The 61,961-nt window shown below is 44.7% G+C and overlaps 2 protein-coding genes and 1 long non-coding RNA gene across 11 annotated transcripts; 1 reads left to right on the forward strand and 2 right to left on the reverse strand.

The window, feature by feature from the left end:
- Positions 1–2,415: 2,415 nt before the first annotated feature.
- LOC136793266 (uncharacterized) lies at positions 2,416–7,543 on the reverse strand. Its single transcript, XR_010838315.1, has 3 exons — positions 7,507–7,543; positions 4,547–4,581; positions 2,416–2,462 (listed from the first exon to the last, which is right to left on the reverse strand). It is a non-coding gene; the product is annotated as an uncharacterized lncRNA (long non-coding RNA).
- On the forward strand, positions 7,202–24,733 carry ZFP3 (ZFP3 zinc finger protein). Of its 4 annotated transcripts, XM_067021986.1 has the most exons (3): positions 7,207–7,336; positions 8,444–8,498; positions 16,658–22,865. In XM_067021986.1, the coding sequence occupies exon 3, from the start codon at positions 16,666–16,668 to the stop codon at positions 18,175–18,177; it is 1,512 nt and encodes a 503-aa protein (XP_066878087.1). In that variant the 5' UTR covers positions 7,207–7,336; positions 8,444–8,498; positions 16,658–16,665; the 3' UTR covers positions 18,178–22,865. The 4 variants fall into 4 exon arrangements, 3 of the variants coding, with proteins under 3 accessions (XP_066878087.1, XP_066878086.1, XP_058902729.1); XR_009332489.2 differs by lacking the exons at positions 8,444–8,498; positions 16,658–22,865 and adding an exon at positions 22,875–24,733 and having other exon boundaries at positions 7,202–7,336; XM_067021985.1 differs by lacking the exon at positions 8,444–8,498 and having other exon boundaries at positions 16,525–22,865.
- Positions 24,734–31,365: 6,632 nt separating this feature from the next.
- On the reverse strand, positions 31,366–50,712 carry ZNF232 (zinc finger protein 232). Of its 6 annotated transcripts, none has more exons than XM_067021987.1 (7): positions 50,221–50,712; positions 45,028–46,793; positions 38,294–38,619; positions 37,583–37,660; positions 36,744–37,221; positions 36,344–36,470; positions 31,366–34,424 (listed from the first exon to the last, which is right to left on the reverse strand). In XM_067021987.1, exons 5-7 carry the CDS (start codon positions 37,161–37,163, stop codon positions 33,664–33,666), a joined length of 1,308 nt encoding a protein of 435 aa, XP_066878088.1. In that variant the 5' UTR covers positions 37,164–37,221; positions 37,583–37,660; positions 38,294–38,619; positions 45,028–46,793; positions 50,221–50,712; the 3' UTR covers positions 31,366–33,663. The 6 variants fall into 6 exon arrangements, with proteins under 6 accessions (XP_066878088.1, XP_066878090.1, XP_066878089.1 ...); XM_067021989.1 differs by having other exon boundaries at positions 36,744–37,121; positions 45,226–46,793; positions 50,221–50,664; XM_067021988.1 differs by having other exon boundaries at positions 45,226–46,793; positions 50,221–50,664.
- Positions 50,713–61,961: the final 11,249 nt, after the last annotated feature.

Here is a 61,961-nt window from a genome sequence, read left to right on the forward strand (position 1 = left end):
ATCCTGTGCCCCAAATTCCTGCCATTACTCTTTTGGGTTAAGGTACTGCTCCTTGAGGCCATTGTTAAAATTCAGTTTAATCACAGAAGACTTTTCCAGGTAAACATGTCTCAGTTAACATGTACAGACTGACTCTGGTCAGCGCTGTGCTCTGGGCAAAATCCCAGAGGGCAGGTTGGGTTTTTATCACTAGGTGGGGAGATGACAGTCTTACAAGATACAAAAGGTCAAATTAGCTCAAATGCCAGGGGTCAGGAGGACAGTGGAGGAGCGACTGAAATGAGAAGAGAGGAATCAGGGAAGTCTTTGTGGATGTGATTTTTTGGAACCGGGTCTTGAAGTAGGGAAGCCAGATAAGTAACCCAAACACCCTCATCATTCAGGATTTTATTCCAGCAGATGGGAGATACTTTATGTACATGTAAGGCAGATGTGGATTTTTCTGGATGTCACATTTGAAATTTCCTCTCTGCAGCTGACTCTTGGTCAAAATAGTGGCAAAACAGGGCTGGACAAAACAGAGCCCCATTAAGAGATGGAGGTAGATGTGTATTCAGTGGGACTTTAGGAAGGCAGCCAGATTGGAGTGAGGAGAGCCTGAAGATGTGGGTGCTAATCTAGTCTCCCCTCGTCTTTTTTTAAAAATTAATTTATTTTATTTTTGGCTGCGTTGGGTCTTTGTTGCTGTGTGTGTGTGGGCTTTCTCTAGTTGCGCGGCCAGCAGGGGCTACTCTTCGTTGCGGTGCGTGGGCTTCTCATTGCGGTGGCTGCTCTTTGTGGAGTAGGGGCTCTAGGCACGCGGGCTCAGTAGTTGTGGCTCACGGGCTGTAGAGCACAGGCTCAGTAGTTGTGGAGCACGGGCTTAGTTGCTCCACAGCATGTGGGATCTTCCTGGACCAGGGCTCAAACCCGTGTCCCCTGCATTGGCAGGCAGATTCTTAACCACTGTGCCACCAGGGAAGCCCCCTCCCCTCTTCTGACCTGAGTAAACCTGGACAAGTCGCTGAATCCTTTGGGTCACCATCACCTGTGAAAGACTTTTCTACAGTTGCCATAGATAGCCTAAGCTTCCAGAGACCCTAATCATGGCTAGTTTATATGAGAGGGCTTTGTAAACAATGTTAGGTATTTGTAAGGTTTGGATTTATTGGTTTGTTTTTTTTTTTTTTTTTTTTTGCGGTACGCGGGCCTCTCACTGCTGTGGTCTCTCCCGTTGCGGAGCACAGGCTCCGGACGCGCAGGTTCAGCGGCCACGGCTCACGGGCCCAGCCGCTCTGCGGCGTGTGGGATCTTCCCCGACCGGGGCACGAACCCGTGTCCCCTGCATCGGCAGGCGGACTCTCAACCACTGTGCCTCCAGGGAAGCCCTATTGTTCTTTTAAACCATGCCTCAAAACTTGTATTTTGCCCACTTGAATAAGATGTGTACATCAGGATATCATATATGGATGGCATTAATGTGGTGAGGTTAAGGATCATTTGAATGACTCACTACTGCAGAGAGAGTTTGACCGAGGGAGGAAGGCAACAAGCCCAAGATAAATCTCGAGAGAAGATGTGTGGGTGTTGGCAGCAGAATTAAGCCTCAGAGACAAAGGGATCCTTTTGCTTGAGAAGGACCCTGAGGTGTCATCACAGCTATGGATTTCAGTGGCAGTGGATCCAAGCACAGCATTGTGGGCAGGCATGTGGTGTAAGAGAAAATACACTATGAAGAGCAAATAAACAGAGCGTGGGAGATGGCAAATGGATCGCACTAGCCTGAGAGAAAGCTTGCATCATAGAGAAGGGATCTTGCTGAAGGACTGAATAGTTCATCCAAGATTTTGTTAAAATTGAAGTATAGTTGGCTTACAGTGCTGTGTTAGTTTCCAGTGTACAGCAAAGTGAATGAGATATGTATATATATATATATTCTTTTTCAAATTCTTTTCCATTATAGGTTATGACAAGATATTAAATATAGTTCCCTGTGCTATACAGTAGGTCCTTTTTGTTTATTGTATATATAGCAGTGTGTATCTGTGAATCCTAAGCTCCTCATTTATCCCTCCCCCCGACCTTCCCCCTTTGCTAACCATAAGTTGTTTTCTGTGTCTGTGAGTCTTTCTGTTTTGTAAATAAGTTCATTTATATCATTTTTTAGGTTCCACATATAAGTGATATCATATGATATTTGTCTTTCTCTGTCTGACTTCACTTAGAATGATAATCTCCAGGTCCATCCATGTTGCTGCAAATGGCATTATTTCATTCTTTTTAATGACTGATTAGTATTCCATTATCTGTTATACACCACATCTTCTTTATCCATTCATCTGTTGATGGACATTTAGGTTGCTTCCATGTCTTGGCTATTGCAAATAATGTTGCTATGAACGTTGGGGTGCATGTATCTTTTCGAGTTAGAGTTTGCATCTTTTCCGAATATCACCCATGATTTTTAGGGGTTGTATCTTGAGCTGGAAAACAGTACCATGAAGACAGAGTGAGGAGTCATTCTGGCCTCCTTCAGGTTCACTAGTCACATTGGAAACTTATATGTGCCTGTGATGGTGGGAGACACTTGGACTTGATTTTCCTCCCATGTTGTTTCTCAAAATAGAGCCTCAGAAATATTCATGTAGGACTGCCTTGGCCTGGATGGCAAATAATTTCTATTCATATGGGAATTCAGACTACTTAGTAGCAGTTTCCTGAAGTATTGTGATGAGCAGGCTCTAAGGCAGATTCTGGGCTCGGTGGGCAGGGGAACTGTCAGGGCTCAGTGATGTCTGAGCCCTGGTGGCAGGTGGGCTCATTATTTTGCTGACCTTGTGAAGACTCCAGAGCCCTGGGGAGGAGCCTTGTACCCTGGGGCTCCTGGTTTGTCCTCTGATCACCTGCTCCCTTGTACATTCTGCTGTTGTCTATTTCCAGTGCATCCCCTCCCACCACCTCCGGCTTGCCTTCCTCAAAGCCCAGCACTGACCCCTCTGCCAGGGCAGTCTTCTCTTCTCTGCCTCTCCACCTGGCACTGAACCATGGAGCAGTTACTGGGAGAGTAAGGTTTTCAGGTGTTGCTGCATTTTATCCCATGTGAAAGGGGCCATGGTTTCACTTGAGAGAGAGACATGTACCTTACAAGGACCCTGGAGGCACCTCTTAGGTTTAGAACTTGCTCAAGAAGGATCTGCTATCTTGACTCAGTGATAACATGACCTTGCTGGATCAGGCTCAGAATTGGTTGCCCTGAGCTCCTTGGGGTAATTGATAACTCTAGAAAAGGAAGTTGACTTTTTGTTTTACTTCCTTGAATCTTCATAGCTGGAGGTGCAAGGGGAACACTGAAGACTTTTTTTTTTTTTTGTCTCTCCGCAAAGCTTGCAGGATCTTAGTTCCCCCACCAGGGATCTAACCTGTGCCTCCTGCAGTGGAAGTGTGGAGTCCGAACCGCTGGACTGCCAGGGAATTCCCTGAAGACTTAATTGAGGCTTGACTCAGCTTCAGCCAGTTGCTTTAGTTTGTGGAGCTGAGATATGAATATTTCAGGTCAGCCTGTTTCTACTAAACATGGGCCCAGGACAGCCAGCACCTCTCTGGGACATGTAACACAGTGCTGGCTCTCAAGGAACGCTCTGTCTATATACGGGGAAAGGTATGTGTGTAGGAAATGGTTAAGTCACATAAGGCAAGATGCATTTGTGTCATGCTGAGTGAGACTTTGGTCTGTAGGATGTACTATGAGGTTGGTGCAGTTGAAAGGAAAGGAAGGCAGGATCAAGGAGAGAGGTGATAGTGATAAAAGAAGTGGATGTGGGGAGTTGGGAGGAGGAGAGAAGTTTACAGGAAGAGAAAGCTATCCAAGCCAGTGTCCTTGTGTCCTGGCCCAGGGTTATTCACCTGAGAGAGAAGGGGGTTTTTTTGTTTTTTGGTTTTTTTGCGGTATGTGGGCCTGTCACTGTTGTGGCCTCTCCCGTTGCGGAGCACAGGCTCCAGACGTGCAGGCTCAGTGGCCATGGCTCACGGGCCCAGCCGCTCCGCGGCATGTGGGATCTTCCCGGATCAGGGCACAAACCCGTGTCCCCTGCATCGGCAGGCGGACTCTCAACCACTGCGCCACCAGGGAAGCCCGAGAGAAGGGTTTTGAAAGACCTGAAGGTTTGCAGGGTTGGTGCTTTTGGTCATTTCTTCCAGAATCCTAACAATGACTTACATTCACAATGTTATTTAAATCTCAGGGGACACTGAGTGCTGTTACTAATAGTTTGGTAGTAGCTTGGAATATGGTCCATAGACAATAGAAAATATAATTATGATCAGCACTAGATCCAAATCAGAGTTGTAAATGAATCTGAGAAATGACACAGTTTTGAAGTATAAGATAGGAGAGTAGCCAGTACAGGTAGCCCTCCTCCCCACATCTTCCACAGATAGAAGGGACAAGGTCGAGCGAGAGCATTCTGGCTCTTACTTTCCATGTACCTGTCTCTGTGTGAATTCAAGAGGGTGGCCAACGTTCCTACCTGCCATTTTTTTCAAAAGGAGCAAAACTTCTCATACTTACCTGTAATAAGACTCAATTCGATGGAAGTCCTGAACCTGTTAGGAGACAGTGAAACATCAGCCCCTACCTAGTCATACACATCCTCATACACACTGGGCATGAGAGTGGTATTTGTGGACCATATGCCTTGGCCTCCTTCCCTTGGTAGGTCCCCATTATTCCAGATGGCGCCTAAATTGCCTAGTGTAATGAAGCAGATGGTGGGCAGGGGAGTATCCAGGAGGATACAGCCTATCTTTTTCCTGTTTAACCCACGTACAGGGCTGATCAAATGAAACACTGTTAATGTCTGGACCAGTGATACCCAAACTTTAGAGTGCATTAGAACTCCTGAAATGCTTGTTAAAACAGATTGTTCAGCTCTAATTCCAGAGTTTCTCATTCAGGAGATCTGTGGGTGGGGCCTGAGAATTTGCATTTCTAACCATAATTCCAGATGCTGCTGATTCAGACACCACACTTTTTGAATCACTGACCTAGCTGTTGGTTTTCAACCTTACTGGCTGCATATTGGAATTGCTTGGAAAATAAACAAAACAGTAAAGCCCAGACTATATCTCAGATCATTTTCAACAGAATCTATGTGGGTGGCACCAGACATCAATATTTTTAAAGATCCCCAGGTGAATTAGTCAGTAAGGAAACACAAAGCAAAACCACTATAAGAGGCCACTAGATCTCTATTGTACTGCTCAATTTAAAAAGAAAAAGAACAAAAGAACTGATCAGATCAAGTGTTGGCGAGGATGTGGAGGAAAAAGACTCATACACTGCTGGTGAAAATGTAAAATGTCCATCCACTTTAGAAAATGGTTTGCTGGATTCTTCAAGAGTTAAATATATGCTTACCATATGATGCAGCCATTCCACTCCTAGGCAGCTATCCAAGAGAAATAAAAGCTTATGCATCTGTGCATATAAAGAAGTGTACACAGATGTTCTTAGCAACTTTGTAATAGCCATAAACAAGAAACCACCTGACTATTAATAAGTGAATAGATAAAAAATGTGGTGTATTCAAATAATTGAATACTGCTAATAAAAACATATACTTAAAAAAAAAGCTCCCCAGGTGATTCCAATGTGCAGCCAAGATTGAGAATTACTGATCTAGGTTCTTGAGACAGAAGATTGTTAATGTAGGTGTACTAGATAAAGACAGTAGAACCAAATGTTTCCCATTCTTGTTCTGTGGCAGGATACTCTTGTAGTATGGACATCTTTCCTTGGGATGAATGCAGGTGGCAGTGATTGTGATGGTGGGTTATGGCTTGGACAGAGGTTCAAGCAGAATGAAGAAGGTTGAAATAGCAATCATGAAAATGGTAGACAAGCTGACTAGGGAAACAGAAAATGATTTCTAGGCAGAAGTGAAAGACCTCTGGGAAGTGGAGACCATAAATTTATTTGGGTTTTTTTCTCCAAAATGTATGATTTTCCCCAACAGTTGTCAGCAGCCTGGGTAAGGAAAATGGACATTTCAACTGATCCAGGGTTAACAAACTTCCAAGGCAGTTGCAGACAGTAGGGCAAAGGAGTTAAGGATATTGGTGTGAGAATGGCTAAAGTGATGGACCCTATAGTCTAGGGCCTAATCCCATGAACTCAAGCAAAAGCTTTTTTTTCCCTTTTCTTTTTTTTTTTTTTCTGATAGGTTGTGTACTAGATATATACATGATATCACTTTCTGTGAATAGTCACTCCCTTCCCTATTCCATAGGATTAAGGTGAGGCAAACACAGAAGCCTGCCCCCACAATTGGGGCAGACAGGTGACCCAGATTTGGCTAAACCTACTATCCCTTTCCCCTGAATACAATGGTTAGTCCAGGGGTGAGCACCAGACCTAAACAAGGCCAATCATAGTCCTTCCCTGTAACTGATATTTGGGAGGGGTATCATAGTTTGAGGCAACATTAGATAGGATGGAAGCCTTCTCCTATGCAGTTACCTTTGAAGTGAGACCTGAATAACAAGAAGCAGAAGAAGTAACGAGCACAAAGGTGCTGAGTTGAGAAGGGTCAAGCTGTTCAAGAAATAAGGAGGCTAGGGGAGAATGCCGTTCCCATTGCCGGAACCGCTGTCCCCTTCACTCTTGACTCGGGTAATTCCCGCTCAACCTTCAGATTTCAGCCCAAACATCACTCCCTCCAGTAAGCCCTCCTTGATTTCAAGAGCGGGTCTCCCTTCGCCCCCAGAGATGACTGGCCTGTTCCTAGGATGTAGGGGTCTGTGTTTACTTGAGTCGTGTAGTTCAAGGGAGGGAGTGACGGGATAAGGGATGCAGGTGGGGGTGTTAAGGGGGTCGCGTGATCTCTTCCCGGTGAGAAAGCGAAGCCAACTTCCAATTTCTCAAGTCCAGATCAATGCTTGGGGAGCGACAGCAGCGCGCAGAGTGGCCGATCCCAGGGCGGAAGTGCATCCCTGGAGCCTTTCTAGGAAACTCGGAGGACCTAGCTCGTCAGTGATCCTGGGGCTGAAGTGGGCATCACCAGGCGCACAGGGCCACTTCAGAGAGCTGGTGTGGCAGGCAGCGGCGAGATGGGGCTCGGGTGAGCGCGAGAACCGGCGCAAAGCAAGCCTGGAAAGGGTGAGGAGACCCCGGCCTGCTGACCACCTGTTCCTCCTGGGAGTGCAGCGCGCGTTGATTGGCTGGAGTGCCGCCCGGGTACCGGAAGTGGCCGATGCCTATAGCCAGTGAAACCCAGACAACAGCTGCGGGTTCTGAGGCAGCGGGCGGAGCAGCGCGGGCAGCCCGAGAGGAGCGCGTGTGGGGCGGTAGCTGCCTGAGGTGAGACCTCATTCTGTCCCGGCGTGGGGTGGAGGGTGCTGTGCTCCCGAACCCCTGGCCCACGAGCCCCGCGGAAACCCGACGTTTAGGCCCGTGCCTGACCCGGGTTCGCTCTGTGACCTTGGACTTTAGGGTCTCCCCACCCCCACCGGGTCCCCACCGGCACATACCCTGGACGCGGCCAGGGCCCGTCTCCGTCCTGGTTCCCTGCCTGTCAGCCGCGAGCACGGGAGCAGCAGGGACACCCCCTTCCGCGGTCCTTACGTGGGGGATGATGGGAGCTGTGGTTTCCTCTGACATTCCATCCCCAAGTAAACTGCGGGGACGAAATGGCGGGCCGTGTCATAAACTTCAGGCCTCCTGGCAGACTGTGCCCTGGCCGGATATTGGTTTAAGAGGGTTAGTTACGGAAAGGAGAGGTTTCAGTGCCGAGTTAATAGAGCCTTCTTGATTGTGGGAACCAGGAGGACAGAGGAAAAGAGGATAACAGTGCTTTAAATGAAATGTCATCCAGATTGGGAGAAGGAACTTATTTTTACAAGTAGTTATTGACGTCAGCTATGTGTCAGACACCGATCTAGGCTCTTTAGATACAAAATGAATGAAATATCCAGTTAGTCCTCAAGGGCGTCACGGATCAGTTATGTAAATAAGATATTTACACAAATTCATTTAACAGATATTTAGCAGGCACCCGAAATGTGCTTGGCGTTGGGAATATCAAGATGAATAGAACATCATCCTTGTTCATGGTCTGAAGAAAGAAGCAGAGATGAAAATAGAGTAACAGTATAATGAGGTAGCTGCAACAAGGTGAAGGAGTCTTAGGGACAGAGAAGAAGACAGAGGGGACTCTCTGTGTCTGATCTGAGTCTTGTAGATGACTGTTAAGTGTAAAAGATGGGCAGTAGTATTCCAGGAAGTGGGAATAACCTGTTCTCAAAGGCAGAGAAGCTTTAAAGAATAAGAAGTGTTTGAACTGCAACACCCTGAGCATGACTGCAGCTCCCACCTGTCATTGGAGAGCATGGGACAGGAGATGGGAAGGGAGACAGGGGCCTGACCAGGAAGGCATGATGAGCCATGTTAAGAAGTTTTATTTTGTAGCCATTGGAGAGCAGTGAACAGGAAGCGACATGATAACTATAGTACAAAGAAAGAGGTGAGTGAAATGCTGATTCAGAGGACCAAGAGAGAACCTCTTTCCTGCAGCTGAAAGTGAAGGCTTTGGGGAGGAGGTGATCCTTGTACTGGATACTGAGCATTTAGTAGGATCTGACCTTTCAGAAGTTAAGGGAAGTTAAGGGAAAGTATTTTTATGAATTAAGATGCTTTTGTCTTTTAGTCACAGGATACAATTCAAGCTGGCCTAAAAAATACAAGTGTATAAGCTCTCGTAATTGGAAGTCAAGAGGTAATGACTGAATCTAGTGGCCCTGCTGGCTCCATTTCCCCTCGATTTTCTCGCTCATCCTGCCTTCATCCACAGCTGGTAGTGAAATGGCAGCAGCGGTTCCAGGCAACAATATGTAGAAGTCTCTTCTGTGGTTCTCTCAGGACAGCAGGAAACTATTCCCAGAAGTTCCCAGCAAACTTCCTCAGTATCATTGACCCAGATGAAGGCATTTATCCATTCCTGAATCAATCCTTACTGTTCTGAACAGTCACTGGCAAGGGGAATGGTATTAACTGGGTTAACTCACTTGGAGCTCACTCCTGGAGCTCTTGGGTGAGGTCAGATCTCCTGCAGAGTGTGAGGCCACTGCAAACTTTTTTGCTCAAATATCCCATAAAATAATTTGAAAAGCTTTCTGTATCCACTTATATGTTTGTAAGTTGACATCCAAAATGTTTCATCATTTTTTCATCATGAATTTGAATAGTTGCAAAGGATATTACTTTTGGTATGTTATAAATTTTGACATTTAAAAATTAAACCTCAGGTCCATTTGCAGGATTCCTGCCCTTGGATCCGTGTGCTCACCACATCCTTCACCCTGTCTGTAACCTCCACTCTTCCCTCCTTCCCCTACTTCATTTGTCTCCCTGTCTCACTTGGTCATCTCAGCTGTGTCCTGGCTAACATCCTCAAGTCCCTCACTCTCTCATTCCTCCACCACACGTGTCCCCAGATTCCCAGTCTGCTCTGGGGCTGTCAGAAGTGTTGCTGGAGGAAGTCAGAAAAGCACGCCGATTGGCTGATTTCGCTCCTCTCTACTCTGATGCCTCCAGCATACTTGTCTCAGCAAGAGGTTGTAAGGGTATAACAAGAGAATGTGTGTAAGTTGCTTGGCACGTAGTAAGAGCTTTCATTACTCCCTAGAAGGTTAGTGCATCCTCACTTACCTTCTCTCTTTCCTTACCCCAACTCTGCACATGCTACATTGAGGTCAGAATGTTCTCTCTGTTCCTTTTCTTATTCCTCCTGTACTTCCTAGTCTCTGAGGCTTTGCTCACCCTATGCTCTCTGCCCAGAATGCTGTTAAGTGCAGTAGTCTTCAAATGACATATATGGAGGGAGTCCACAAACATTTTCTACAACATCTGTTAAGTGCATGGATTGTTGAATGGAAATCAGTCTCTAGATCCTTGACTTCAGTTTGTACCGTTGCCTACCACCAGTGTGCTTGAGAGCGGACCTGTGGCCTATAGATTTCTCTTTTCCACCTCCTTTATCACAATTGCTCTTTTCCTCCTTTACAAAAGAAAGACATACCTCTCACCCATGCCCTCCTTAATTTTACTATGGCATATCACTCTGGGGTGGAAAAACCTCTGGAGTGCCACACAGGGGGACAATTTACTGAGGAAGTAAATGATTCTTGGACCTTTTTTTTTTTTTTTTTTTTTTTTAGTTTATTTATTTATGGCTGTGTTGGGTCTTTGTTGCTGCGCGCAGGCTTTCTCTAGTTGCAGGGAGCAGGCGCTACTCTTTGTTGTGGTGTGTGGGCTTCTCACTGAGGTGGCTTGTCTTTGTTGCGGAGCACGGGCTCTGGGTGTGTGGGCTTCAGTAGTTGTGGCACGCGGGCTTTAGAGCACAGGCTCAGTAGTTGTGGTGCACGGGCTTAGTTGTTCCGCGGTATGTGGGGTCTTCCTGGACCAGGGCTCAAACCCGTGTCGCCTGCATTGGCAGGCGGATTCTTAAGCACTGTGCCATCAGGGAAGCCCGATTCTTGGACCTTTTATAACTCAAGTCCCAATCTTTGCTTTTAACAACATTTTAAAAAGACCTAATCAGGCTGTCAGCTGATAGATTATTTAATGATTTTTTTTTTACTAAAAATCACAATTTTTTTTTTTTTTTTTTTTGGTACGCGGACCTCTCACTGTTGTGGCCTCTCCCCGGACGCGCAGGCTCAGCGGCCATGGCTCACGGGCCTAGCCGCTCCGCGGCACGTGGGATCTTCCCGGACCAGGGCACGAACCCGTGTCCCCTGCATCGGCAGGCGGACTCTGAACCACTGCACCACCAGGGAAGCCCCTGGAAGTTAGTATTTTTAGAGATTTTCCCGTTGACTTTTCTGCATCTAACCTAGTTCTAGGCCAAGAATCATTATTTAAGGATCGTTCATTAAAAAAAAAAAAAAAATCTTCCTGCTATGATTGTAAGCCAACTAAACAATTTTTAGGGTTTTATGTGGCTTCTCATGTAGACAGTTTGGTCCTTTTGAAGTTGTATTTCTCATGGTTAATTAATAGGTGTATATTTGGTTTATGAATCAGTATTTTGTGAATGAGGATGTCTGTGTGCATTGAAAAAAAAAAATTCCCGATCTGCAGAGTTGAAGACCCTATTCTGAACTATGGAGACCCAGTAGATGCTTGTCATCCCCAGACTGAGGACCAAGAGTGGTCATCCTGCTCCTAAGATGGCACATCCATCTTATCTCTCTCCAGAAACAACTAATTTCAAATTTAGAAAAGTAAAGAAGTGACAAACATAGGAAATTATGTTTGGACATTTAAATTTATGCTATGAGTAATAGAGTGTTTCCGTATGCGGCTGAGGTCTAATGCGTATCTGTGCCTCTGGAAAATCAACCAAAGGGAGAATGGCTTTGGGACTTCCCTCGCGGTCCAGTGGTTAGAACTCTGTGCTTCCACTGCAGGGGGCATAGGTTTGATCTCTGGTCAGGGAACTAAGATCCTGCAGGCCACACAGTGCATCCAAAGGAAAAAAAAAGGAGGATGGCATTGATTTGTATATGAGAAGGTGTCTATTAAACAAAACAATATTTAACAAATGGCATTAATGTCGTGTCACTGGTAGAATGCAAAGTAAAAGAATAGTCAGAGGGGGCAAATCTTAGTTGGGGAAGACTTTCTGGACTAGAATTTTGAACCAGGTGTTGAAGTTGGGGATAGATACACATACCTAACTTATATGTCTTGCATCTTGTTTTACTGTGGACATGTGATTTTCCATATGGTGTGGGACAGATGTGGGTTTTATGAATGCTGACTTTGTATGGAGCTTGATGCTGGAAAAGAAGTAACTATAGGAGAGATGCTGGTGAAAAGGAAAGGCCAGTGAGGGGGTCAGAAGTAGACAGGGACTGAAATACCAGCTTGTGGAACTTGTTCTTGGCTGAGCATTAGAGAGAAATTTATTTAAGACAGTGCTTTCTAACTCAAATAGTACCATGGATGAAGATAGCTAAATTCTCTACAATGGGTTCTTACAGGTACATAGGTACACATTATCTATAATTTTCAAAAATTTCAGTGAAAAGGTTTTTGGGTGCCTGCCCTTATTCCAGGGGAAAATTAGAGAAGGCGCTGAGTGGGGGAAAGTTGAAGAAGATTCCAGGTCATTTTTAGGGGTAGCACAAAGAGCTTCCAACACTTCAGGATTTCAGTAGGGGATCAGGTTCCTTCCAGGTGTCAGGAAAGAGGGCTTACCAGGGCTGCACCCCTGAGTGACTAGGGAGGCCCCAGGGTATGATCCTGTGGATGACTGGAGGCTGGGCAGAGAAAAAGGGCAGTACAAGGGGCACCCCAAGATCACCCCTTTCCCCTTCCCTCACCACTTGACCCCAGTCTCTCCTGCCTCTCAGGATCTTCATTTCTTCCGTAATCTCATCTTTTCTTCCCTCTTAACCTTTCTCTCTACTGGTACCATCCTTTCTAATATAAGCCTGTTCAAATCTCTACTGTCAGAGAAAATCCTTCTTTGACTTTCTTTGACCTTTTACACTACTGCCCATCTCGGTCTTCTCCTTTTACCCCCATTTTTTTTTTTTTTTTTTTTTTTTTTTTGCGGTATGCGGGCCTCTCCCTGTTGTGGCCTCTCCCGTTGCGGAGCACAGGCTCCGGACGCGCAGGCTCAGCGGCCATGGCTCATGGGCCCAGCCACTCCGCGGCAAGTGGGATCTTCCCGGACCAGGGCACGAACCCGTGTCCCCTGCATCGGCAGGCGGACTCTCAACCACTCCGCCACCAGGGAAGCCCCACCCAAATTTTTTGAAATCAGCAAATTAATTAATCAGTCCACTGCCACCTGACTTCTGCTTCTGTCTGTCATTCCATTGACTGTTTTCACATGTCATCTGTGACCACCTAATTGTCCCAGCAGACGTTTTCAAGTTCTTATCCTACTGGATCTATCAACTGTGTGTGACGCTTTGTAATTCCCTCTGCTATTGCCTTGGTGACTTATATGACACTTTTTCTGGATCTTCTCCTACTTCACCAACCATTCTTTCTCTTCTTGGCAGGCTTCTCTTCCTCTACCTACCCCTTTATCATTAGGGTCTTCCTGTTAGGAAACAGGTACTTTGCTCAAATTAGGATAATTTGAGTAGGATTTATTTGCAAAGAAGTTAATATAAAAGATGTAGGTGTAGGCAGGGTACTGAGGAAGCTGGGATTGGCAATAGCAGAGTAGTCACCAGCCCTAGGCCAGAAGAGGCAAGAGGTAGGGAGGGCCTGGAACCCACAGAGACAACTGGGTAGGATGATTCCTTGAGAGGAGTCATGAACTTCAATTGAGGGACACCATGAACCCAAGGTGATCTCATAGGAAGGAACCCGGAGGATAAATACTCTGATCTCACTCTCCTCCCTCCTTCCAGCCTCCTGCTAGGTCTCCCCATTGGTGGAACACAACTGGAAGCCAGAGGGCCTCTTGATGAGGGCTATGTAGGTTACCTTCTGGGGCAGAGAGCTGGGTGAAGAAAAGGTGAAAGATCTGGAGGGGAACATGGAAGTTAACTGGAGTACTCTTCAATGTTGGCCTTGGCTTTCTAGGTTTCTGTCTTCAGTATCTGACAGTTGTCACAACTATACTCATTATTGTCTATGCTGAGTACTCTCAAGTCTGTATTTCTAGTCCTGACTGCTCTAAGCTTTAGACCAATATATTTTGACTGATTCCTTGGTATGTCTGTATGGATGTGTTGAAACTCATCTTGTCCAAAACACAGCTCATTTATCATCTTCCCCCCTAAACTAGCTGCTCCTCAATATTCCCAACCTTGGTGGTATCACTATCCATCTAATTACACCTTCCTTACACCTATATCCATTCATACCCCAAGTCTTAGAGAATTTGTCCTCTCAAGCACTTCTGTAGTCTGTTTCCTCTTCATTCACACTACCACTATTACCCTAGTTAGATCTCATCACCCTTTGCCTTGATGACTGTATCAGACTTCTAACTGATCTCCTTTATGTCCTGGTCTGCTGCTTTCTGGTTCAGCCACTAAATGGCCACTTGTGTGCATCTACCTGAAATGCTAATCTGACCATGAACTGTGTCATTCCTTGGCGTAAAAACGATTCCATGGCTCTGCAATATAAGGATGAAGTCCCATAGCTGCCCCATTCCCCCTTGAGAATCACCTTCTGCAATTAACACTTTTACTGATGGGAGGATTGTGTTGCTCAGATTTGCTGTGGTGCACAGATGCACTGCTCTAGGCAAAGGGCCTCTCCTCTTCAGTATTAGCTCCCGGTTGCTTAATACCTGAACAGAAGCTGGGCTCATTTCCCCAGCATTTGGACCTTACTTCTGTGAGGGGACAGCTAAATCCCTGGGGCCATTGTACCAATTAGGAGCAAGTTTGGCTTCATAAATTAAAAAACCATGATAGTTTAAGCAAGGAAAAAGCTTGCTTCTCTGTTAGATAAAAGAAGTCCAGAGGCAGGCATTCCAGGGCAAGTATGGCAGCTCCACAGGGTCATCAGGGACCCAGGTTCCTTCCTGTTCTTGTCCCACTGTAGGGTATGCTGGTGAACTCATGGTCCAAGATGGCACTTCACCTATCACTTGATGCCCCAGGCACAGCATAGAAGAAGAGGGTGAAGAAATGTATCCCCTTACTTTTAAGGAGATATCCCAGAAGTCCCTCATGCTGTCATTTGCATTTTACTGTCTCATTGGCCAGAAACTGGTTACATAGCCAAATCTAGCTACAAAGAAGGCTGAGAATATATTTCTTTAGGCAGCCTCATTGCTACAAAAATAAATTCATTATTCTGTTGCTGATGAGGTGGGGAAGAGTGGAGATTGGGATAGACAACTAAAAATCCTTGCCACAGCCTTTTAGAAGTTTTACAAATAGGCTTTAAGATTTATAAAAGTGCTAAGAGGGGCATCCTTGGTGGCGCAGTGGTTAAGAATCTGCCTGCCAATGCAGGGGACACGGGTTCGAGCCGTGGTCTGGGAAGATCCCACATGCTGCGGAGCAGCTAAGCCTGTGCGCCACAACTACTGAACCTGCGCTCTAGAGCCTGTGAGCCACAACTACTGAGCCCACATGCCACAACTACTGAAGCCCGCACACCTAGAGTCTGTGCTCCACAACAAGAGAAGCCACTGCAATGAGAAGCCCGGACACCGCAGCGAAGAGTAGTCCCCGCTCATCGCAACTAGAGGAAGCCCGCGTGCAGCAACGAAGTCCCAGTGCAGCCAAAAATAAATAAAATAAATTTTTAAAAAACTAAAAAAAAAAAAAAAAATGCTAAGAAAATTACATAAAGGGACTAATTATAATATTAGTAAGTAAAAATCAACAGCATTGCTATATGTATGTATGTATATATGTGTATACACACACACACACACATACATACATACATACATACATACATACATACATACATATAATAACAACCAGTTAGAAAATATAAGAAAAAACTCACTGGGCTTCCCTGGTGGCGCAGTGATTGAGAATCCGCCTGCCGATGCAGGGGACACGGGTTTGTGTCCCGGTCCGTGAAGATCCCACATGCCGCGGAGCGGCTGGGCCCGTGAGCCATGGCCGCTGAGCCTGCGCATCCGGAGCCTGTGCTCCACAACGGGAGAGGCCACAACAGTGAGAGGCCCGCATACCACACACACACAAAAAAACTCACTAAAAGAGAAGACATACAGAAACGTGATGGGTATAAAAACATCAGGGTAAGTTTGGAAATTTTACAAAATTATGCTAAAATTTATTTGGAAAAATAGAATAGACAGGAATATTTGAAAAAGAAGACTAATGAGAGAGCACTTTCTCTAACATATTAAAAATTTTAAAGCTACAGTAGGTTGAACAATTTGGTGTTAGAGAGGGAATAGATCAATAGAAGTGAATGGAGCCTGGAAATTGACCCAGATATATATGGAATTTCAGACTGTGGTATGGGAGGCATTTCAAATTAATAGGGAAAATTAGGTATTGATACAGTTCAGTAACCAGCTGGAGAAAATTAAGCTAGAACCATACTTCATCCAAATATATGGGAGCCAAGGGTGGTTCTTTCTGTCCCTGTTATAGCTAAGTCACATTAACCTTTTGAATAGGTAACCCCTACAACATATACAATCCCCTATTCTCTAGAGCTGGTGAGCGCCACAGAACTGGGCTAAAGATAGTTCTTCTTGCTACTCATTTCTGGTTTCTTCCTCTATAAACCCAAAGGTTATATTAGTCATTTTTATCCCTTTCCCAACCTTTTCCATATACCATCTATTAATATGGCCACAATTTTCCTTAAATGTTTTTATTACCAACCTCAGGTTCTGCCTCAATTCACTGTTAATATTATGGAACTTTAATCAGCATCTTCTTACCATCCATTTCCTATTTCTCTCCTTAAATCTCTTCCCTCTGATAATTTCCCTCACTCTTTTCAGTCAGCGTCTGCTCTTTGTGTAGCATGTCCACCATAATCCTAAATCTTTCTCTTCTCTTCAACAGCATCCTGTAATCTCACCAGATACAGAGAGTGCTTTTGGGTGCCGTCAGAACCATGTCAAGCTCCATACTCCCTAGTATTGGCTTCATTTAGCTGTGATACAGCCACTTCACAGACTTACCTCTCTCATTTCAGATTGTGAGATGGGGACTGAGAACAAGGAGGTAATTCCCAAGGAAGAAATTTCTGAAGAATCTGAACCACATGGGGCAATACTAGAAAAACTTCCAAAGGTGGTTTATCAGGGTCACGAGTTTGGAGCAGCATGTGAAGAAGACATATTGGAAGAGCATTCCAGAGAGTCCACAGAAGAGATTCTGGAGCAGGTGTCCCATGAGGAGAGAGACTTTGCATCAGGGTTGATTATCTTTAAGAAATCACCCTCAAGTGAGAAAGACCATGAGAATAATGAAAGTGAGCAAGTCTACAGTCCTAGCTCAAACCTGATCACATATCAGGGAGATACTATGGCAGAAGCAGTTAGCACCTTTGCTGCTTCTGGCCAAAACTTCATAGAGAATTTAGGACCTAATAAAGCACATAGAAATTGTCTGGGAGAAAAGCCTCATACATGTAAAGAATGTGGGAAAGCCTTTAATCAGAACTCACATCTTATTCAGCATATGAGAGTTCATAGTGGAGAGAAACCCTTTGAATGCAAAGAATGTGGAAAAACATTTGGAACTAACTCAAGCCTTCGAAGGCACCTGAGAATTCATGCTGGAGAGAAGCCCTTTGCTTGTAATGAATGTGGAAAGGCCTTCATTCAGAGTTCACATCTCATCCACCATCACAGAATTCACACTGGAGAGAGACCTTATAAATGTGAAGAATGTGGTAAAGCCTTCAGTCAGAATTCAGCCCTTATTCTACATCAGAGAATCCACACTGGGGAGAAACCATATGAATGTAATGAATGTGGGAAGACCTTTAGGGTTAGCTCACAGCTTATTCAGCATCAGAGAATTCATACTGAAGAAAGATATCATGAATGCAATGAGTGTGGCAAAGCGTTCAAGCATAGCTCAGGCCTCATTAGACACCAGAAAATTCATACTGGAGAAAAACCCTATCTGTGTAATGAATGTGGGAAAGGCTTCGGTCAGAGTTCTGAGCTCATCCGGCATCAGAGAATTCATACAGGAGACAAACCATATGAATGTAATGAATGTGGGAAAACTTTTGGCCAGAACTCCGAGATTATTAGACATATTAGAATTCATACTGGTGAGAAGCCCTACGTATGTAAGGAATGCGGGAAGGCCTTTAGGGGAAACTCAGAACTTCTTAGACATGAGAGAATTCACACTGGAGAGAAACCCTATGAATGCTTTGAGTGTGGAAAGGCTTTTAGGCGGACCTCTCACCTTATTGTCCACCAGAGAATTCATACTGGAGAGAAACCTCATCAGTGTAATGAATGTGCCAGAACCTTTTGGGATAACTCTGAGCTGCTTCTCCACCAGAAAATTCACATTGGAGAGAAACCTTATGAATGTAATGAGTGTGAAAAAACATTCAGCCAGCATTCCCAACTTATCATACATCAGAGAATTCACACTGGAGAGAAGCCTTACGAGTGCCAAGAATGTCAGAAGACCTTTAGTCGGAGTTCTCATCTCCTCCGACATCAAAGTGTTCACTGTATGGAATGATCTGCAAAGCGTGAAAGCCTTCTGTGGAAAAGCTGAAGTCAGATGTATTGTTCTCAGTCTGTACCCCAAGTTCTCAGATCAAATGAATGGACAGAACCTCCTCTGTCCTTTTACTGATTTTTATTTAAACAGTTGGTCAAAAAGGATGAGGCACTTTTATGAACTATTCATTGAGAAGTGTCAGTGTACTGAGTTAAATCATAAAAGCTGTTTCAGGCCTTAATTCTCCACTATCCCTTTTTCCTTTCCTTCCTCCCTCCCCACTAGTGAGTCACATAACGTTAGGGGTCTTTACTGGCCGTCTAGCCCAAATTGTTACTGTTCAGGAAAAATGGAGGAACACGATTCCACCACTTCCTAGGAATGACAGAGTTGACCCCCCTCGAATATTATCCCCTGAAATGTTAAAGTCATGGCCTAGAAGACACACCTCTCTCTTTCCCACTGTTTAGCATTGGGATTTAGTAAGCTTTTATTAGCTTCAAAATCTTCCAAACTTGCTATCAAATTCCCTTGGAAGATGGCGGCATTAATGAAGAAGCGTTCCCATCTCCTGCTAGGCTTCCTCAGTCATCTGAGAGGGTGCCGTGATGGAGGAAACTGACAAACAGTTTATAGGATTGTAGGTGAAGGCCCTCAGAATCCAGAGGGGCTGATTAGCAAGGCCAGGAGATAAACAAGTGAGGCCAGACTACTTAGCATGGGCAGAAGCAGCTCTTTCCCACTTCAGGGCCGCTCAGACTGACTGCTCCCAAGAACTCTGCTGCATTCACTTTGGGCCCCATCTTGTGCTGATGCTGACAGATCCTGTGTCAGGGAATAACAAAGAGGACTGCAGCTTCATTGTCACTAGGCACCTGGCCACAGGAATGAGCTGGCTCACCTGACTGAGCAGCTGACCAGGACCCTGCCTTGCCAAAGCACTTAAGCTCTCATGACCTGGGCCCCACTGCTGGGGTCCCTGGCCAATAGGCCAGGATGTGACAGCCTCTTCTCAGTTTGCCCTTGGCTTTGGAATTCTCTTTCTTCAGCATCTCTACATGTGTTTTCTGTGTTCTCTTACGTGTTTTTTTTTTTTCTTCAAGGAAACACATCCTCAATTTTTCATGTGTCAGTGTTTCTGAGTCAGTGAATGGTAGTGGGAATTGCACTAACGGGGATCCAGCTTGCTTGGGGTCTGGTCTTAGAACTAGACCTTCAATAAGGCACTTCACCTGCTGATCCCTAATTTCCTCATCTGTAAAATGAGTGGAATTGAACTAAATGATCTCAAGTTTCAACTGGCCCAACAATTCCTTTTTTCTTTTTAAAAAATTTAACTTTATATATCTTCAGTGTTTTATTCTTTAATCTCTTTATTACACTAATACTAATCACTAGTATTTATTGAATTTTTACTATGTGCCAGGCACAGTGCCAGTTTACATTTTTGTTTTCACAGCCTCCCTGTGATGTGGGTACTCTTTTTTTTAAAAACAAACAAAACGGCTTTATTGAGGTATAATTTACATACCATAAAATTCAGCTGTTTAAGTGTTCAGTTGAATGCTTTTTAGTTAATTTATGGAGTTGCACAACCATCAGTGATGTGGGTACTCTTACCCCAATTTGAAAGGTGAGGGGCAGGGGAGATGTCAAGTAACTTGCCTATCATCACACAGCTGGTAAGTGCTAGAGCCAAGACTCCAGCCCTGAGCTGTGCTCTAAGCACTGTGTTGTACTGTGAATAGGTGAGTGCATTACTGCCTTATTCAAAACCCTTTGTACATTTTCTATTCATTATTAATTACTACATGAATTTGAATATAATGGATTTAAATCATGTCCTTGGAAACATAATTGGTCATGCCCTGGGCTTGAGAGAAGGACTGTACAAGTAAAACAGTTGATGGGGACTTCCCTGGCAGTCCAGTAGTTAGGACTTTGCCTTCTAATGCAGGGGTGTGGGTTCGATCCCTGGTCAGGGAGCTAAGATCCCACATGCATCAAGGCCAAAAAACCAAAACATAAAGCAGAAGCAATATTGTAACAAATACAATAGACAAGAAAAGTCAATACAAACAGAAAACAGCTGATTACACAGTTTCCACATCCTTCCAGCTACCTGTCTCTAGTAGTTAGACGTTAGCAGAAGTTCTTTAACTCATCTCTTTCCATGCAGTGTTTACAAGTGCAGTATGCTCTCATTCTTTTTTCATCACTCAAGCTCAAATTGAATTATACCCAAACATATCTTTCTCATGTGAAACCTGTATGTTACCTATTCCCTTAACTTCTTATTCCTGTGTTTGAATATTTTATTTGCACATTCACCCCTTGCCAGCCCTTAATATAGAACTCAGCACCTCTTCAAGCTCCCCAGAAAGGATCCCCTCACAGAAACATATCCATGAGTAATACGGACTCTACTCAAGATTGTGGTGTGTAAGAGGTGGAGAAGGGGGTTCGTATCCTACTAGACATCTCGTTCTCAGCAGTCCCTTCTTTGCCAAACTGCCACTGAAGATTTTTCTCTTTGTCCTCCCCTCTTAGGGCTGTCACCTCAGGTCCTTTTTAGGCCCTTCAATAACAGACCACTCGTTGGAACACTAGAAGGCAATTTAGTGACCAATTTTTGTTGTGCCTGGTCATATTAAGGGAGGAATTTCTCACCTCTCATTCTAAGAAGAATTTTCCAACATATATTAGTGCTTTCCCAAGAGGAATTATGGTGAATGAAATTACTTCCACCTTGTTATATACACTACACACACATCCTGTAACCTCACTACCTGCCCTTATCCACCTTACACCCAGCTAGCTCAGAAATATTTCTCTTTTCCTTGTTTGCCCCCTCCCCCTCAATTTTCTTGGGAGCCAAAACCTGACCATAATATAATTGACTGGTAGTCATAATCTAGTGCAAGTAGAATTCTAACAAGGAAAGAAAAGATGTGAATTTTCTTAATTTTAGACCCATTAAAAATACCAGGCCTCACAATCTCAAAAACCTACCAAAATACCCTTCAGAATTTTTGCAGACCTAACCATATACATTTTCATCCTTCCCTAATTAAACAATTTTACTGGTATATTAACACTTTATGTAAATAAAGTATTTCTTTACAATTTTATTGATTTGATGCCTTTCTAAGTATATTTCAAAGTACATTGTTTCATTATGGTCTTAATATGACTGTATGCCATTTTCCTGCCATCCTATAAATTTCACCTTAGTACTCCAACATGTGCTCTGGTAGCTTCCGGTTTTACATAAGCTGTTCACTCTGTCCTTTTATTTATTTTAAAAAATTAACTATTTTTGGCTGTGTTGGGTTCTCATTGCTGCACGAGGGCTTCCTCTAGTTGCGGTGAGCAGGGGCTACTCTTCGTTGCGTTGCGTAGGCTTCATTGTGGTGGCTTCTCGTTGCGGAGCACGGACTCTAGGCTCGTGGGCTTCAGTAGTTGTGGCACGCAGGCTCAGTAGTTGTGGTACAGAGGCTTACTTGCTCCACGGCATGTGGGATCTTCCCGGACTAGGGCTTGAACCCGTGTCCCCTGCATTGGCAGGTGGATTCTTAACCACTGCACTACCAGGGAAGTCCTGTTTACTCGGTCCTTGATCTTCTGCTTTGCTTGGTGAGGTCTTTTATCTTTCATGACAGGGCAAATGTTACCTACTTTGTTTATCTAGATAGATACAGTTTTTCATGATTATCAGCTTAATGTAAGGTATTCTGGATCTGGAATTTCTTGGTGATCCAGTGGTTAGGACATCGTGCTTTCACTGCTGAGGGCCCGATCCCTGGTCAGGGAACTAAGTTCCCACAAGCCTTGCGGTGCAGGGAGGAAAAAAAAGAAAAAGAAAAGATATTCTGGATTAAAAAAAAATGTTACTGAGAGTTCTGTGCTGGCGTTTATTATTGTTTTGTTTTAACATGTTCGCCTGAGTGACTCCTGGTCTGAGGCAGTTTCCTTAGGTTGTTAGGTACGGGGTCTTTGAGACTCAGGAAAGCTCTACCTAGAAACATGTGCATGCAAATTCAGGGAATACATGGACCATCTGAAACTTATCTTTGGACCCCTGTAGTCCTTTACACGGTCCTGAAATAAAACTTTTACCTATAAAACAAATTACCAAGTAACCCGCAATAACCTCTCCCTCATCACATCCCTCAGCTTTGGGGATGAAGCTATGCCAAGACTATCCGCCTGGGTGAACCCCTGAAAGTGAACGGGAGTTGAAGTCTCAGTAAAATCCAGTGGGAAGCAGGGCGTGGTGATTCTGGTGATAACCTGAGGCAAGGAGCCTCAATAACGGGGCCCCTGCACATTCATCAACTGCCTGCTGAGCCCCTACGACGCGTTGGGACCTGTGCGAGGCGCGGGGGCTAAGCGCTTCGAGGGTGGAGACTTGAGCTATGCAGTAGAGGTCAGCGCTGCGGAGGGGGGAGTAGGCGAGAAGGCTTCGGTTCTCCCACGGAGCAGGAAGCCCGCCTCCTCCCTGAGAGCTGGGGAGCAGCGGCCGACGAGGCAGGCGCGGCCCGCTCCTCGAGCCCCAGGACGCGAGCTCACCCCTCTGCACCCGCTGGCCGTCCCTGCCACGTCCTTGTCTCCAGCCCGGGCCTCGCAGTGGGGCTCGGCCGCGACTCGCATCTCTCCTGCGGTGCCGCCGACGAGAATGCTGATGTTTTATTTATTTGTACTACGCTTTGCAGGCAGTGTTTCCATCGGTGGACCCAACTTTGCCGGCACCGACACCGACGAACCTCTAAGTCATCGAACGCGCTCTGCTGCCACTGCCTCCGGGACCAAGAGGTACTGATAGGAGCCTCACCAAGCCCTGAGGCTGGGGTCGCTCTCGGAATCCTGGGGACCCTTGTCCGTGCGCCACCTGGCGGGCGGGGACGGGCTGGGGCGGCGCGCGGCGTGATTGGTCAAGGCCCGGGGTGCCTTCTTGCTGGTGACTGGTGGGGGCCGGAGGCTGAGGCGGGAGGGCCCCGAGAGTGGGCCGCTGCGCGCTGCTGACCCCGAAGTCAAGTCCTGGGGCGCCCGTCGGACGGGACCTGGGCTGGCGTCTCTCAGGCCGCCGTGATTTGTCGTTTGTGAGGACGTTTCACATCCCAGGGTGGGATCTATTCCGCCGTTCCCAGATGTTCATGGAATCCTTGCCGTGGCCCAGGTTCTTTCGAACTTCCAACCAGGCCTATTAAGATACTTGTCTAATAACTAATTATTAAAATTTAATTTAGTGGCAGTGGGAAAGGACATATTCAAGGTGCAGAAGGCAGGTTTGGCTTCAGAAGAAAAAAAACACTGTCCTCTGAGGCTGCTGGAGGAACTACAACGACAGACGTGGAGGGAATGAGTGCAGGGTGGCCCGCAGAGTTGATCATTTGAGGCCTTTTGCTAAGAAGGGTGATTATGCACTGGAGTGGGCAGGTTACCCAAAACATCATCTAGAAAGGAGAAAAATGCTTCTGTGCCCCTGATCTGCTGGTTATGTCGGCATTGCCTGAGCTGGGCTATGGTGGGGACAGGGCGGAACTTTAGTGACAGGAGGACTATAATCCACACTCCACTCCATTGACTCCCAAGTGGGAGGAATCCCAGGAGTGCGGCAAATGTGGGAAAGACCCGAGAGGTCTTCATGCGGTCGGGTGGAGCTGAGATTCTCTGCATCAGAGAGTTCACACTGTGAGCAGCCCTGCTAATGTAACGAATTCCACCTTCAGACAAAATTCCCACCTTGGAGTTCATCAGAAAACTTGTACTGGAGAGGCCCTTGGAATACCAATGCGGAAAAACCTCTGATCAGAACTCTCACCAATTTCAGCATCAGAGCATCCACAGTGCACAGTGGTCTGGGGATTTACTCACTGTAGGACACTTTCATTCCGACCTGAAACTTTGCTCTGATCTTTCCTCTTCTTTACCGATGTCACTAGACTGGAAATGCCCTTTGTGTCAGCTAATTTTCTCCTGCTCCTTGAGGACAGGGCTACCTTGTTGTAGAAGAGCGTATCACATTCAGCCCAGGGTTGCCACTCAAAAATTAACCAATGGGGCTTCCCTGGTGGCGCAGTGGTTGAGAATCTACCTGCCGATGTGGGGGACACGGGTTCGTGCCCTGGTCTGGGAGGATCCCGCCTGCTGCGGAGCGGCTGGGCCCGTGAGCCACAATTACTGAGCCTGCGCGTCTGGAGCCTGTGCTCCGCAACGGGAGAGGCCGCGATAGGGAGAGGCCCTCGCACCGCGATGAAGAGTGGCCCCCGCTTGCCACAACTAGAGAACGCCCTCGCACAGAAACGAAGACCCAACACAGCCATAAATAAATAAACAAATAAATTTTAAAAAATTAACCAATGAATGACTTAAATAAATAAGAGGCCATAAATGATGAATTGGACATTTCAAATTTAATTAACGGAATGTAGAATCATAATGCCTTTGCTGTCCTTTATTTTTCTATGTAGATCCTTTATCCCCTAAAAGGATGGTCATGGCATTAAAGGTCTGTATCACCCATCTAATATAAATTGTATCTCTTTATGTGATATGGGGACACGTAAAATGTTAAACAGTTGAACCAAAACCTTTCTTTAGCTGAGGGAATTGATCCACTATACGATTTACTCAAATACAAGATAGCCACAGATTGCTTTAAACACACCTCTTTTCCTTGCAACTTTCAGCACTGAAACAAAACAAAACCCAAATCAGATACTTCACCTGTACCATCCTCAAAATCTTTCTTTTGTAAGAGGCTTTGTTTACTTCTTGATTTCGTTTCTGTTTTTATACATTATTTCCATCTTCTTGGATATATTTTTTTCTTCATGTGAGCTATATCTTAAATGTATTTGCTGGGATTCAGTATTCTTATTTTTGCAGCTGCTTCAGCATCATCACAGGCTTATGTTTCCTTCATATGTAGTAGTATGCTCACGATAATCTTGAAAATTAGTTGTTTTTGTGTGTTTTGTTTTGTTTTGTTTTGTTGGCTTAGCCACACAGCTTGCGGGATCTTAGTTCCCTGAGCAGGGGTTGAACCTGGGCCCTCAGCAGTGAAAGCGTGGAGTCCTAACCACTGGATGGCCAGGGAATTCCTTGAAAATTAGTTTTTAAATGACTTGTTATTGAAAGGATTAGAATCTATTGCAGGACAAACCATATGTTGGGAGCCTCACTATCTACAGCAGAACCCTGTCAGGCTGGATGTCTGTCCATTGAATACAGGCAACGCCTCTTTAACTTTTTTTTTTTTTTTTTTTTTTTTTTTTGCGTACGCGGGCCTCTCACTGTTGTGGCCTCTCCCGTTGGACGTGCAGGCTCAGCGGCCATGGCTCACGGGCCTAGCCGCTCCACGGCACGTGAGATACTCCTGGATTGGGGCACGAACCCATGTCCCCTGCATCGGCAGGCGGACTCTCAACCACTGCGCCACCAGGGAAGCCCTCCTTTCTTTCTTTCTTCCTTTCTCCCTTCCTCCCTCCCTTCCTCCTTCCTCCTTTCTTCTTTCCTTCCTTCCTTCCTCTTTCTTTCCTTCTTTCTTCCTTCCTTCCTTTCTTTCTTTCCCTCCCTCCCTCCCCCCCTTTCTTTCTTTCCTTCCTTCCTTCCTTTCTACAGAAATTTATTTTCTCACAGTTCTGGAGGCTACAAATCCCAGATTGAGATGCCAGCCAATTTGGTTCCTACTGAGAGCTCTCTTCCTGGCTGTGGATGACCACGTTCTCACTATGTGCTCACATGGTGGAGGGAGAGGGAGGGAAAGAGGAAGGAAGGAAGAGAGGGAGAGCTTCTTTTTCTCTTAAAATGTTTTCTCAGGTACCTTGGGAAAAAGTGTCCCTTTTTTCTCTCTATGCCACATGGACCCATTCATTAGCTAGAAATAAATTCCAATTAGGCAAAGAAACAGCAGTAATGCAGGAAATGCGAGTGAATCAAGGAAAAAGTAGCCATTTGTTTTTAAGGCAAACAACCAAATAATCAGTGCCACCAGCCTGTAAAGACCCCAAACACACCCAGAAGTCCCTTCAGAATTCATCATGGATTGTCTAATCTTGGTTATTCCCTGAATTTCAATTTCCTCATCCATAAAGTGGGGAAAATACCCACCCTTCAAGTTTGTGGGAGTATAGTACCAAATGGTATATCTGACAGTCCACTGCTTTGTGTATAGTAGGAGCCCAATAAATGCAGTTTCTTTCTCGCCTTTACCCACTTTCTTTCTCCTCTGATTTACCCCAAGTTAAAGATGCTTTCTCACAAGCATTAGAATTCAAAGAGAATAAAGATTGCATCTTAACCACTACATTGTACTTATTTTTATTTCCTGTTTTTTTTTCTTTCTGTGTTTTATCTTAAATGTACATTATTTCATCTGCCTTAAGGACACTAAGTAGACCTTGTGAGTTGACATGGGAATCTAATTACCATTATAACACTGTTTCTTTGTCAGGGCCAATGTATTATGTTTGCAGGTCTATCACAGATTTCTTCCTTTACAAGTGGGAATTCCATTGTGAAGTGCTTATAGGAAAAGTCAATACTTCTTTCTACTGCTTATAAGTTTTAGTTCTTGTTTCTAAAATGAAATTCTGTGTCTCAGCCAATTCTGCTGCCTATGTATTTATTACTGGCTTTAAGCAATTCAATTTTGATTGTACCTTGGTGTATCTGTCTTCACATTTCTTCTGTTTTGTGTTTGATGAACTTCTTGGATCTGTAGATTTATAGTTTACAGCAAATTTGGAGAGTTGTTAGCTGTTATTTCTTCAAATGTTTTTCTGCTTTCCTCTTTCTTCCCCTTGGGACTCTAATTACACATGTATTAGGTTGATTAAAGTTGTCTCACAACTTACTGATTGATGCTTTGTTCATCTATTTTTTTAAAGTATTTTTTAATCTCTGTATTTCATTTTGGATAGTTTCTGTCCAGTACATTTTTCATCTCAGACATATCTTTCATCTCTAGAATTCAGTTTGGGTCTTGTTAATATCTCTTCTCTTTCTCCGTTCTCATGTTTTCCTTTACCTTTTTGAACATACGGAGTATAATAGCTGCATTCAGTGTCCTTGTCTAATAATTATCATCTGTGTCATTGCTGGATCTGTTTCTATCGATTTTTCTCCTCATGGATCATGTTTTCCTTTTTCTTGCATGCCTTTAATTTTTGATTGGGTGCCAGGCATTGTAAATTGTATGTTGTTGGGTACTTTTAAAAAAAAAATTTAATTCCTTTAAATATTTTTGAGCTTTGTACTGGGGCACAAGTAAGTTATTTAGAAACAGTTTGATTCTTTTGAGGCTTTGATTTTATGCCTTGTCAGCTAGGACAGAGCAGCACTCTAGTGGTAATTTGGCCCATCACTGAAGCAATACCCTTTGGAGTGCTCTGCCTGATGCCCTGTGTATTACACGTTTTCTCCACTCTGGTTCTTTAGAACATAGACTATTCCCAGACCTGTGTAAGCTCTAAGAATTCTACCAGCTTCTTACGGAGGTTCTTTCCCTGGCTACAGGTGGTTGCCTCACACAAATGTGCTGATCAGTCCTTAGCTGAAGAATTGAGGGGAACTTCCTGCAGATCTCTGGAGCTCTGCCCTCCTCTCTGGTACTGTGTTCTGCGTTGGCCTCTCTGAATTCTCAATTCTGTGCCTTCACCTCAGGGAGTCTGCCTGCTCTGTACTGCAGCCTGGAAACTCTCCAGACAGGAAGCTGGGCCAATCCTAGGACTCATCTCAATTGTTTTTCTTCTCTCCCTGTCCTGCGCTGCCTGTTGTCCAGTGTATGTTTCATATGTTTTGTCTGGTGTTTTAGCTGTTTAAGAGGAGAAGGTAAATCCAGTCCCCATTACTCCATCATGGGTAGAAGCAGAAGTCCTAGCTATGTATTTTAGGTTTGTTCATTTGAACTCTAAGGTTCTTGTTTACACTGATTGTGTGGGTGACAGACCTCTTTCAAGGTTTTCATTTTTGAAATAAAGACCATCCTTTTTCATTGTTCCACTATACAATTAGGAAGACAGGATGAATTTGCAAACCAGAAATAATTTAACTTTGCCTTGGTCCCTGGGAGGCAGAGAAAGTCACGTCTCAGATCAAGCACCCACCTCTCTCGGCAGCAGTGCTCACCGGAACAGTGAGTGTGGATCTTCCTGCCTCACGTGTTGAGTTAGACATGCAAAAATCCCCACTTACGCTTCCACTTCCTTGCAGTTTTGCTGAGTAAACAACCTGAGCTCTGTGAGCACAGGGTTTAAGAGCACACTTAGGTTCCGATTTTCGCTCTGCCACTTGGAAGTTACGTGACTTGGGAAAATTACTAAATCTCTTTTAGTCTCTTTTTCCATGTGTAACGTTGTATTATAAGTTTGGTAGTGAGACTGAGAAACTGCTTCATTGGTTTTCATTGCCTGGAGGAAGAGAAGAAGGCCCCGAGGCTGACTGACTCCCTAGTCCCGCCCCCTGCCATGGCCCCTTCTAATGCTCCCTGGTTCGCAGCTCCCCTCCCTGACCCCCAGGTTCCAGCCCACGCTGCCCACAGGGCTGCCCCTCTGCCACCAGGACCCAAGAGGCTGGCCCAGGCAGCTGCTCAGGTTCCCCTCAAGTGCGTGCAGAGGCAGGTGTCTGGGAAAGGCCGCAGAGTGGGGCTTCTGGACAGAGTCTGAGGCTCTTGGGAGGGAAACTTGGAGCCATATGCACTACTGTTCGGAGCATAAGTAGAACTAGAGTCTAAGGAAGGAAGGAAAGTGGGCTGGTCTCCACCTGGCCAAGTCAGATCTACCCCCCAAAGTCCTACTGATTGTGCCCACTTCATATCCTTCCAGTTCACCTCCTCTTCTTCATCCCCGTGCCACTACCTCAGTTTACGCAGCCGTGACGTCACTCTGGAGTTACCCCAGCAACCTCCTGAAAAACACGTTTTCAGTTTCCCACACTGTAGCTTAAATAATCTTTCGGAAGTGCACGGCCAAACCCCTGATGGTGTCACTCCCCATTACCGGCTTCCGGTCCTCTTAAAATCCTTTAGGTGGCGCACAAGGCCTGTGCCAGCTGCTAAACCTCAGTTCATTTTTCCAGCCTCTTTCTCTCTGTTCTTTGCACTCAAGTTTAACAAGTATGCCAGAAAATGTTCCCTCACCCTTCCCGGCCTTTCCACCCAGAGCCCCTTTCCCCCTCTTCTTTGCTAACCCTCCACATCACACCTGCAGCACTGGCTGAGCTCCGGCTGCACCTTCTCTCCTCTGCGCTCCCACAGCAGCTTCCTGCCGGGACACACACCCCAACAACCCCAACCCCCTGTTTACTTGTTTCTCCACCTCCCCCTCAGTTGTAAATTTCTTCCTGGTAAGGCACCTGGAATTTGATGGATGGATATGTAAATAAACGGATGCATTGATGCATGACACACAAAAGAGCAGGATAGGCAGGGATCTGTGGCTTCTCTAAGAATTAACGACTTAAAAGTCCAGGCAATTTTTACTTTTCCCCCAATTCACATCTTTTTTAAAAAAAAATTTTTTCTTTCTTTCTTTCTGGCTGCGTTGGATCTTCGTTGCTGCGCGCAGGCTTTCTCTAGTTGCGGCGAGCAGGGGCTACTCTTCGCTGATGTGCGTGGGCTTCTCACTGTGGTGGCTTCTCTTGTTGCGGAGCATGGGCTCTAGGCGCGCCGCCTTCAGTAGTTGTGGCTCATGGGCCCTAGAGCTTGGGCTCAGTAGTTGTGGTGCACGGGCTCAGTGACTCCGTGTCATGTGGGATCTTCCCGGACCAGGGCTCGAACCCATGTCCCCTACAATGGCAGGCAGATTCTTAACCACTGTGCCACCAGGGAAGTCCCAATTCACATGTTTTTACTCTGCTTATTTGATGCTGCCTGATTTTCACAGGTTGAGATCCCTGGGAAACAGGCCTGCAATGGAGAATGTGCAGGAAGTCTGCAAGGGAATGCTCTTGGGAACACCTGTGAGAGAAAAGGGGCCATGGGCTAGGCAGAGGGAGAAGTTAAATGGTGATGCAGCTGCAACGAAAGCCTTCTCAACTCGAGAGAAGTCTGGGAGGACCTTTCAGATATGTCTCCCATCAAGAATGGTGGCCAGGTCTTTGAACCCATCTCTTTTTCTCCAGACCCCAACCCCAAGCCCATGGAGTAGGTGTGGGCTGCTCCTGGGAGGGGACACACACTTGGGTGTGGCAGCTCCCTTTAGACGAGGGCAGTTCCTGGGGGGGATAGCTGTCAGTAGGCAGCACTCGTGTCTGCTGTGAACGGAAATGTGGGGGGCACACCTCGGCATCCACTGCACTAATTAGGACTTCTCTTTCTCTTCTAACTGCTTGCATATGAACAGGAATATCAAGGTACATAAAAAGTGTTTATCAAATACTTTCTCCTTCTCTACTTAACTTATTCCCTGGGTGGATTTTTTAGATTCTGGAATACTCAGACATAACTTAGGATACTGCTGCCTTTCAACAATTTCATATCACTAATATAAGCTAACATTTTTTAATGTTACCTGTTCCGGTCGCTGGGCTAGGTGTTATTGAATTTAATCCCTATCACGACCTATGGATGGGTACTATTATTTCCCCCATTTTACAGAGGAGAAAGCTGAGACTAGGAGGGTGATTTACCCTAGGCTGAGTTGTGTCTCCCACAGAATTCATGTTGAAGTCCTAATCCCTAGTACCTCAGAATGTGTCTGCATTTGGAGATAGGCTCTATAAAGAGGTAGTGAAGTTAAAATTAGGTTATTAGGGTGAGCCCTAACCCAGGATGACTGGTGCTCTTATAAGAGGAATTTAGGCCACAGATATGCAGAGAGAAGACCATGTGAAGACACGGGGAGATGATGGTCATCTGCAAGCCAAGGAGAGAGACCTCAGAAGAAACCGACCCTACCAACACTTTGATCTTGGACTCCTAGCTTCCAGAATCTTAAGAAAATACATTTCTATTGTTTCAGCCACCCAGTCTATTGTACTTTGTTAGGGCAGCCCTCATGAACTCACAGGATCACCACAGCTAGTGAGTCCTGAGCTTTGGTATCTGTACTGGCTGCCTGCCTCCAGAGCCCACCACTGCTGAACTAACTGACCACTGCTGCTGAAAGGGTTCTCTCAACTACAGGCTGCCTGTCAGCTTCCTGAGAAGGGAACAATCTGTTTATTCCTCTATCTCCTGCCGTGGACAAAAGACCACACTCGTTAGCAGGTACAAGTTCTTTTGTTTATTCAGCTGCACAGCTAGGGGAACTTTCTGCTATCAGTGAATTCCAAAATGCACATGTGAGCAGGGCACTCATACATAGAAACACGAACAGATTATGACTGGACCAGTATGGCACCTTTAACTTCCAGGAGCCCCTCTTGGATACAGAACTAGTTCCTGTAATACAACCAAACTAAGTATACAGAACCTCTGCTGTTGGAATAGCTTCTTTTGCACTAAGAAGTCAAAAGAGATGGCCTCAGGTCAACATTTTGCCTACAAAATGTTCTGGTTTCAGCTCTTCTCAGTGACGAATACAGGGTGCTGCCGTCAAAATGATGGCTATTTCTGGAGTGACCACCACCAAGACCAGAGCTCGAATCCATACCCTTGACGTCTTGACCACATCCTCTGCTTCCCAGATCCTGCTCTGCCCTTTCAGGGACCAGGATTCTCCTTGCCCAGTCAGTCCGCAGCACCAGGCTGCAGAAGTGGGGAGATGTTGCATGGGGTGGAGCACTGTTCATGGTCTTCCCAAATTTGTTCTCTCTTCCAGTTTTAATTGGGCAAATTGTCACCCTGCTAGAGGTGTTTTCCAGCCTCCCTGGTAGGTAGATGTGGCTGTGTAGTTGAATCTTCACCAAAGGATTGGGTCACCTTCTGTGACACCTGCTGAAAAGGAAATTGCCTGTCCTTGAGACCATTACTTCACTCTTCCTGGGAGCTGGAATGTGGATATGGTAATGATCCAGCATCAACCTTGCAGACAAACACATCCTAATCTAGGGGACAGAGGAGCAAGGTGGGTCCCTGACATACCTGGTGAAATTAAACTGAGCTGTCCCTTAGACCAGGGCTTGAAAAAAATTTCCTGTAAGGGGCCAGAAGGAAGTATTTTAGGCTTTGTGAGCCACAGTCTGTCACTTACTCTTTTTTCCTGCTTTTTACACTTAAAAAAATGTAAAAACCATTCTTAGCTTGTGGGCTTTAAAAAACATGCTGCAAGATGGATTTGGCCTGTGGGCTGTTTGCTGACCACCTGCTCATGTCTGGACATTAATGTGAAAGAGAAATAAAACTTGTATCTCAGTCAGGGAAGGCCTCTCTCAAGAGGTGACACTTAAGTGGAGATCTAGACAAAGTAAACTGTGACTTATGTAACTATCTGGGAGGAGAGCATGGAGTTAGGGAGTGGAGAATGAGGACAGAGGTCCTGAGGTGGAAAGGAGCTTATCACATGGGTCAGTTAGCAAGTAATCACCTCCTCACTCCAAGTCTGCCGTCCCCTGCCGTACGCTATGAGACTGGAGCTGGACCTGTCGACATCTCCCCTTTGCCAGCTGGCACAGTGTCAGGCTTTGCCAGTAAAGGGCACTGGAGGGACAAAGCAAAGAGGAAGGGGCTTGTCCTTCTGGTAGTTTTCCTTCTTGTCCTTACAGTGCAGCACCCGTCCTCTGGTGAGTTTGCAGGCACCTCGACCAGTGGCTTCCTGCTCTGACCTGCAGCGCCTTGATGAACTTCACCAGCCAGTGTCAATATTTAACAACTAGTTAAAAAAGAAAAGCCCTGATTTGTAGCGTTTCCCGACTTCCACCCCAGGAATACTCTCACCACGACCGATTTCAATGCAGGCTGGCGAAAAGAAGTGCAGAACTGGCTGTTGCAAGCCCGTACGGACCAGCTCGCACACCCCCCTGGGGCAGCCACACCTGTCCACTCAGGCCTGAATTTCACCCGTCCAGAGTCTCGGGCTGGGGGTGTGCGGGAGGGTTGGCTCTCCTAGGTCTGCTTCTTCCTCTGGTGCTCTCCCTCAGTCCCAGAGGTAGGAGCTGCTCCCCATGCTGCTTTCCTATATTAAGATCTCGTTACCTCCTTTAACAGATAATCCCCCTTTACTAGCTAGCACTTCTTTGTATTAAACGTTCCCTGCCTAAAGAACAAGTGTGGTTTCTGTCTCATGCCTGGACACTTGTAGATGTGACCCTGTCCCAAGAGGCAGCTCAGTATGGGGCTGAGGAAGGGCCAGGACCAAAGGCCCATTCACAATAGTACTAATCTAGGGTGGCCACTGCCTGCACAGCTGCTCTGTGCCAGGCCCAGAACCGTAATGAAGTCGGCATTTTGGCTGTTACTCGCAGCCAAAGGCATGCTAGTTGATACAGTCATCTCAGACAGAGGGCGTGAAGCGATGAGCTGCAGGTGGGACTAGGTGAACCTTTCTTCCTAAATCAAGAAGGACACAGGAAAAATCTTAAGGTGCTTAGAACTTTTATGGAATATAGTCCTAAAACTGATTAGACAAAAGTACAATTCTGTCTGGAGACTTTCTCACCCACAGTCCATTGGGAAGGCTCTTTTCTGGCATGAACTCTCTGATGTCTGATAAGCTCAGAACTCCATCTGTAGGCCTTCCCACACTCTTTACATAGGAAAGGTTTCTCTCCACTGTGGATTCTCAGATGCTGACTTAGATATGAGCTTTGACTGAAGGCCTTCCCACACTCATTACACTCGTAGGGCTTCTCCCCTGAATGAACCCTCTGATGTTGAACAAGATGAGCACTCCACCTGAAGGACTTCCCACACACATGACATTCGTAGGGTTTCTCTCCTGTATGAATTCTCTGATGCTGAATGAGGTTTGAGCTCTGGTTGAAAGTTTTCCCACAGTCACTGCACTTATAGGGTTTCTCTCCAGAATGGATTCTCTGGTGGATTATAAGGTGTGAGTTATAAATGAAGGCTTTACCACATTCACTGCATTCATGGTCTTTCTTCCCTGTGGAAGCTGTCTTAAGGGTGACAACCATCTGCCTGAAGCTTTTCCCCTGAGCGGGGGACTGCTTCAGTCTTTCCCCTTTGAGATTTCTCTGCTGCTGCTCTAAAGGGGCCTCAACTTCAGAGGCAGCTTCAAATGTAGAGGTGCTGGTGGTGAGTTTTTCTCTAAGCATCTGTGATTCCACGTCAGTAATGGGTGGTTCTGGCAATGACCCTTTGTCCTTGGGCTCTGCATCATCTTCTGCAACAACTGATGGAAAATGTAAATATACCTGTTCTGGATGTATGGAGAAATGACACTTGGATTAGGGTTTCTGGCATGAAAATAAAAGCTTAAAAAATATTCAATATACACACATGACAAAATTCAGAAGGAAAGTCATTTAAATATGAACACTGGTCATCTGTTGGTGATGGGATTGTGTAGGGGAGAAGGTTCTTCTTTTTCCTCCCCCCTCCCCCTTATCTGTTTTTTCTAAATTTTCCTTAATGGAACACTGCAAAAATGTTATTTGAAAAATAAATTTCAGGGCTTCCCTGGTGGCGCAGTGGTTGAGAATCCGCCTGCCTATGCAGGGGACACGGGTTCGTGCCCCGGTCCGGGAAGATCCCACATGCCGCGGAGTGGCTGGGTCCGTGAGCCATGCTGGGCCCGTGAGCCATGGCCGCTGAGCCTGCGCGTCCGGAGCCTGTGCTCCGCGCAACGGGAGAGGCCACAACAGTGAGAGGCCCGCGTACCACAAAAAAAACAAAAAAAACAAAAAAAACAAAAAAAAAAAAAAAAAAAGAAAAATAAATTTCAAGGCAAGACCTTCTTTTTTAGGATTTACTCTTAAAAAATATGAGCAAAAATAATATTTTCAAGAAACTGGGGAGTGATGTTGTGTGGGAAGGGAAAAATGAGAATCACAGGTTGAGGGAAAAGGGATGTTCCTTAACGCACAAAGACCCTGCTCCTCCTGACTCCGTGACCTTCACCTCTTCCCAGTCATTCCCTGCCCCACAAATCTCTAGCCACAGGAAAGGATCCCCAAGCAGCTGGCTCCTTTACTGAAGGGATGACTGCCTTCTTGGTGCTTTCTGCCTTTCCCTTTGACCTGCTCCTTAAAACACGAAGAGTGCTCTGCGTTTTTTAAAACACGCTTTTTGTGTTTTAACTGTAACGCTTTCTGTAGTCTACAGAGAACAAAAAGCAATTGCTATGAGGTAATGCAAGACTTGAAAAATAACATTTTTTTTCAGGTTAAATGTTTGTGGTTAAAGAAATCTGAAACATGCTTGCTGAAAAAAAAAGTCAAACAGTAGTTAGCTTTGAAGAGAGACTTACAAAACAGAAGTAAAGGAGACAAGGAGAACTCTGCAAGAAAGGCAAGGAAGTGCTGGGAAATAAAAACATACTTATGGAGCAGACACTAAGATTAATCTCCATTTCTAGTTTTTCCCATTTGGTTGCTAACAAGAATTTGAATTTTCTTATGCTTTTGGCCGGTGGTGGTGGGGTTGTGGTGTAAAATGAAGTATTTAAATAGAGTCTTCTTGATTAGCAACATATTCGTGTCACGTTCCCGACGGTTCATGAGGTTATACAGCACTCAGCAAGGACAGTGCGTGGTCCTGAGGCTCTCACTCTAGAGTTTGCCATAGGAGAGAGGAGAGGATGTTTGTGGGGATGAAGGCAGGCTGGAAAGGAAGTTTCTGTGGTGAATCTGAAGCGCAGAAGTGTAGATGTAAGAGAGTATCAAATAGGGCTTTTAGGTGGGGGGTAGGTGGTAGATAAAGGTGATGACAGGCTGTGTCTCACGCGGAGTGTGTTATGGCTTAAAAAGTATGTTTTGGGAGTCATGAGAAAGTTAAAAGAGAAAAGATTTCCAGGCTGGTCTGTAGCCCAGGGCAGTGGAAATGACGAAGCAGGAAGTGAATGAAGTATTTTCGGGTCCTGTTTTAGGGCTCTCTAAAGCCAGGAGATGCTGGTGAGGCTTTACAGCCAGACATGATTGAAATTTAATCCTTACAGCTACTACATGAGGTAGGTTATTGTTATTCCTAATTTTGTGAGTGATGAAACAGGCTACGTCTCTCACCTAAGAGGTAAGAATAGTAAGGCCAAGATGATGACAGCCAACTTTTGACCACCTACTCTGTGCCCTTTATACTCTCTCCTCCTCCTCTCCCTCCCCACAGAATCCTGCTCCTCACCGCTCTCTGGGAAAGGCTGGGTCTCCTTAGGCTGGAGCTGGATGCTTGGTTTCTCCGGGGCTGCTCCCACAGGTTCCTTCTCCTCCCACGGCTCTTCCTGTGCAGGTCCGTGTGCCGGGCCTGGGACCTGGAGGTGATCAGGCACCACTCGGTTTCTGTGGAGCCAAAGCTTCCGAGGAGACTTTAGAGAGCCTCCTCAGAGTCAGCACAGGGGCAGGAAGAGGAGCTAGAGTCTTATTCAGGACTTGAGGGCAGAAAAAACACACAGAAACACACACTCACTGCTCTGCCTGGCCCAAAAGAGTTTTGAACTTGGCAACTCCCCCTACCGCTGCCCCTCTGTCCAGCCTGAAGGTCATTGATCTGGCTCCCACAACAGAGCGTATGTTCCCCTTCCCACCTGCAGTCCTGGTTCATCAAGTTCTTTCTCTAAATCCTCCAGCACAGTCACAGCCTCCTCTCCACTCTTAGGGTGATGTCCCCGCACCCAGGACTGGAGCTTCTCTGGCAGGATGGTCAGGAATTGTTCCAGCACCAGTAACTCCAGGATCTGCTCCTTGGTGTGCCTCTCGGGCCTTAGCCACTCACAGCAGAGTACCCTTAGTCGGCTCAGGGCCTCCCGGGGACCAGGAGTCTCCTGGTAGCAGAGCTGCCTGAAGCGTTGGCGGAAGATCTCCTGACTGGGAGAGTGGTTCCCATGTAGCCTGGTCTCATACTCCCAAGACTGTTCCTCTTCCTTTGGCTCCATCATCATAATCTTCTCTTGATCCTGTGTATCCTGAAGGGCCAGAGTTTCAGCTGCTGTTAGTGATCCAGCCATCCTAGCCTGGACTGGCTCTGCAGAAGGCCCATACTAGCAGGAGTCTTTCAGGGGCACCCTATAACATAAGTAGAAATCATTCTTTTTTTTTTTTTTTTTTTTTTAAATTCATTAACACACACTCAGCATCTACCAAGAGCCAAACCCTGTACTATATACCCTTTAATACTTTTTTCTCCATTCCTCTCCAGATTCCTATTCCAGTAAGAGTCATTGCCTTTGAGATGCTTACAGTCTGGTAGACAGATATGTAAAGAGTTTGCTACACTAGATAATACAACTAGATGAATGCTATAGCAGGAGAAAACAGCAGGGGAAAAAAAAGTGTTCCGGGATCCCACTGGAAGAAACAAGTCTTAAGCAAAACCCAAGTTCCCAGAGCTCAGAGCTGAGAAACTTTTCAGTGCAAGGTGACTTGCCTGTTTTCAATTACTGACTCTCAGAGGTATTGAAGAGGCAGCCTCCTCCAGATGGCCCCTCCACTCTTTCTCAAGTTTCTGTAGTGGCCACAACAAAAGAAGAATTTAAATTTCCTATGAGGCAATCTTATTCAAACACCCAGGATCTGTAGCAGGGTCCTGAGATGCGGCTGCTATGGGCAAGACGTGGTCTCGGGTAAGGTATCCAGCGTCAGGAAAATCTAAAGGGAAGGAGGTGGGACGCACCCAGAGGCCATTAAAGGCACACAAACAGGGGCGCTGGCCGAGGACAAAGGAAGCGCGGAAGACGAGCGCAGAAGCCTGTTTCTCGGGGTGAGGCTTCGGCGGCGCCAGCCCCCAGCTGAACTCCTGCGCACGGCACTGGGCAGGGGACCGCCCGATCGCCTGGGGAGGGGGCTGTCCTCCATACCAGTTAACAATTCCCCACCCTTCACTTTAACCCTTGGGATCTCCAGAGAAGAGGAGAGGCGCACCGGGCCAGCCCCCATCCTCCACAACACGTGACGTAATCCGTGCAACCAGGCGCGGGAACCGTGGGGACCCAGACCCCGTTCCGCGCGGTCTGGCCTCGGCTCCTCACAGGGCTGCCTGCGGGGAGTGCTCACAGCAGAAACCGCCGCTGCCTTCCGGGACTGGCCATAGCAGGGCGGGTCAAAGGGCGACACCCGGGGCGCCGCCGCTAAGACTCACCTCGCAAGACCCGGAGCTCCCATCTGACCACTTCTGCGCTGCGCGCTTCCAGCCCACACGCGGGGGCAGGTGTGCGCCTGCGCACCCGCGGCCGCGGCCTCTTGGGTCGCGGAGGGCTCTGGGAATCGCAGTCCTTGGGCAGTGGAGCGGAGCCGGCGTGAGCGGGCCTTTTGACTTAACGGCTGGAGGGCCTCGCTTTTCTGTTCAGTTGTAGGTCCAGGGGCCGTCCAAGCCCATTTAAACGTCAGGGAAATTCCAGCCTGTGCGTGGCCTCTTTGCAGCATTTCCTCCTCTACGTTCTGTTTTCTAGTTACATCTTCCCAGACCTGATTAGAGGGTCACAGCGGAGGAGGAAGTTACCCCCAGGGAGAAAATATTCCCAACCACCGGCCTATGCGTGTCCATTAGTAAATAAAAAACAATTCCTGTGGAGGAGTAAAAAGAAATGTAAGGTTGCAGTTTACTGGGGTAGGGGAAAAAGGACTTGTTGATAGAGGAAATCACTGCCATCTTCTTTTCCAATAATGAGAGAAACATGCGTCTGATTATGAGTTCTAGGTAAGGTAACCATTATGAGAATGGAAAAGTACAGTAGAACGTCCAAATTAACAAGGGAAAAAATAGGATGTACTAGAACTTGAGCAAACTAGTAAAAATAAGAAAGAAAAGAATCCAGCTGGATCAAAAGAGGAAATCGAAAGCGAAATTACAAACTCTTGAATTCTGCAGGGGGGGGATCAGGAAAGCCTGAGATAAGAATTTGGACAATTCATTAGCTGTTTAGGGACAGGCAATAAACAGAACACTTCGTGGTAAAATCTGTAGGACCTAGCAACAGTCATGCTTGAAACTGTATAACCTTAACTACCTCACTTGTTAATGAAATAGATATAAAACAATTTAAGTCCTTAAGAAACTTTTTTTTAAGCTGAATTTTCTTTTTTTAAAAATTAATTTATTTTTGAATGTGTTGGGTCTTGTTGCTGCTCTCGGGCTTTTTCTAGTTGCAGCGAGCGGGGGCTACTCTTCGTTGCAGTGCATGGGCTTCTTATTGAGGTGGCTTCTCTTGTCGCAGAGCACGGGCTCTAGATGCGCGGGCTTCAGTAGTTGTGTCTCGCGGGCTCTAGAGTGCAGGCTCAGTAGTTGTGGCGCACGGGCTTAGTTGCTCCGCGGCAAGTGGGATCTTCCCGGACCAGGGCTCGAACCCGTGTCCCCTGCATTGGCAGGCGGATTCTTTTTTTTTTTTTTTTTTTTTTTTTTTGCGCTATGCGGGCCTCTCACTGTTGTGGCCTCTCCCATTGCGGAGCACAGGCTCCGGACGCGCCGGCCCAGCGGCCATGGCTCACGGGCTTAGTTGCTCCGCGGCATGTGGGATCTTCCCGGACCAGGGCACGAACCCGTGTCTCCTGCATCGGCAGGCGGATTCTCAACCACTGCGCCACCAGGGAAGCCCTGGCAGGCGGATTCTTAACCACTGTGCCACCAGGGAAGTCCCAAGAAACTTTAAAATCATAGTAAAATAAACCCAAAGAAGCAAAGAAGAGTGAATCAGTAAAGATAAAAACTAATTAATGGGGACTTCCCTGGTGGCACAGTGGCTAAGACTCCGCGCTCCCAATGAAGGGGGACTAGATCCCACATGCTGTAACTAAGAGTTCGCACGCTGCAACTAAAAATCCCGCGTGCCGCAACTAAAAGATCCCGCATACTGCAATGAAGATCCTGCGTGCCGCAACTAAGACCCAGTGCAGCCAAATAAATACTTTTTTAAAAAAAAAGGAAAAATTAAAAAGAGATAAATTCAAATGCTAATTTCTTTGAAATGAGCAATAAAGCCGATAAACTTGTTTAGAGCCTTATTAAGAAAAAGAAAGATTAACCAGAATGGGAATGAGAAATAGAACATAACCATAGAATCAGAAGAGATGAAAAGAATTAGAGACCATTTCATTAGGGTAGGACTTTAGTGTAGGATATTGGAAAACCAAGATGAAATGGATGATCTTCTGGCAAAATATAAATTACCAAAATTGTGTGCACCAGCCAAATGTATATAAAACAACCCTGACTGGGGGTGGCAGGGGGTGGGTAATAAGACCCCAAGAAAGTGCTAGAGAGCAATTACATTTAGATGTAACATGAAGCACCACTTTCTGGCAAACAACTGAATTTCAAATAGGATAATCATTAAAATACTTAACTAGAGGGAATTCCCTGGAGGTCCAGTGGTTAGAACACTGGCACTTTCACTTCCGGGCCCGGGTTGGATCCCTGGTCAGGGAACTCAGATCCCACAAGCTGTGCGGCACAGCCAAAACAACAAAAACACTCAACTAGAAACCAGTCACCAAGTTTAATTTGAAATAAATGGATACTTTGACCAAGCAAGCAAAATATAATTTAACCTGAATTTTTTTCTGCAGTGACTAGTTTATGGTTATATCTGGAAGGGAAAGAAAAGAAAGGAAATTACACATACTGTGCTCCTGTGATGACTATAGTTTTCAACAACTGCCACAAAACTAGAAAATTATAAACTCGGACAGTCATTCAAACATTTATTGAACAAAAATATATATGTAAATCTAGGTCTGGGTTGGAGGAGAGGGGATACAGAAACGTAGTTGCCTGCTTTCAAAAAGCTAAATGTGTAAGGAGTGTGAAGAAAAAAGGACAACATGCATAAAAGATTTACAATGTAATAACGGCTTCCTGTAAGCTGTGAGACCGGAGAAACAAAGGACTTTGGTTTGTCCGTTCAAACAAGTCATGCTTCAGTGTTTGAATTTTTCTTACAATGAACAATGTAAAAAAAAAAAAAAAGCGACAAGGCATTTTCCTTTAAAGAATTGAGTGTGTGCCCTTCAGAACCTCTCAGACACGTTGCCTGTGTTTAAAGAAAAAGTTAGTTTAAGCGGTGGGGACTCTGAATGCCGCAGGGGATCAGGAGAGCCTGAGATAAGAGTCAGGACAATGCATTAGCTGTTTAGGGACAGTAATTAGACCAGACCTCAAACTAAATGCCAAGACAAGAACTTTTACTTTAGGTAACGGGCAGCCACTGGCTACTTTTTGAATGTGAGTGTGCATGTCTGTGTGTGAGATAATAAAAGCAGTATTTCAAGAAAATCAAATGGTGGTGTGTATGATGGATTAAAAAGGTGAACAGTTCTGAGGCAAGTAGAACAGCAATGGAAGACCAAGGCTCAGAGAAGCCTCGTTCACTTTCACTCTCAGGATCTCAAGGTGTTGCCAGATCTGCTCCAGAGATTCTTTATGCTAAGAGGAAAGAAAGCACATGGGGGTACATTCTCCTCGATCGATCACACATCCAGAAAACGGTCATGGATACCCTTCAGATGTAATGAGGAAAAATCATTTTACCCAAGATTCTAAGAAAACTCCACAGACAGAGAAACCAGTCCTTCCAAACTCATCCCCAGCTGTTCAAGGCCCTCTTCACCACAGGCTTAACTCACGCCCAACCATACAAGACATGGCCATAGTGTCACATGACTGACCAGAATTTTAGGTCTTCTAATCTCATAAACTTCAGAGGTAGGGAGAAATTTCCTCCAAATCTTCATGATTTCGTGAGAGATTCAGAAGCTGAAAGGAGAAATTATTTGTACTCTAGCTGCAGCCAAAGGACATCAATATATTTACCTGCTCTATTTTCAACATCCTCAACTGCTATATTCAAACCCATCCTGATTCGGGAAAGAAATGGTTTGGAGGAAAGGAGCCAGCTAAAGAGGAGATTTAGTGACCAATGTCACTGGTGTGCTTTGTAAAGACAGATTTGATAGTGTGTTGGGAGAGGGACCTCAATGGGTTGAGGAAGAGAGTTAAGAATTGGAGCCAATGTGGGAATCCCCTGGTGGTCCAGTGGTTAGGACCCCGTGCTTTCACTGCCGAGGACCCGGTTTTGATCTCTGGTTGGGGAACTAAGATCCTGCAAAAACTGGCTACAAAGGGAGATAATATAGGGAAAAAATGGGTTGGGGTTGAATTGTGTTTGGTTTTTAGGATGCAAGATACTTGAACATATTTGTACACATCTGGGAAGGGGCAGTGGAGAAGAGAGGTGAAGATACAGGAAGGAGATGGGATAATGGGATGCAGTGAGGTCCCAGAGGGAGTGGAATAGGAAGCACAGACAGAAAGGTGACCCCCTAGATATGAGAAAAGGCAGTTCTATTAAGAAGGGAGCAAATTTGGGTACAGTATATGAGAGATGTGTGAGGGAAAGGAATGGAAGCAGAAAGTTGAAAATGTTTCTGTGCAAAGGTCTCTCTCTACTTTCTTTGTGAAGAGATCGCGTGCGAAGAAGGGCAGTGGGTGGGTGGTTAGATGTGCAAAGAGAGGGGGAGGTGTTAAGTGGTATTACAGACAATGGGAGAGAGTGCCGACTAGAGACTGCATTAGTGTTGAGTGCCCAAAGACATAAGTCTCCCTAGGTTTGTGATTTTCTTCCTCAACCCAGGTGCAGGCTCAGGAAAGGACAATTAGGACTGTCCCTGCTAGTTTTGTTTTGGCCAGGTACACGTGACTGAAGAATGAGGCAAAAAGGATATTGGTAAAAGAGTGGCTGAAGTGTTGGACAGAGGTATCTAATAGGAAAAGGTAAAAACCAGGGAAGGACAATGGATAGAAAGGTCACTGGACTGGAGACCCGATGAGTTATAAGAACACAAAGATTAAACCATACAACAGTGCCTTGACTCCTTTGAAATAGTTCAGATGGTCAAAAGAGCCTTTCCAACTCACTACAATTTGCCTTTTATGATATGGCCTCTAATTTGCTCCCTTCCATCTTTCTTTCTTCCTTCCCTTCCCTTTCTTCCTTTCCTTTCTTTCTTTCTCTCTCTCTCTCTCCCTCCCCCTTCCTTCCTTCCTTCCTTCCTTTCTTTGATATCTTTGTCTGGTTTTGGTATCAGGGTTTTGTTAACTCTTCTCTAAACGTTTGATAGGATTCACCTGTGAAGCCATCTGGTCCTGGACTTTTGTTTGTTGCCTTCTATCCTGTGAAAAAGTTGAGACCTCCTTATTTTCTCTGATCATTACTGTCTCAAAACCAGTTAAGCCACCTACAGGAATTAAAGTTCACTATCATATTTGCAGGATGCTTATTGATTTGACCTCTTAATACTTTCAGCTTAACGCTAGCCTCTCCAAGAAAAATCTTAATTCAACTCTGTAGTGCTATAGTAACTTTTCTCAGATTCACTGCTAACTTTATTTTTTTTATTTTTTTTTATTTTTTTTATTTTTTTTTATTTTTTTTGCGGTATGCGGGCCTCTCACTGCTGTGGCCTCTCCCGCTGCGGAGCACAGGCTCCGGACGCACAGGCTCAGCGGCCATGGCTCACGGGCCCAGCCGCTCCGCGGCACGTGGGATCCTCCCGGACCAGGGCACGAACCCGTGTCTCCTGCATCGGCAGGCGGACTCTCAACCACTGCGCCACCAGGGAAGCCCCTCACTGCTAACTTTATTATTCCAAGATACAGCATCCTACAGAAGGACAAATACTGCATGATTCCACTTATACGAAGTACCTAAAATAGTCAAAGTCACAGAAGCAAAGAGTAGAATGGTGGTTGCCAGGGGTTCGGGGGGAGGGAGAAATAGGGAGTTGCTATTCGGCAGGTGCAGTTTCAGTTATGGAAGATGAGTAAGTTCTAGGGGTCTGCTGTACAACACTGTGCCTATAGTTAAAAGACTGTGTCATACACTTAAAAATTTGTTAAGAGGGTAAATCTCATGCTGAGGGTTCTTACCACAAAAAAAAAAAAAAAGAAAAAAAAAGATACAGCATTCTTGAAAATTTGTATAAATACCTCCCACCCCCACTTTCCCCAATCCTTACCATTTACTTACACTAAGCCAAGCCCCTTCTGACTTCAAGTAGGATCAGGAAAGGCAGAATCATGTAATTTTCCAGAAGGTTTTAGCCTGGGAGAATATGTTGTCTCCTTTCCTTCAAAATGCCTTAGATAATCATTGCCCATAGGAACTACTGATAAAAACATCTATCATTTGTTGTATACTATGTGTCTAGAGTTTTGCTAAGTGCTTAACAAAACTGTCTCATTTAATCTTCACAATAGCCCAAGAGAGGTATCGTTATCTTGATTTTACATATGAGAAAACCAAGGCTCAGAAGCAAAAAAAAATTGCCTAAGATTACATAGATTAAGTGACAGAAACTGGATTTCAGTATGTCAGACTCCAAAGTGCCATTATACTTTTAAATCCTACAGAAGAGATTTCATCACAACTTCTACCCTTATATGAAAGAAGGTAACTGTCCTATGATTTACTAGTCACTTCCTTTTCCTAAGTAAACTAGCTGCTGCTGTATCTGATTTTACTAGGAATGGAAGAACAAGCTCAAACTCCCTAATCTACTCTATATATTGACATTTATTCTAATGAGAAAACATCAGGACCATTTTCAGACTTTTGGATTAGACTCTGTCCCAGGAAGAACCATTCATTCTAGAGTTCAGGATATCACACCTATCTTATATTCCCTTGGCACAGTTCATATTATGGATAAAAAGATGGGAAAAGTTATTAGATTCCTGGTGCTGCTGAAGAGGACACATGAGGACACAATTTTGTGACGATGCAGGTGCTTTACAAGCAATTTTTTCCATTTGCAAGATTTCCCTGTGGTGTGGAACCTCTGATGATAAAGTAAGGAGTGAAAATGTAATTAAAGGCTTACCCCATCAAGGTCTTTGTGGCAAGTGTTTAGGAAGGACAGATCTGCACACAGCCTGAGGCTGAACACTCTAAACTGAATCAGATGAAAATCGCTCTTAAGAAGCTTAGAATTTTCCAAGTATTATAGTTACAATGGCTAAAGGTAGACACAACAGTATTTAAAAACAAATATATATAGAGAGAGACATTTTATCATTACCGTCTTCCTGGGATTCTGTGTGGTGACTCTGATGCTAAGACCCGAGCTCTGACTGAAAGTTTCTCCATACTCATTACATTCATGAACTTTCTCTCCGGTGCGAATTTTCTGATGCCTAACAAGGTTTGAGCTCCATCTGAAGGCTTTTCCACATTCATTACATTCATAGGGCTTTTCTCCACTATGAATCCTGTGATGTCAAATAAGGACTGAGCTCTGATTAAAAGTCTTGCAACATTCATTGCATTCATAGGGTTTCTTTCCACTGTGAATTCTTTGATGCTGAATAAGTTGAGAGCTCCCCCCAAAGGCTTTCCCACATTCACTGCATTTATAAGGCCTCTCACCTGTATGGATTCTCTGATGTTCTATAAGGACTGAGTTCCTGCTGAAGGCCTTTCCACATTCACTGCATTCAAAAGGTTTTTCTCCAGTGTGAATTGTTTGATATCTAGTAAGATCTGAGCTGCCTAGGAAGGTTTTTCCACATTCATTACATTCATAAGATTTCTTTTCCTTGTGAATTCTCTCCTGTCCATTAAGTTCTGAATCTGAATTGGAGGCTTTCTCATATTCAAGTTTTTCTCCAATATGAAGTCTCTGATGTTTAAGAGAAACTGTGCACCCACTGAAGGCTTTCCCATATTGGGGGCATTTGTAGGGTTTCTCTCCACTATGGACTCTTTGATGCTGAATAAGAAGGGAACTCTGCCGGAGGGCTTTTCCACATTCGCTGCATTCATAGGGTTTCTCCCCAGTATGAATTCTCTGGTGGTTAACAAGATGGGAGCTCTGACTGAATGCTTTCCCACAGTCACTACATTCATAGGGTTTCTCTCCACTGTGAATGCTGTGATGGATAATAAGATCTGAGCTTTGATTGAAGGCCTTCCCACATTCATTACATACATATGGCTTCCCTCCACTATGAATTCTCTGGTGCAGGATAAGGTTTGAGCTTCCCCTGAAAGCTCTTTCACACTGATTACATTCATAGGGATTCTCCTTGGTATGAATTCGTCGCATGAGATTGGAGCTCAGCTAAAGTCTTTGCCACAGTCACCACAAACAAGGTTTCCTTCCCGTGTGAATTCTCTGACGTATAACCAAGTTAGAGCTCCTGCTGAAGACCTTTCCGCATTCGTTGCACTAATAGTTTCTCTTTACGGTATGGATTTTCTGATGCTGAGTAAGTCCTGACTTCTGTTTGAAGCTCTGGCCACATGCCTTGCACCTATAGGTTCGTTCCTCTGTTGAAACTCTCTGATGTGTAACGGTTGGGGTCAGATCACAAACTCTCACTTTCTTATTAATGTCAAGCTTTCCCTCTCCTATAAGGGTTTTCTTAAGGGTAATTCTCACTTGGCTGAACCCCTTTTTCTCAAAAGAAGAGTGTAACAGTCCAGGCTCTGCTGAGTTTACCTGTTGCCTCTCCAAGCTGTTCTCACTTTCCCTGGGTCCTAAGAATTTAGATCCATGGGGTATTTGTACTGGGTGTCCTGATCCTGTTTCTTCAGAAATTTCCTGCTTTAGCTTCCATTCCTCCTTCTCAGTTTTCTTTTCGTTATCTGAAACATAAGTTAAAAGTATAAACGCTGTGATGGATAATCAGATCCGAGCTTTGATTTAAGGCCTTTCCCACATTCATTACATATATATGGCTTCCCTCCACTATGCTAGGAGAAAAGAAATTCTTAGAAGGGGAAACAAATGTTCAAAGTAAAACATTTCTATGATTGGGTTGAGCTTCTAGATTCTCAAAAATGGTGTTATAATCTGGGAAAGAGAAAGGCTTCTAAACCTAACTTTGGTCTCTGTGGTCTATAAAAGCAGTTCCCAAACTTGGCTGATTGTCAGAAACACAAAGGAGAGCTACTGAATCAGACTTTGAGTCCACATCATTCTCTTAGCAAACTGTCTTTTTCCTTTAGTACCTTAGCTCCTGGATCTTAAAATTTCTTTTATGCAAAAGACCAGCCCTGTATTAACTAGATTTCTTTAGTTCCACTTCCAAAATCTTAGAAAAGAGAATCAGTTGTGCCAGTTTAGGTCAAGTGTTGACTTTGACTGTAATTGGTGGTGGTAGGGGCTAGGGGGTATCACACAGGATAAACTTGGTTGCTGGGAGCCCACCTCTGGAGGTGAGAAGGGCAGTTAGGTGGATCATGGTGAGCAGCCTTGGTACTTCAAGAGTTGTTTATGACATATTTTTGTCTGAGAGGTGAGACTCTTAGTTACAGTTTCATCTTCTTGGCCATTTAGTGGATATATCCAATAAACAGGGAGAAGAATGGCAAGTAGTTTTATCTCAACTGTCAACCATGAAGGACTGAAAAGTAATTGCCTCAAAGCACCACTTTAAATGCAGAGGCTGTCTCTGGGCCCAGTAAGAACACAGCACTGTGCCGGATTACATAAGTCTGTGGGAAAGTATAGAGAGTAGTGGAGGTAAAGGAAGGATGGGTGGTCTTGCTATCCCTTCAAAGGAAAAAAGTAAAGATGCCAATAGAACTTGGAAGAGATTACTCTTTAATAATAAACCAAAAAAAAAAAAAAAAAACCCAGCAAGTATCAACATATAATGGCTGAAATTACCCACATGTAGAAATAACTCAAAGAGGTAAGGAAATCCTGGAATTCCTAAGTTCAATCACGGTTACCAGGACCTGGTTTCAGAGGAGCACTGGATGGAGTATGATTATAATAATCAGGACAGGGGAACTTAATCAATTGTCTTAAACCCGATATGAAGAAACACTAGGTTTCTACATCTAGAAAAGATGGACTCAGAGAGCAAATACGTGCCTGTGCCTCCAGCACTGGTTCAGGGGAGGGTGCTCACTGCAGCTCATGGGGGTATTCTCTGTCCCCTTGGCAGACACCTGCCCTCCTCCCAAGAGCACGTAGATATACCAAGTGATCAGAGCAGGATGAAATCTGCATTAATATTACCTGACAATGCCCTTACTTTGCTTCCATGCCCACTAAGCAAACTTTTCTCTTTTTTGGGGGGCTGCCTTGGGTCTTTGTTGCTGCGTGCGGGCTTTTCTCTAGTTGTGGCGAGCGGGGACTACTCTTTGTTGTGGTGTGTGGGCCTCTCATTGGGTGGCTTCTCTTGTTGCTGAGCACAGGTTCTAGGCACGTGGGCTTCAGCATCTGTGGCGTGCGGGCTCAGTAGTTGTGGCTCGCGGGCTCTAGAGCGCAGGCTCAGTAGTTGTGGCACATGGGCTTAGTTGCTCCGTGGCATGTGGGATCTTCCTGGACCAGGGCTCGAACCCATGTCCCCTGCTTTGGCAGGCGGATCCCCAACCACTGCGCCACCAGGGAAGCCCTAAGCAAACTTCTGATTCGAATTTACCTTCCTCTATAGGTTTTCCTAGATAGAAAATGTGTTGAAAGGCCGCTCAATTTCTGATCAGGCAGTTGTATTTTCCCCTGTTTTTTATACCACTTTCTTGTGGTTTGGGTAAGTCTATTTCCCTGGCCCGAATAATTCTGGATAGGTACACTGACAAAGTAAAATTTCTGGACCTGGAAAGTGTAGGACCAGACCCTGAAATCTGGTGATCAGAGTGTAAGGCCCAGCTAAAGAGCCAGCTGGACTTCCTGGACAAAATCTATATCTCACAACCAAATGAAACGGTGAATATTTTCTCTTGGAAACCAGATTATTTCTAAATTTACAATTCTGAAACTGACATGTTTTTCTAATATTCTTGTCTCTGGTAATGCCCTGCCCCAAGCTCCTAATCTTACATTATTCTTGAATAATTTTCCCCTACTGTGCTGCACTAAATGGTGTCCCCCTAAAATTCATGTCTACCTGGCACCTATGGATGTGACGTTATTTGGAAATAGGGTCTTTGCAGATGTAATCAAGTTAAGATGATGTCATTAGGGTGGGCCCTGAATTCAATATGACTGGTGTCATTATAAGAAGAGGGAAATTTGGAAAGAGAACCAGAAGTAAGACAACCGTATGAAGATGGAGGCAGATATTGGAATTATGCTGCCACAAACCAAGGAACCCCTAGGGCTACCAGAGTTGGAAGAGGCATGAAAGGATCCTTCCCTAGAGGCTTCAGAGGGAGCATGGCCCAGCCAACAGTTTGATTTTAGACTTGTAGCCTCCATAACAGTGAGGGAATAAATTTCTGTTGTTTTAAGCCACTCAGTTTGTGGTAATTAGGAAACTAATACACTTACTATGAAGTCCAGTTAATTTTTCAGAAAAAAAGTCATTCTTTCCATTCCTGTAATTTCCCCCTGGCACCACTCATGGCTTTCCGGATTTCAGTAGATTACCATAAAAGACTGGAGCATAGTCATTAAGAACATGGGCTCTGGACATAGGCTGCCTTGTCTGCCTCTACCATTTATTTGCAGTGTGACCTTCAGTTACTTAACCTTTCTGTGACTCTGTTTCCTCATCTGTCAAATGTGGACAGTAATAGCATTTAAAAGAGGTTTTGTGAGGATTAAATACATGTAAAATGCTTAAAATGACACCTGGCAGAGTTAGCGCTCAATAAATAATGGATAGTTTAAATTTTGTTACTTGGTTAATGATCTTGACAACAAGATTTTCCCGCTTCAGTTCAGACTGGACAATGCTGTTAGTTATGCATCACTTTCGTCATGTTAATCACTGTTCAGAAACCTTTAATTCTGTTTATTACTGTACCAAATCTAACTTATTTTAGTTGAGTGCAGGAATAACTGCAAGGCATCAGGATGTCTCATTTTATTTGCTAGAGGCATTTTGGGGGTGGGGGGGGGACGAGCACTGGAGCAGTGAGCCTGACTTTTTAGATAATAGTTCAAAACGGAACAGAGACAGTTCTGCATCCCAGAGGGATTCAGAGGTCTGTGATGCTTGTTCCAAATGCAAGAAGCCATCACCCTGACCCTCATCCAACCCAGAAGAAACTTCGTTTTGCGAAGGTCACAAGGTCCCCATAAATAACTCTTGGAGTCACTGAAGAAGCTCCTTACCCAGCATGACCTGGTCCCCTTCACTCTCCTGCACTAGGTTCTCGCGGAGACCGCCTTGTGCGTGGACTGGCAGCGCACCCGGCCTGGCCGCATCCCGTACGGTCTCTTTTCCCGTAGATAAGAGCCCTGGAGGCGCTGAGCCAGGAAGGGCCATCCTGCCTACCCGGGCTGGGTGGGCCGCCCGGAGGACCTCAAAGCTGCAGGCTGGGGCTGCGAGCGGGAGACCATGGGATGAGACCGTGACCGACTGGCGCCCTGGCGGCTGGGCCAGACCGGCGGAGCCAGAGACCTGAGCCCAGGAGCCCAGCGCCGCACGCACCGCCACTGCGGGGCCTCGCCGCCGGGCCACCCTCAGTGTCCCCATCACTTAGTACTACCTCCGCCGCTTCGCCGATTGTGTCCCCCCCAGCAACTTGTCACGAGTAGAGCCGCGGCCAGCCAGGGGAGGCTCGGGGCCAGGCCAGCCCGCCCCTCGCCCCGCCCCCCGGGGCGCAAGAACCGGATGGCCACCAAGTCCGGTCCTCCGGTCTTCCTAGACAAGCCCGGGGAGGGGGGACGCCGCACTTCCGCCCAAGTGAGCTGTAGTCTCCTCCCCAGTCACTGAGCTTGCAAAGATGCAGACCCGGTCTTTGTCTAGGGTGTGATCCATCTAGTCGGGCGACTAGAAAATTAAAATTACTGAGTTGTGGTGGCTGTGGCCAGTGGGAACAGAGTGGAAGCGCTCCACTCCGACTGGGTGTGTGTCAGGGAAGGCGACCGGGGGGAATGAGGTGAACGTGAAGGAGTTGGGAGGCACAGTACTTCAGTGCCTAAGAAAATGAGCTTTGGAGTCAGGCAGTCCTGGGTTTGAATCCCAGTTTCTTCACTTACTAGTTTCGGGTCTCTGGGCAAATTACGTTGCCTTCTTGACCTTAATTTCCTGTTTAGAAAACGGGGATAACAGTAGTACCCACCAATTAAGACTGAGCCAAAGAATGCAAGAGGAAATTGGTGGTAAGTCCTTGTCACAGTACCCAACACATGGGAAGTACTAAAAAAAATAGTGGAGCTAGGTAAGCAGGGAGAGAGCCCTCCTAGCAGAGGGAACAGCTCGTGGAAAGGCAAGAGGGTAGTGCCTAGGTCCTTGGGGAACTGCAGGCAGTTCAGGGGTAAATGTTGGGTTTAGAAAGGTGAGCACTTTGCAGAAAGGTCCCCACTGCAGTATCATGCCCTTTCTTTGTGCCACTTAGAATGGTTGTAATTTAACTTAAGATTCTAATTAATCTCTCCTCTGCTATTATAAATAAGCTCCAGGACAGAGACTGTTGTCTGTTTCTGCTCTTCGTACCCCCCAGTGCTTGTGGTATATTAGAAGCTCAATAAATATTCATCGAAGGAGTGGGTGAATGGGGCCAGATCAGAACACGTGTCCCTGCTAAGGACTGGACTTCAGGCTCAGGTTAGTGGGAAACCACTGCAGAAGTCTGGAAAGGGGTGGTATTATCAGATTTATTCTAAACGATCATTCAGGCTGCTCTGTACAGAAATAGAAGCAGGGAGGCTGTCGTAATAACACGAGATGAAGATGGTGGCTTCTGTAAGTAAGGGCATCAAAAATTAAGAAAAGTAGACTAAATTGGCAGATTATTGGGTAACATTCCCTTCCTCTACTATATTCACACACTGTCTCCCCAGGTTGTAGCAGTCATGTTTCCTATGAAATCTTTACATGGAGCAAACGCTTAACCCACATTCCAATCACCCCTGTTCCTCAAAGAGATTTGACGCTCTCTCAGCTTTGGTCCTGAGTTTAGTTCTTTAGCTTTTTTTTTTTTTTTTTTTTTTTTGCGGTATGCGGGCCTCTCACTGCTGTGGCCTCTCCCGCCGCGGAGCACAGGCTCCGGACGCGCAGGCCCAGCGGCCATGGCTCACGGGCCCAGTCGCTCCACGGCACGCGGGATCCTCCCGGACCAGGGCACGAACCCGTGTCCCCTGCATCGGCAGGCGGACTCCCAACCACTGCGCCACCAGGGAAGCCCAGTTCTTTAGCTTTTTAAGGTCTCATGAAGGTAAATTTTCATCCTTCAGGCTCTTTTCCCAAAGTTCCAGTGTAGGCTACTCCCTAACAGGTAGATCTTATTCTGTGGCACTCAGGTTTACAAATTGGACAGGAATTTTAATACTTAAGTCTGGTTATGTCATACCAATCAGAAGTATGATTAGTGGTTATACATAAATTTGAATAGCAAAAAATAAAAGAATTATTCTTTAATAAATGCAGTTTGGCAAACAAAAGCTTTTGAAACACAGGGCACAAGGGAGTAAAAAAGAGGGCTTTGGTGTTTAAAAGTTGGAAACCACTGCATTAAATTACCTTCAAGTCCATTTTCAATATCCTGCTTATCCTAAAAAACATCACTCTCACTGTACAGCATTATACATACAGGTAAAGGAGACGGGGAAAGGCTTTTCAGAATAAATTCCCAATTCCTTTCTTTTATAAAAATATAATGCAAATATGTTCTGGTTAGCTAAAGGTTTTGAATAGAGTCTGGGATAACTCAAAAAATTTAAGTATCTTTAATTTTTAATCCAAGTGTATCACTGAGGATAGCTATTTTTAATTCCTTTTGCATATCAAATATATTTAAAGATATTCTGATATAAAAAGACTACTCAGTTTATGTGAAGTTGCTAAAGAGCTTAAACCTTTGAGGCAGGTGATGGGGGCAGGCAGGCTCCTGGACCCCTTGTGCCACACATCATCCACAGGCAGGCAGCCAGCTTTCTTTCTTTCTTTTTTTTTTTTTTTGGCTGCACTACACGGCCTGCGGAGATCTTAGTTCCCCAACCAGGACTCGAACCTGGGCCCAGGGCAATGAAAGCACCGAGTCTTAACCACTGGACCGCCAGGGAATTCCCCAGCAGCCAGTTTTCAGGGATGGTGTGGATGGGCTTCTCCACTTCAAGACATTCCACTACTGTTCAGGATGCCCCTCTGGGGAAGCCATAGCCCCCAGTGCTTTGAACTTTAAGGGGTCATATTCTTTTTTTAAAAAATAAATTTATTTAAGGCTGCGTTGGGTCTTCGTTGCTGCGCACGGGCTTTCTCTAGTTGCAGCGAGCGGAGGCTACTGTTCTTTGCAGTGTGCGGGCTTCTCATTGCGGTGGCTTCTCTTGTTGCGGAACACAGACTCTAGGCAAACAGGCTTCAGTAGTTGTCGCACGTGGGCTCAGTGATTGTGGCTGTCAGGCTCTAGAGCGCAGGTTCAGTAGTTGTGGCGCACAGGCTTAGTTGCTCCACGGCATGTTGGATCTTTCCGGACCAGGACTCGAACCCGTGTCCCCTGAATTGGCAGGCGGATCCTTAACCACTGTGCCACCAGGGAAGTCCCAGGGGGTCATATTCTTTACACTAGCCATGGGACTCCACTGTATCTTACACATTAAATATTTTGCTTGTAAATACTTCATCTTCTGTTTTAACATGATTGAAGCTCTAGACCCCCTTCTATGTGTCAACAGTAATTTCAGTTTTCTCATTTAAACCTCACAATTACACCATGAGGTAGATAATTTTATCACCATTTTATTAGGAAAATAAGGATCAGGGTTACATAATTTGTTCCAGGTCCTGAAGCCAATATGTCATACTGGGATTCAAACCCATGTCTGTGCTCCCTCCAGTACACCACGTTGCTTCTCCTGAAACAGTTCATCAAACTACAGTTTTCTGTCAGACTCTGGGTTCCCCTTGGGATGCACTGCCACCACCCATATCACACTGAAGTGCTTGCTTAAGTGGCCCCAGGTGACGTGTTCTAAATATCCAAGGGCAGGGTTTCTCAACCATGGCACTATTTGACACTTAGGGCCAGATAATTCTTTGTTGGGGAGGACCTATGTATTGTAAGATATTTAGCAACATTCCTGGTCTTTAGATGCCAATATTTTCTTCTCAGTTGCGGCAACCAAAATGTCTCTGGACATTGCCAAATGTCCTCTCGGAGGCAAAATCACCCCTGCTGAGAACCATGATGCCCTCTGTGCATCTCACAAGCCACTCCCACTGAGGAAAGATATGAGGTTGAAATTCTTGCCTTACACTGTCCCATTCAGTAACTTTCCCATTCAGTAACTTTCTTATCTGCTGATTTGTGTAAGTTCATATACAATCTACCAGTAGCTCAGTGTACAAGAAATATTTGACAGTTGAGTTTGATTGCACAGATATGCAATGCACAGATATAAATGTAGGGCCTAATTACCAATATCAGTTATCAGATTAAAGATGACTGATCTCTTTCTTTTTATTTACATTTTCACAAGCTTTTAATATTTTTAATTTATTTTTAATTTTATTTTTTTTAGTTCTTGATAATTTTGTGTGTGTGTGTGTGGTACGCGGGCCTCTCACTGCTGTAGCCTCTCCCGTTGCGGAGCACAGGCTCCAGATGCACAGGCTCAGCGGCCATGGCTCACGGGCCCAGCCGCTCCACGGCATGTGGGATCTTCCCAGACCGGGGCACGAACCCGTGTCCCCTGCATAGGCAGGCGGATTCTCAACCACTGCGCCACCAGGGAAGCCCAACATGACTCTTTTTGAATTATGGTTTTCTCAGGGTATATGCCCCGTAGTGGGATTGCTGGGTCATATGGTAGTTCTGTTTTTAGCATTTTAAGGAACCTCCATACTGTTCTCCATAGTGGCTGTATCAATTTACATTCCCACCAACAGTGCAAGAGGGTTCCCTTTTCTCCACACCCTCTCCAGCATTTATTGTTTGTAGATTTTTTGATGATGGTCATTCTGACTGGTGTGAGATGATATCTCATTGTAGTTTTGACTTGCATTTCTTGAATGATTAGTGATGTTGAGCATCCTTTCATGTGTTTGTTGGCAATCTGTGTATCTTCTTTGGAGAAATGTCTATTTAGGTCTTCTGCCCAATTTTGGATTGGGTTGTTTGTTTTTTTAATATTGAGCTGCATGAGCTGCTTGTATATTTTGGAGATTAATCCTTTGTCAGTTGCTTTGTTTGCAAATATTTTCCCCCATTCTGAGGGTTGTCTTTTCGTCTTGTTTATGCTTTCCTTTGCTGTGCAAAAGCTTTTAGTTTCATTAGGTCCCATTTGTTTATTTTTGTTTTTATTTCCATTTCTCTAGGAGATGGGTCAAAAAGGTCTTGCTGTGATTTATGTCATGGAGTGTTCTGCCTATGTTTTCCTCTAAGAGTTTTAGTGTCTGGCCTTACATTTAGGTCTTTAATCCATTTTGGGTTTATTTTTGTGTATGGTGTTAGGGGGTGTTCTAAGTTCATTCTTTTACATGTAGCTGTCCAGTTTTCCCAGCACCACTTATTGAAGAGGCTGTCTTTTCTCCATTGTATATTCTTGTCTCCTTTATCAAAGATAAGGTGACCATATGTGGTGGGTTTATCTCTGGGCTTTCCATCCTGTTCCATTGATCTATATTTCTGTTTTTGTGCCAGTACCATACTGTCTTGATTTGTAGTATAGTCTGGAGTCAGGGAGCCTGATTCCTCCAGCTCCGTTTTTCTTTCTCAAGATTGCTTTGGCTAGTCAGGGTCTTTTGTGTTTCCATACAAATTGTGAAAATTTTTTTTCTAGTTCTGTGAAAAATGCCATTGGTAGTTTGATAGGGATTGCACTGAATCTGTAGATTGCTTTGGGTAGTATAGTCATTTTCACAATGTTGATTCTTCCAATCCAAGAACATGGTATATCTCTCCATCTGTTTGTATCATCTTTAATTTCTTTCATCAGTGTCTTATGGTTTTCTGCCTACAGGTCTTTTGTCTCCTTAGGTAGGTTTATTCCTAGGCATTTTATTCTTTTTGTTGCAATGGTAAATGGGAGTGATTCCTTAATTTCTCTTTCAGATTTTTCATCATTAGTGTATAGGAATGCAAGAGATTACTGTGCATTAATTTTGTATCCTGCAACTTTACCAAATTCACTGATTACCTCTAGTAGCATCTTTAAGATTCTCTATGTATAGTATCATGTCATCTGCAAACAGTGACAGTTTTACTTCTTCTTTTCCGATTTGGATTCCTTTTATTTCTTTTTCTTCTCTGATTGCTGTGGCTAAAACTTCCAGAACTATGTTGAATAATAGTGGTGAGAGTGGGCAGCCTTGTCTTGTTCCTGATCTTAGTGGAAATGGTTTCATTGCTTCACCATTGAGAACGATGTTGACTGTGGGTTTTTCATATATGGCCTTTATTATGTTGAGGTAAGTTCCCTCTATGCCTACTTTCTGGAGAGTTTTTATCATAAATGGGTGTTGAATTTTGTCAAAAGCTTTTTCAGCATCTGTTGAGATTATCATATGGTTTTTCTCCTTCAATTTGTTAATATGGTGTATCACATTGATTGATTTGCGTATATTGAAGAATCCTTGCATTCCTGGGATAAACCCCACTTGATCATGGTGTATGATCCTTTTAATGTGCTGTTGGATTCTTTTTGCTAGTATTTTGTTGAGGATTTTTGCATCTATGTTCATCAGTGACATTGGCCTGTAGTTTTCTTTTTTTGTGGCATCCTTGTCTGATTCTGGTATCAGGGTGATGGTGGCCTTGTAAAATGAGTTTGGGAGTGTTCCTCCCTCTGATATATTTTGGAAGAGTTTGAGAAGGATAGGTGTTAGCTCTTCTCTAAGTGTTTGATAGAATTCACCTGTGAAGCCATGTGGTCCTGGGCTTTTGTTTGTTGGAAGATTTTTAATCACAGTTTCAATTTCAGTGCTTGTGATTGGTCTGTTTATATTTTCTATTTCTTCCTGGTTCAGTCTCAGAAGGTTGTGCCTTCTAAGAATTTGTCCATTTCTTCCAGGTTGTCCATTTTATTGGCATACAGTTACTTGTAGTAATCTCTCATGATCCTTCGTATTTCTGCAGTGTCAGTTGTTACTTCTCTTTTTTCATTTCTAATTCTATTGATTTGAGTCTTCTCCCTTTTTTTCCTGATGAGTCTGGCTAATGGTTTATCAATTTTGTTTATCTTCTCAAAGAACGAGCTTTTAGTTTTATTGATCTTTGCTATCGTTTCCTTCATTTCTTTTTCATTTATTTCTGATCTGATCTTTATGATTTCTTTCTTTCTGCTAACTTTGGGGGTTTTCTGTTCTTCTTTCTCTAGTTCCTTTAGGTGTAAGGTTAGGTTGTTTATTGAGATGTTTCTTGTTTATTGAGGTAGGACTGTATTGCTATAAACTTCCCTCTTAGAACTGCTTTTGGTGCATCCCATGGGTTTTGGGTCGTCGTGTTTTCACTGTCATTTGTTTCTGGGTAGTTTTTGATTTCCTCTTCGATTTCTTCAGTGATCTCTTGGTTATTTAGTAGTGTATTGTTTAGCCTCCATGTGCTTGTATTTTTTACAGACTTTTTCCTGTAATTGATATCTAGTCTCATAGCGTTGTGGTCAGAAAAGATACTTGATACGATTTCAATTTTCTTAAATTTACCAAGGCTTGATTTGTGACCCAACATTCTCCTATCCAGGAGAATGTTCCTTGAGCACTTGAGAAGATAGTATAACCTGCTGTTTTTGGCTGGAATGTCCTATAAATATCAATTAAGTCCATCTTGTTTAATGTATCATTTAAAGCTTGTGTTTCCTTTAAAGCTTGTGTTTCCTATTTATTTTCATTTTGGATGATCTGTCCTTGGTGAAAGTCGGGTGTTAAAGTCCCCTAATATGACTGTGTTACTGTCGATTTCCCCTTTTATAGCTGTTAGCATTTGCCTTATGTATTGAGGTGCTCCTATGTTGGGTGCATAAATATTTACAATTGTTATATCTTCTTCTTGGAGTCCCTTGATCATTATGTAGTGTCCTTCTTTGTCTCTTGTAATACTCTTTATTTTAAAGTCTGTTTTGTCTGATATGAGAATTTCTACTCCAGCTTTCTTTTGATTTCTATTTGCATGGAATATCTTTTTCCATCCCCTCACTTTCAGTCTGTATGTGTCCCTAGGTCTGAAGTGGGTCTCTTGTAGACAGCATATATCTGGGTCTTGTTTTTGTATCCATTCAGCCAGTCTATGTCTTTTGGTTAGAGCATTTAATCCATTTACATTTAAGGTAGTTATCGATATGTATGTTCCTATTCCCATTTTCTTAATTGTTTGGGGTTTGTTATTGTAGGTCTTTTCCTTCTCTTGTGTTTCCTGCCTAGAGAAGTTCCATTAGCATTTGTTGTAAAGCTGGTTTGATGGTGCTGAATTCTCTTAGCTTTTGCTTGTCTGTAAAGGTTTTAATTTCTCCATCAAATCTGAATGAGAACCCTGCTGGGTAGAGTAATCTTGGTTGTAGGTTTTTCCCTTTCATAACTTTAAATATGTCCTGCCACTCCCTTCTGGCTTGCAGAGTTTCTGCTGAAAGATCAGCTGTTAACCTTCTGGGGATTCCTTTGTATGTTAATTGTTGCTTTTCCCTTGCTGCTTTTAATATTTTTTCTTTGTATTTAATTTTTTTTTTTTTTTTTTTTTTTTTTTTTTTTTTTTTTGCGGTACGCGGGCCTCTCACTGTTGTGGCCTCTCCCATTGTGGAGCACAGGCTCTGGATGCACAGGCTCAGCAGCCATGGCTCACGGGCCCAGCCACTCCATGGCATGTGGGATCCTCCCAGACTGGGGCACGAACCCATGTACCCTGCATCGGCAGGTGGACTCTCAACCACTGTGCCACCAGGGAAGCCCTGTATTTAATTTTTGATAGTTTGATTAATATGTGTCTTGGCGTGTTTCTTCTTGGATTTACTCTATGTGGGACTCTCTGCATTTCCTGGACTTGATTGACTATTTCCTTACCCATAATAGGGAAGTTTTCAACTATAATCTCTTCAAATATTTTCTCAGTCCCTTTTTCTCTCTCTTCTTCTGAGACCCCTATAAGTCAAATGTTGGTGAGTTTTATGTTGTCCCAGAGGTCTTTGAGATCGTCCTCCTTTCTTTTCATTTCATTCTTTTTTCTTTATTCTGCTCTGTGTTCGTTATTTCCACTAGTTTATGTTCCAGGTCACTTATCCGTTCTTCTGCCTCAGTTATTCTCCTACTGATTCCTTCTAGAGAATTTTTTTTTTTTTTTTTTTTTTTTTTTTTGCGGTACGCAGGCCTCTCACTGTTGTGGCCTCTCCTGTTGCAAAGCACAGGCTCTGGATGCGCAGGCTCAGCAGCCATGGCTCACGGGCCCAGCCGCTCCGCGGCATGTGGGATCTTCCTGGACCGGGGCATGAACCTGTGTCCCCTGCATTGGCAGGAGGGCTCTCAACCACTGCGCCACCAGGGAAACCCTGTAGAGAATTTTAAATTTCATTTATTGTGTTGTTCATCATTGCTTGTTTGCTCTTTAGTTCTTCTAGGTCCTTGTTAAACGTTTCTTGTATTTTCTCCATTCTATTTACAAGATTTTGGATCATCTTTACTGTCATTACTCTGAATTATTTTTCAGGTAGACTGCCTATTTCCTCTTCATTTGTTTGGTCTGGTGGGTTTTTACCTTGCTCCTTCATCTGCTGTGTATTTCTCTCTCTTCTCATTTTGCTTAACTTACTGTGCTTGGGAGTCTCTGTTTCACAGGCTGCAGGTTCGTAATTCCCATTATTTTTGGTTTCTGCTCCCAGTGCATAAGGTTGGTTCAGTGGGTTGTGTAGGCTTCCTGGTGGAGGGGACTGGTGCCTGTGTTCTGGTGGATGAGGCTGGATCTTGTCTTTCTGGTGGGCAGGACCACGTCCGGTGGTGTGTTTTGGGGTGTCTATGAACTTATTCTGATTTTAGGCAGCCTCTCTGCTACTGGGTGGGGCTGTGTTCCTGTCTTGCTAGTTGTTTGGCATAGGGTGTCCAGCACTGTAGCTTGCTGGTCGTTGAGTGGAGCTGGGTCTTAGTGTTGAGATGGAGATTTCTGGGAGAGCTTTCGCTGTTTGCTATTACGTGGGGGCTGGAGGTCTCTGGTGGACCAATGTCCTGAACTTGGCTCTCCCACCTCAGAGGCTCAAGCCTGACACCCGGCCAGAGCACCAAGAGCCTGTCAGCCATACAGCTCAGAAGAAAAGGGAGAAAAAGAAAGAAAGGAAGGAAGGAAGAGAGGGAGGGAGGAAGGCGAGGGAGGGAGGGAGGAAAGAAGAAGGGAAGGAAGGAAGGAAGGAAGGAAGGAAGGAAGGAAGGAAGGAAGGAAGGAAGGAAGGAAGGATAAAATAAAGTTATTAAAATAGAAAAAATTATTAAAAATAAAAAAATTTTAAAGTAATAAAAAGAGAAGGAAAGAAGAGAGCAATCAAACCAAAAAACAAATCCACAAATGATAAAAGTGCTAAAAACTGTACAAAAACCAAAACCAAAACAAATTAAAAAACCTGGACAGTCAGAACCCTAGGACCCTAGGACAAATGGCAAAAGCAAAGCTATACAGACAAAAATCACACAAAGAAGCATACATACACACACTCACAAAAAGAGAAAAAAAAATATATATATATAAAATTAAAAAAGGAAGAGGGCAACCAAATCAATAAACAAATCTACCAATGATAATAAGCTCTAAATACTAAACTAAGATTAACATAAAACCAGAAACAAATTAGATGCAGAAAGCAAACCCCAAGTCTACAGTTGCTCCCAAAGTCTACCACCTCAATTTTGGGATGATTTGTTGTCTATTCAGGTATTCCAGGGATACAGGGCACATCAATTTGATTGTGGAGATTTAATCCACTGCTCCTGAGGCTGCTGGGAGGGATTTTCCTTTCTCTTCTTTGTTTGCACAGCTCCTGGGGTTCAGCTTTGGATTTGGCCACACCTCTGTGTGTAGGTCACCTGAGGGCATCTTTTGGGAAGTCTGAGGTCTTCTGCCAGTGTTCAGTAGGTGTTCTGTAGGAGTTGTTCCACATGTAGATGTAGTTTTTATGTAATTGTGGGGAGGAAGGTGATCTCCACGTCTTACTTCTCTGCCATCTTGAAGGCACCCCCCACTGATCTCTTTCAGAGTTCTACTTAGACTCTCCAGTTCTCAAATAATTACAAAGCCCTGGTTCAAGATAAAACTACTCTCCTCTAATCTCCTGACCTTTCACAGTTGTTGCTTTCTTCTAATTCCCAGCAACTCAGGTCACCTAAATACTCTTCCCTGGTGCTCAGTCCAATCTTATTCCCAACACCCACTGTCCTTTCTTTGCTCTTTCATTTCCTGATACTCCTAATCATCACCATTCTTTCTCTGGGGAATACCTCACTTGGCTCTTGTGTCCTGGCCTTCAGCTCTCCTGTTGTCAAGTCATTTCTATTATTTTTTGTTTCCTCTCAGTTAATGCGGTGGTCCCCAACCTCCTTGGCACCAGGGACCGGTTTCTTGGAAAACAATTTTTCCATGGATCAGGGGTGGAGGGGGAGGAGTATGGTTCAGGAGGTAATGCGAGCGATGGGGAGTGGCAGATGAAGCTTCGATCGCTCGCCCGATGCTCACCTCCTGCTGTGTGGTCTGGTTCCTTACAGGCCTCGGCCCAGTACCTGTCTGCGGCCCGGAGGTTGGGGACCCCTGAATTAATGGATCATTCTAATTAGTATTATCACATATGCATAATCATATTTTTATAAGGAGACAAAAGGGGAATATGTATAAAATATATATCTAATGAGAAGAACTCATCCCAGAGAAAGATTTAATCACTCTAAAGTACCTAAAGCAGATTTATACTTGTCACTGGACTAGGTAGTCGAGATTGAAATGGCTCCTTCCATG

This window comes from Kogia breviceps, chromosome 19 (assembly GCF_026419965.1).
Source record: "Kogia breviceps isolate mKogBre1 chromosome 19, mKogBre1 haplotype 1, whole genome shotgun sequence".
Taxonomy (NCBI): domain Eukaryota; kingdom Metazoa; phylum Chordata; class Mammalia; order Artiodactyla; family Physeteridae; genus Kogia; species Kogia breviceps.

Excerpts from the sequence above, each read along its gene's own strand:
- ZFP3 (XM_067021986.1), top strand. The coding sequence starts at position 16,666 with ATGGGGACTGAGAACAAGGAGGTAATTCCCAAGGAAGAAATTTCTGAA.
- ZNF232 (XM_067021987.1), bottom strand. The coding sequence starts at position 37,163 with ATGGCTGGATCACTAACAGCAGCTGAAACTCTGGCCCTTCAGGATACA. Across the intron at positions 36,471-36,743 it reads TTGATGAACCAGGACTGCAG|GTCCCAGGCCCGGCACACGG; the intron begins GTGGGAAGGGGA and ends GATCACCTCCAG. Across the intron at positions 34,425-36,343 it reads CCAGCCTTTCCCAGAGAGCG|AACAGGTATATTTACATTTT; the intron begins GTGAGGAGCAGG and ends CCATACATCCAG.